General features: G+C 50.9%; 1 protein-coding gene and 1 non-coding gene across 2 annotated transcripts; both read right to left on the reverse strand.

Moving 5' to 3' along the window:
* Positions 1-18,522: 18,522 nt before the first annotated feature.
* Positions 18,523-53,629, reverse strand: CFAP45 (cilia and flagella associated protein 45). Its single transcript, XM_077841025.1, has 12 exons — positions 53,577-53,629; positions 52,975-53,100; positions 44,645-44,778; positions 40,888-41,032; positions 33,765-33,935; positions 32,305-32,483; positions 31,971-32,100; positions 31,406-31,552; positions 30,651-30,764; positions 28,931-29,124; positions 27,238-27,462; positions 18,523-18,675 (listed from the first exon to the last, which is right to left on the reverse strand). The coding sequence occupies exons 1-12, from the start codon at positions 53,577-53,579 to the stop codon at positions 18,600-18,602; spliced, it is 1,644 nt and encodes a 547-aa protein (XP_077697151.1). The 5' UTR covers positions 53,580-53,629; the 3' UTR covers positions 18,523-18,599.
* Positions 47,833-47,942, reverse strand: LOC144280048 (U6 spliceosomal RNA). The gene has a single exon (XR_013348718.1). It is a non-coding gene; the product is annotated as a U6 spliceosomal RNA (small nuclear RNA).
* Positions 53,630-65,834: the final 12,205 nt, after the last annotated feature.

The raw sequence follows: 65,834 nt of genomic DNA on the forward strand, positions 1-65,834 counted from the left end.
ACCCGGTCTTTTTTAGAGCTGGCTCCTTAAGGTGAGAGTCCACAGTCCTCTTTTTGAAAGCTTTCCTTGGTGCTTCCAAAGTCTCCCCTTTCTTAGTGGAAGGTTGCGCCAAAGTAGAGGGGGCGCTGGATCTATCCAGGGATAGATGTGGTGTGCGGGGCAATGGCCTCTCCTGATCCGGCTCAGACACTGGTCAAATGGAGCACTCCATCTTAAATGGTCTGAGCTTAATCTCCATGGTCTTCCTTGCCCTGAACTGAACGTGCGCTTCTGGGAGATGAGGGACCCCCTCCCCCCGCAAGCAACAGACACACTTAGAGTGGCCATTGCTCACCAGTATGGCCTTTTGGCAGGTGAGGCAATGTTTGAAGCTTGGAGAGCCAGGGATGCCCTGCCAGGAGAAAACAAGTCCCCAAAAGGGAAAGAGGAGAGAAAATTATCCTCTCCCTATTTCACTCTACTAACTAACCATAATAACACTCAACCTAACTAACTTCTGCACAGGCCTGACTTCCTCTGGGCCCCAGGAGTGCTCAACCCCCTGCCCTGTCTCAGGCCCCACTCTCACCCACCCTCTTCCTCCAAGCCCCCCCTGCCCCACCTCTTCCCATTCCAGCTCTGCCCCAGGCCCCACCCCAACCCCATCCATTCTCCCAAGCCCCCACCTCTGCCCCGTCTCTTCCCACCGAGTTCCACCCCCTCCCCCCCCCGAGCACGACCTGTCCTGCTCCTCCCTTCCGCCTCTCCTCCCAGTGCCTCCTGCATGCCACGGAACAGCTGATTGCGACAGGCGGGAGGCACTGGGAGAGAGGGGGAGAGGTTGATCAGTGGGGCTGCAGGCAGATGAGAGGCGCTGTGGGGGTGAGGGGAGCTGACTATTGGTGGGTGCTAAGCACCAGCTAATTTTTTTCCATGTGTGCTCTAGCCCTGGAGCACCCACGGAGTTGGCGCCTATGAACTACCTAAGTATTCTAAGAGCGGTTTAAAAGCCGAGGCACGCTCAAGGCGGACACACTAAGGCTCCATCTCAGGCCAAGACAATTGAGGGCGATTCACCCATGCACCCCTAGATAGCCTGGGTGTCCAGCACAAGGAGGATGCATGCATGTGCCAAATGGATGCTGCAAACTGAAAGTCTCTGATCAAGGGCTCGAGAGGTGCATGCACCTGAAGTGGAGCAGCCATAGGGATGCTACTCCAGGAAGAATGTAGGCTTCAGGTATTGACACCATCCCACAATTGGCCACTCCTGGGCCATTGTAAGAACAGGAATCTGATCTCCAGGTGCTGCTGGTGGCCAGGCCTACTAGTTTACATGAAGGATTCTATAAGGTCCTGTGATGTCTGCACCAGTACCAAGAACTCACAATCAGCCCCTGCCCACACCTCCACAGCTTGGGTCTATGATCTCAAAGGGCTTCATTGTAGAACAGCTATACTCCTGTGGTCACTTGCCAAGCCTGGTTGTCGTTGACCTCCCAACAAAGAAGGGGCACTTTGTCTCGTGCCATGCTGTTCCTACTGCACAGGAGATGACTTGGCTCTTCCTGCAAACAGCGGGTTGATCGAAGATTTAGTTGGGGATTGGTCCTGCTTTGAGCAGGGGGTTGGACTAGATGACCTCCTGAGGTCCCTTCCAATCCTGATATTCTATGGTTCTATTGGAGGAGGAGAACTTGGTCCACTGAATTCTTGACTTTCAGCAAGTTAGGGGAAGGCTCCAATACTTGATGGACTGGGAAGGCGACAGTACAGACGAGTGGTCTTGGGAACTGGTAGACAACATCCACGCTCTAGACCTATTGCAAAAGTTCCATTGGAAGTATCCTGAGAAATCAGGCCCCAAGGCCCCTAGAGGCACCTTCGAGGGGTGGGGAGGAATCAGGGCCGCAGCAGAGCCAGGCCACTGAGCACAGATGGCCTGTAACAAGCTACCTAACTGGCTATACTGCCTGATTGGTTGGAAGGGTCTGCAGACTGGCTCCTAAGCCCAACAGCAGCAGCAGTTCAGTGGCTGCTCAAAGCACTTGCCCACAGCTGTGATAGCTTCTGTGCCTGCTTGTTTCCCAGCCTTGTTCCAACCCTGCTTCTGCCTTGGACCCAACCCTGCCCTTATCTTGTCTCGCTCCAGGTAGCCTGGTTCTGAGCCTTGGCTCCGATTCCTGACTTCAGACTCTGGCTTTGACCCTTGGCTCTGACTCCTGGCTACTGACACCTGCTCTAACCACTGCCCTGGTCCTGGTCACTGACACTCTCCATCACTCTTGTTGGAGCAGTTCCACTTTGTGCGCAGTTCACTACTCACTGGGCCAGAGAGAGAAGGACTTTCCTTGCTAGGTCAGGGCACTCCGGGGTGTGGGAGAGCCAGGTTTAAATCCCTGCTCCAACTCAGGTAGTGCAGGGATTTGAAGCTGTATCGGCCACAACCCTGGTGAGCACTCGAACCCCCAGGCCTTTGGGTTCTCTGGAGACACACACGTGCACACCCAAGACTGAAAAATGCTGGACCTGGTCACCCCAGCTGTCTCTTGTGCGCAGGGGAGCTAGGCGGAGGAATGCCTGGCCTGAGAATCCCACTGGGTCTTAGGCACGAGCAAGGGGTCTGCACTGCTTGTTTACAGGGGGCCGCATCAGAACTTTGCCTATGCCAACCAGCAGGAACTTAGGCACGGGGGGACTTAGACACCTTCAGGGTTAGGTAGCCACTGAGTGCTGGTCTTAAGGATGTCAGAGGTGCCTAAACGTTGGACGTAGGCACTTAATGTGGCAGGTAGGTGCCTAATCCCCTTTGTGAACCTAGTCTTAGGTGCCTGTCTGCATCTTTAGGAGCCTCAGTCTCAGTGCTTAATGTGTAAGGAAAGAGGTGCCAGGGCTCAAGCAACATTTTTACTTTCATGCCTGATGTGGCAAGCCCAGAGGTGCCGGGGCTGTGAACTGCCAGGCCCAGAGGTGCCGGGGCTGTGAACTGCCAGGCCCAGAGGTGCCGGGGCTGTGAACTGCCAGGCCCAGAGGTGCCGGGGCTGTGAACTGCCAGGCCCAGAGGTGCCGGGGCTGTGAACTGCCAGGCCCAGAGGTGCCGGGGCTATGGACTGCCAAGCCCAGAGGTGCCGGGGCTGTGAACTGCCCAGCCCAGAGGTGCCGGGGCTGTGAACTGCCAGGCCCAGGGGTGCCGGGGCTGTGAACTGCCAGGCCCAGGGGTGCCGGGGCTGTGAACTGCCAGGCCCAGAGGTGCCGGGGCTGTGAACTGCCAGGCCCAGAGGTGCCGGGGCTGTGAACTGCCAGGCCCAGAGGTGCCGGGGCTGTGAACTGCCAAGCCCAGAGGTGCAGGGGCTGTGAACTGCCAGGCCCAGAGGTGCTGGGGCTGTGAACTGCCAGGCCCAGAGGTGCCGGGACTGTGAACTGTCAAGCTTAGAGGTGTCGGGGCTCAACCTTGGCAAGCCCTAGCACAAATTAAACACTGCTTAGTCCCTTTGTGAGTGACAGCTTTGTAACTGGTTTGCCCAGGTCTGACCAGCCCAGCCCAAGTGTCACTCAATCCCAAGACGGCGCCAGGAGAACTGGCCTCTGCCAGAGAGCTGGGCTGCCTAGGGAGTGGCCGTGTTACTAGCAGGGGCAAGGACAGTGGGAGGCACGAGGGGCAAAGGAAGCAGTAAAGTGAGGTTCAGTCCTATGGGCATGGGTGGAGATTGGGGGGTATGGGAGGGCCTTGCCCCCCCAAATTGAATAGGAGGCAGAGGTGACGCATGGAGGGGCGCCCAGTTTTCTCCCTTAGCTCTGGAACTTTCGGGTGGGGGGAGCAGTGATGCCGGAAGCTCTGTGCCTGCTGGTCACTTTCCCCAACTGGGCTGTGGCTATTTTCACCGAGGATAGCCAGGCGCCTAAGCTGCTTCCCAACCCAGGTGAGCTGTCAGTTGTTAGTCCCGGCTGGGGGTGTGGGGGAGAGGATGACTGGACTGCCCCTGCTGGGAGCCACTGGGGCCAGTCAGAACCACCCCCGGCTGCAGGAAGCTCTGCACCTCTCCCCAACTTCCTGTCCCCATCACTTCTCAGCTGCGGTGGGGAGGGGTCACTGTATGGGGACCCACTCCCCCCGCTCCATCTGCCCTACCTCTGTGCACCCAGACCCCTCCCCCACTGAGCCCCACCCACCTTCACCTGGACCCACCCCCTGCAGAGTCCTATTCCTTCTGCACCCAGAACCCTACAATGAGCCTCTATGCATTCAAATTCCCCCTGCATCCGGACCCCGCACTGAGCCACTTTGACGAAGTGGGGATGTTCTTAATGTTTTCTCTGAATACTGTGTGGGTGCCTCAGTTTCTCCTATGCATTTCTTAAGTATCTTAAGTATAAGGTGGTGGGATAAGGGTGTGTGATAGTTGCAGAGCTCTAGGCAGGTGTGATGCTGTCTGCACAGAGAATGGCCGACACCCTGTCTCCTAGCCTAGGCCCCTCCCCTGTTTGTTCTCCAACAACTGAAGGTTTTGGAGAACAAAGAGATCAGGTGGTGTCCTGGCCCGGGGAGAGACAAAGGCCAGAGGAGGGGCTGGAGGGGGCTTCAGTTTGGCTGGCCAGGGAAATGGAGAGAGGCCCAGAACCGGGGTCTGGGCTCCCTACCCTCCAAGATGGACCTGACTAAGGGGTCCTGTTCTCTGTACCTACAAGCTCTGTTTTAGAATGTGTTCCTGTTGTCTAATAAACCTTCTGTTTTACTGGCTGGCTGAGAGTCTCCGTGAACCTTAGGAAGTGGGGGGTGCCGGGTCCTGGCTCCTCCACACTCCGTGACAGCCACTCACACCAAGATTGCCCCACACAGAACCCTCTTACCCCGCACCTGCATTCCCCCACACTGATCCCCTCCACCCTTGGACACTGCCAGGCTGAGGCTTGGACACTGCCTGTCCCACACCTGGATTGCGGGGCAGGGCTGGGCATTCCTGTGAGACTCTGTCCCTCTCACTTGCTATCTTGGTGCACCTGGTGTGGAGGGGCTGGGGACAGACTTTAGCAATGGGTTTGTTTGATATGTGCAAAAGACATTAGCCCTCCCATTTTGGGGGAACAGAGCGTATTTCTTTCTAAAAAGGTGACATAGGAAAAGAGAAAATCGGAGCTACCAGTCTTTCTGAAAGACATATTTTGATACGTCATATGAGGATTTAATTTCAGTTTAGTATGGTTAATAAATACAAAGTGTTTATTAAAAATGCAATTAACTCTGTGGCAAGCGGTGCAGGCAGATCTGCTTCATGCAAAGGGTGAGAAACGGGGAACTTATGTGCAAGACGGAGATCTCAGTTTGGAGTGGGCTGTACAAATCTTGTTTTGTTGATGTTGCTTTCCCTTTTCTTCCCCTCCCGCATGCTTGCCTGGAGTTTGGGGAACAAACTGAAAGCTGAATTCAACTGCATCAATAGAGGTGGAACCAACAGGTGTCTTTAGCAACATCGTGGGGCTCTGTGGCCTCTTCTAACACCCCTAGAAAAAGCTAGACGTCAAAGGGCAGGTCCACACTTGAAAATTACATCAGCGCAGCTGCACTGATGTAGTTGTGCCCAGGGCTGACCTTCATGAAAATGGTGCCGTAGGCACACTTGTATTTTGGCGCTCCTGACCCCCGCAGGCACACCACCCCCCATTGTCCCTGACCCTCAGAGCTCTCCCCCATTGCCCCTGATCCCCACAGTTCCCCCCCATCACCTCCAGGCCCCACTGCCTCCCCCCAGTGCTTAATTTGTATTGGAAGAGATGCCGGGGCTGAGCCCCCCCCACAAATTCAGCACTGGCGGCTGGTGCTGGCCAGGCATCCCTCTCTGAGCGTTTGCGGGCCGGGGGAGTGTTGGGGGGGGGTGTGTATTGTATGTTGTAGGGTGACCATATGTCTCATTTTGGCCAGGACAGTGCTTTTTTGGAAAAAGTCATTTGTCCCATTTGCTCTTGACAATTTGATCAGTTGGAAAGAGCAAACAGGAGAAATGCCCTGACTGAAAGTCACTTTTGTCAAAAAAGGTGGGGTGCAGAGGAGCGTGAGTGGGGGCGAGCGGCGATGCCAGCCCTGCGCAGGGGGGAGGCAGGACTCGCGTGAGCAGCAGTGCCATTCCCAGCCTTTGGGAAATATGGTCACCATGTGTGTTGCTACTCACCCGAATCCCGCCTGCACCTGGCGCAGGGACGGAGGCTCAGGTGAGCGGCTCGGGCCAGCCACACGTGGGCGGGGGTGCTCAGATGTGTGGTCACCCTAGTGTGTTGGGAGTCTGTGTGTGTGTGTGTGTTGGGAGGAGTGTGTGTGTGAGAGAGACAGTGTGTGTATTGGGGGAGTGTGTGTGTGTGCCGAGTGTGTCAGTGCGCTGTCTGTTTAAGAAGACCACTAGGAGCCTGAACAGCAGTGCCAGCTCCCACTCCAGATATGGAGGCACCAGCACAGACAGGCTCCCCCTCACCCCCACCCCAGCTCAGCAGAGACTGGGTACACGGGTTCGGGGCAGGGGGACAGCCTGACATCAGCAAGCCTCCTCTCCAGCACACAGGAGCCACGCTCCAGGTCCTGAGCTTGGCCAGGGCGGCTCCATGGGTGGGGGCAGAGGGGGAGGCAGGAGCAGCGGTTGCTGCAGACTCAGTGGAGCACGGCAGCGGGGAGGAGGGGCACCCCCACTTCAGAGCAGTTACCTGGCTGCTCCAGCTGCCCCCCCTTCTTCCCCCCTCCCCCCGCAGCTCAGTCCGTCCACCCTCTCCAGACGCTGCCATGCCCGGCTGGCTGCCTCTAAGCCCCGCTATCGGCAGGTCAAGTGGGTGGGATTTACCAGCACTGTGCCCTCTTGGCTATCCACCCTGGGCAGGGGCCTAGCCCACCCACCCCTAGGGCCAGCCCTGGCTGCACTGCTGTAGCACGTCTGGGGAGGATGCTTTAAGCCGATGGGAGAGAGAAGCCCTCCTACCAACATAGCTCTGTCTACCCGGGGGGTTAGGTTCGCTATAACTACATCGATCAGGGGATGAATTTGGCACACCCCTCAGTAACATGTTACCACAGTGTGTGTAGTGTAGACCTCACCAGAGACTCCTATTGACTTCAATGGGAATTGGATCAAGCATCTTGAGAAATTACTCTAAAAAGCTACAGCATAGTTATAATTTTCTATTAGATGCTATAGGATGATGCAAAACACCTGTGGAAAAGTGACTCTGTGGCCTATGAAAGTTTTAATTTGAGTAAAATATTACTCTGTTTTAATTTAGAGCCATCAAATTATTTTACTTTAGCTAAAACCGAGAAAAGCTAACCGTAGGGAAAGACGATTGCTTCTACATTAAGATAAATACAGTATTTCTATATTAAGACAATCTTTATGTAACTCTCAAACCAGGAAGTTATGAGTCATAGTTACATGAAAGTGCTCGGTTCTGTTTATTCAATAATTTGTGTTTAAGCAAATGCTGATTTTTTAAGTGGTAGCTGGTAAACATGGCAAATAATTAAGTTAAAATAAAAAAAGGGTGATTAAATAATGAATGTAAACTGTATTTGTGATTTTGGGTACACTGTAATTTAACTACCACTAACAATTGTACCACGAACAATCGGTAGATCTATATGTATGATTAAAGCCCTTCCCTCCCACCCCCATGCCCCCAATAGAGAAGTCAAACTACACCTAAGCCTATGGGTGCAATTTGCTTGTTAATTACAGTCTTGTGCTTGGTGCTCAGGGCCTGACTCAGGTGGCCCCACATGTGCTGATGTTCCGAGCACACCCATGCAGCGTAGTTAGTGCCTCCATGGCCTTGGCGTCTCCTTGTTAAGGCTCAGGGCGCTTGTATTTAATGCCCACATCAGTTTATTTAAGCATTGCAGAATTCACCCGACAGCCACCAAAGCCTGGTCCTGCGGCTGAGTGCAGCCCTCCAGCCCCCCTCCCATGGCCTTCCAAGATGGCTTGCATCTCATTGTTAATGCATCTCATCTCTGCAGCCACCCTCAGCTTCAGCAGCTTCCCTCCATGATGGGCCCCACTGGAGTCCTGAGAGCCCCCTTGCCCCTCATTTTGCTTCCACCCTGTTTCTGGGCTAGGACAACAGTGCTGCCTGGGGCGGGGGGTGAGCAGGGCTGACCTAACCCTAGGCTAAGAATGCCTGTCATTTAACCCTCTGAGTGCAGTACTGGGGTTAGTGAGAGTCCGGCATTGATCAGGGGCTGTGGTGTCTGCCATGCTGTAGCTGTGTGGTTAATCACAGAACCCTCCCTGCCCTGGACTCTCAGCTCCTCTACAATAATGCCAGCCCTCCTGGTCACAAAACCCCCCTAGAAATGTGAGCAGAATGAGACCAAGCAGCAGGGACAGCCTGAGCCTGCAGAGAGCCTGAAACAAAAGAGGTGAAAACAGCCTGTTCATTGAAGTGGGGGGTTGTCTCTGAAACCTACGGATAATTTAAATGACAGTTAACTGCTTCACAGCTGAACATTTTAGCAGCAACATCCAGCTAGCGTGCTTATCCCCCAATCCTAACCTGCTCCTCTGGGGACCAACCCCACAAGGGTCCCTTCCCAACTACCAAGCCGCATCCCCAGCTTCGCCTTGCTCCTGTTTCCACGCTGCAGTTCTGAGGCTGGGATACAAAGATCCTTGGCATCTCGAAAGCTGAGCGTGTGGGGAAATAAATTGACCTCATCTGAATCGCAAGATAAACCACCCGGGCACAGCTTTTGTTTGTGTATCGATCCAGTAAAAACCTCCTGCATCTGGTGCAGAATTGCCCCCAGCAGGGGCACCGAATCCAAGGATTTGGCTCCAGCCCTGATACCCTGCAGCTGGGCATTAACTCACAGGCCCTGAATTCCAGCCCCTGCCAATCCAGGCCATGGCAGCACCATCCACCTGCCTTGTCAGCTCCCGCTGCCCGCTCAGGCACTGAGACCTAGCTCCTGCTCAGTAAAAGCATCTGCCCTGGGCACTGGGCACAGCCTGGGTCTGTGGTTTCCCAGATGGGCCCCACGCCCATTTGTGAGTGATGCGGAACCAGCCTCTTCAGTGCTGCCCGGCCTGCTCCTCCAGCCAGACTCAGCCACAGCCTGATTATTAACACTCCGCTGGGTCATCTGCTGCACCGAGCTCAGTCTTCTGATTTAACCCTTAGAGGGGTGGATCCACGCGAAGGCTCTGAGCCAGCCACACGCTCTGCAGTGTCTGTGATTTATCCAGCCCAGACTAGATCTGGTTTGAAGAGAAGTGTCAGGTGGGGAAGCCAGAATGACTGTTGGGAGGAATGCCGTGCCCAGCTTGGATGCCCTGGCAGCTCCTCTGCTCCACACCCCTCCACAAGGCTCACGCTCATGGGGCTTCACTCTCTGGGGGGCCGCTGACAAAATCTCATCACAGCGTTCTTCCTTGTTGCACCACAAGGCTGAGTGGCTTCTGGATCCTGAGCTCAGCAACAATCTGTCCTGGCCTCCTGCCCTCACCAGAACCCCCCATGGAGCCCCCCAGCAGCAGCAGACACAAAGAAATCCCCCAGGGCCTTGCAGCCGGGCCTGGGGACCCAGACCTCTATGACCCAAGGTGCTCCAGAGCCAGGCACAGCTCAGTTATTAGTTATTTGTTTGTGTTACCGTAGAGCAGTGGTCCCCAAACTTTTTATGTCATGCCTCCTGTGCCCCCCAGGAGCCGGGCGGCCAGGAGTAGGGCTGCACTTCTGGGGGCTGGGGGGTGTGCAGACAGGGGTAAGGGGGCTGAGGCTGGAGCCATAGCTGTGGGTGGGTCTGGGGCCAGGAGTAGAGCTGCGGCTGGGGGCTGGGCGGGGCAAGGCAGGGCGGGGCTGGGGCGGCGCAGAGAGCAGAGACGTGGCTGAGGGAGAGACCGGAGCAGAGCTGGGCTGGGTGGTGCTTCCTCCGCAACCCTGGCCCAAGCCTCCCTATGCCCCACAAACTTTCCTCCATGCTCCCATAGGGGCATGCCCCACAATTTGGGGACCACTGCCGTAGAGCTTATGAGGCCGAGTGCTGGACTGTGCTAGGCGCTGGTAGCGGCAGAGGACTGGGAGGCTGTGCGTCTCCTCTCCTGAGGCTCTGATGGGAACCTCAGAGCTTGCCTATGTCTTCATCTCCTGTCACCTGCAAGCACATTGATAAATAAATCTAAGCTCAGTGGCAGAGACAAGACTAGAACCCCAGAGCCTTGGGGCCCAACCCCCTCTTTGCACCACTCGGCAACATGTCCCATGTCATGGGATCTGCAGAGAGGCGCAGCGTCCTTTAGGCTGGCTGGACCCAGTAGCTCAGCGTCCCTGTAGACCCTAAATCAAGATTCAGCATCTTTGTCCCTTGGGTCCGTTCTCACCCACAGACAGCAGCAGTATTCCCCCAGCTCAGCACTGTCCTTGGGACCTTGGCTGGCAGAGCCCTCTCATTCCAGCCGGGAGCGTCCCTTCACTGAGCTGCTGGATCCCGTTCCAGGACAAAGGGAGCTGGAGTGGGTACGAAAAGCTGTTGACTCAGAGTGGGGACGCTGCAGCCAGTGCACTGGTATAATTGGCTGGGCTGGGTGCAGAGAATTGGCACCAGCGTGACAGGTGCCTGAGGAGCACCAGAGAAAGGCTCAAGAATTATAACATTCATAAACCAGTCGGAGAACACTTCAATCTCTCTAGTCACGCAATCACAGACATGAAGGTCGCTATCTTAAAACAAAGAAACTTCAAATCCAGACTCCAGCGAGAAACTGCTGAATTGGAATTCATTTGCAAATTGGATACTATTAATTTAGGCTTAAATAGAGACTGGGAGTGGCTAAGTCATTATGCAAAGTAGCCTATTTCCTCTTGTTTTTTCCTACACTCCCCCCCCCAGATGTTCTGGTTTAACTTGGTTTTAAACTTGGAGAGTGGTCAGTTTGGATGAGCTATTACCAGCAGGAGAGTGAGTCTGTGTGTGTATGGGGGTGGGTTTTTGGAGGGGGGTGAGGGAGTGAAAGAACCTGGATTTGTGCAGGAAATGGCCTAACTTTATTATCATGCACATTGTGTAAAGAGTTGTCACTTTGGATGGGCTATCACCAGCAGGAGAGTGAATTTGTGTGGGGGGGTGGAGGGTGAGAAAACCTGGATTTGTGCTGGAAATGGCCTAACCTGATGCTCACTTTAGATAAGCTATTACCAGCAGGACAGTGGGGTGGGAGGAGGTATTGTTTCATATTCTCTGCGTATATATAAAGTCTGCTGCAGTTTCCACGGTATGCATCTGATGAAGTGAGCTGTAGCTCACGAAAGCTCATGCTCAAATAAATTGGTTAGTCTCTAAGGTGCCACAAGGACTCCTTTTCTTTTTTCAGAGAAAGGCAGCAATTACTCAGAGCAACCTGCTGAGCAGCAGATTCACTGCTTTTCTCCCTTCCCCATGGGCAGGTCAGCAGGCGTGGGGGAGCAGACCCACGGCTCTCCTGGGCTGCAGGAGGATAAGACTAAGGAAGGGGTTCTCTGGGCCCCAGCAGCAGGAGAGGACTGGAGCTGTGGCAGTAGGACACAGGCTGGCTGGCCAGCAGGCCAGGCACAGAGCCTGTGGGGAGCAGAGACTGGGGGCCCTGCAGCTGAATGGATGAACAGAGGGGCCTAAAGGGGTTCTGAGTAGCATGGGCTGGCAGCTCCCCACAAGGCAGGACCTGAGAATCAGCTGTTGCACCCCTGGTGTTACAGCCTGGGAATGGGGCAGGCGCAGGGTACACTTAATGGGGCTGGGGGTGGAACTTGCAGCCTAAGTGTGGCTCACAGGGCAAACAGCCCAGGCAAGAGCTGCGAGAGAGTCCCTGTGAGGCAGCAGTGTGGGAACGGACCCCGCCCAGGGGGACCTGCAGGCCAGAAAGTAGGGGGACAAGGGGCTCCCTTGGGAGCAGGGCTGGCTATATGGATGATAAAGGGGGGGGTGCATAGGGCTGAGAACACAGTGTGTGCACTCTGGGGGCACACACGAGTGAAGCAAGAAGTGGTGTTCACCCTAGAGGCCAGTCTGAGGAATAATGGTGGACCGCCCCCCTCTCCCCCCCCCCCCCCCCCCCCCCCACACACACACACACACTTTGCGCCTGGGCTGGGCCTGCTGCCGCGAGATGGTGCTTGTTTCTGGCTGGGGTTGCCAGTGCTGGTTGGACGTATTCCTGGAGGTGTCATCACACAACATAACCTTTAATTAAAGGTTAATCTTTACTCCTGGAGATTCCAGAACGATCCTGGAGCCCGGCAGTCTATTTCCGGGTGGCGCTGTCTGCCGCCCCTAGGCTGTGGCGGATTACCACACGGGCCCATGGGACACCTGCCCAAAGGCCCCAGCCAATTGGAGGGCACCCCGCAAGAGCACCGGAACTCTGGCCCCTACCCCTGCTCCTCCTCTTCCCCCGAGGCCCCACACCCTGGCCAGGCCAGAAGCTGGAGCCTGGCTATGGGAGGGTGACCATATTTGCCTGCCCCCACATGAGGCGCTGGCCCAAGCCCCTCCCCAGCCCCCGAGTGGAGCTGGCCCAACCCCCTTGCTCCCTGTGTGGGCCTGGCCCAAGTCCCACTGCTCACCACCCCCCCCAAGCCCTGCCACTTGGCCCCCCAATCCCCTTTTTGGCAAAACTGGGCATTTATCTCATTTGCTCTTGCCAATTGATTATCAGTTGGCAAGAGGCCAAACCGGGGCCAAAATTGGACATATGTCCTAGGCCAGTAGTTCCCAAACTTTTTTGGTGCCCGCCCGCCCCCCCTCCCCGCTTACCCAGTCTGCATACCTCTGGGAGCCAGAGCCAGGAGTAGCGGCAGAGCCAGGATTGGGGGTTGGGAGCCAGGGGCCAGGAGTGGGGCTGTAGCTGTGGCTGGGGCCGTGGTCAGGAGCGGCACCGTTACTGGGGCACGCTCCCTCCCCACTCCCCATGGGGGCTGACCCAGGCCTTGCCATACCCCTCCCAAATGTTCCTCCGTGTCCCCCTAGTGGGCATACGACGCATATTGGGGACCACTGCCTTAGGCTGTGGTAAGAGCCACCCAGGGAGCCCGGGCAGCTGTGAGGAACCCCAGATCCTCCACCTGCCCTGGGTGGGGGGGCCAGGGGCCCCGAGAGCAGCCCCCAGCCCATGTCCCTACCCTCCAAGGCACACTGCCCTGGGCAGGTAGAGGGTTCTGGGCGCACCAGACAGCTCTTATCATGGCCCTGCTTCTGGCCAGGGCAGGTGCCGTGGCCTTGGGGAGAAGGGGAGAAGCAGGGAATGGGGTGGGGGGAATATTCTTTGTGCCCAGGGCCCCAATAAATCTTTATCTGCCTCTGCCCATAGGCGTGTGTTGGGGCAGAGAAGACTCCATGCACCTCAGCTACAGATAAGGAGCCTGAGGCCTGCCCGTTCTTGCAGTGCATCGCCAAGGGCTCTGCATGCTCCCCTCCCAGACACTTCCCCTGCACTGCTGCTCCCAGGCAAAGGGCAGGCCTGGCTGGAGTCCAGATTTCTTGGAGGAGTCCCTGCTGGCAGAGACATGTAGAGCATTCCCAGCTGCCCTTGCTATTCCTGCACTAAAGAAAGTTTTGGAGATTCTCTCTCCCTCCCGCACCCCCTGAATGCAATCACATATCCACATGCACACAGGTTTCTGACCTTGCATCAGTTTTAGAGGATAAATAATTAGAGGAAATGGTCACTTTTTGCTGTTATTTTTTTAACAAAGGTCATCAGAGGTTGCAAAATGAAATCAGCTTCCAAGAAACAGCATTGGTGAGGCCACACCTGGAGTATTGCGTCCAGTTTTGGGCCGCCCACTACAGAAAGGATGTGGACAAATTGGAGAGAGTCCAGGGGAGGGCAACATGAATTATGAGGGGGCTATGGCACATGACTTACGAGGAGAGGCTGAGAGAACTGGGTTTATTTAGTCTACAGAAGAGAAGAGTGAGGGGGGATTTGATAGCAGCCTTCAACTACCCGAAGGGGGGTTCCAAAGAGGATGGAGCTCGGCTGTTCTCAGAAGTGGCAGATGACAGAACAAGGAGCAATGGTCTCAAGATGCAGTGGGGGAGGTCTAGGTTGGATATTAGGAAACACTATTTCAGTAGGAGGGTGGTGAAGCACTGGAATGCGTTACCTAGGGAGGTGGTGGGATCTCCATCCTTAGAGGTTTTTAAGCTCAGGCTTGACAAAGCCCTGGCTGGGATGATTTAGTTGGGGATTGGTCCTGCTTTGAGCAGATGGTGGGACTAGATGACCTCCTGAGGTCCCTTCCAACCCTGATCTTCTGTGAAGAGTGGCCCTCTTTCAAAATGGCTCCTAGCTGCTGTTGCTTCCAGCAGTGAAAATGGTAGCAGTATCCTGTGTTGCTCGGAAGCAGATTCAGGAGCCCTGCAAAGAGCCAGCAAATGGAGGCAGTGGACATATCTGCTGAGGGCACCTGGAGCTTCGGCTCTATTGAGAACAATAAAAGATGGCAGCCCATTCTGAAATGGGGCAGCTCATGGCATTCTCTGACAGACTATAGGCCAGCCTCTGCTGAAGGAGAAACTTTCACTCTGAGTAATGTCAAAAATGGCCATTGCCTCTAAAACGTGGCTGGAAACATGGTCAGTGTGCAGGATTTCAGTGCATCCTAAGTCTCTGATGACCTCCTGAGGTCTCTTCCAACCCTGATATTCTATGATTCTGGGAAGTTGGAAGAGTTAGAGTTATTCTGTTCAGATCATCTCAGACAGAAAAGGTCTGACATAGGGTTCTCAAAATCTTAGAGGATCCCTTTTTAATTAGTTTTTATTCAAACTATTTAACAGATGTTGTGGTACATTCTCAGAAAACCCATTCCACACTCAGAGCACGTGCTGTCATGTTGAAGGCTATTCGCACTTTTCACATTAACAAAGTGGTTGAATCCCTGCTGTAAGAGCAAAACTCAGCCCAAACTGAGCTGTGGAGCCCAGAGAGGCACCTGCACGATGCGGCACTGCGCAACTTGAAGCTGGGGTTGGGTGGGGGGATACGGACCGCTGCTCATGGTCCCTATCGTAATGTGCTGCTAATGGTCTGGCTGAGATATCCCCCTCAAAGAGCTGGCATTCCTCCACCTCCCCGCCCTCCAGTTTACACCAAGCCCTGGTGTAAATATTTTCTCCAAGCTGTACTGTTTACAGAGTTCTCTACAAACTCCGCCTGGATGCAGCAATAGCCTCCTGGAGAAAAGCCAGCGACAAGCCTCGCACCACCTGCTTCCTCCCATTATCTTCGCAAACCATGGCTGTGGTACAACAGGTTAGTGCGCTGGCTCTTAGTCAGTGGGCTAAGCCTATTCAGGGAGGTAGCTGTTTCGTCTGGGTTTCTTTGGGAACGCTTTGTGCACACGTCTCTGAGCGTCTGGCTCTGACGTCTCCGACAACGTACAGGGTTGAGGGAATCTCCTACTGAGGAATTAATTCTTGCACAGTTCCTGCTGAGGAGGGTCTGCTCGTGAGAGGTCACAAGATGGTACGGGGCCTGGGACTATTCATATGTAAATGCTTCTGGAAAAGCACTTCGAGTTCCGAAGGAACAATGATACAACACCCAGCACCACAGAACCTATTCTAAAGCCACGGACTTCCCACAGCACCTCTTCTATCACACACAGTCCCTGCCCTCCTAGGCCAGACAACCTCAACTCTCTCCTCTGTGCGGGTGTCAGCTGGGCCTTATTCCCTGTCCTGTTGTAACAGATAGGTCTGCGACATTTTGGGCTCTGGGAAGAATTGCCTGGCCTGCTTCCCCCATGCAGGGGATTCACTCTCGCTCTGGGGATACGTTGCCCCTGCTAAGCTGTGCAAAGAGGATTGGATCTCCCAGCTCTGTGCCACCCCTGCAGAACCACTGGTACAGGGAGCGTTCAGGGACAGGAGACATGGCCTGCGGAGTCTTGCACCCCAGCTAACCTCTGCTGCCACAATGCTTAGAAAGCCTATTACTTAGGGCAGCCCTCAGGCTGCTCTAGCCTTTGCCAATCTGTCCCCATCTGCCTCTGCACAGGAGAGGCACACAGCCTCTCTGAGGCCCCTGTGCTGATTGAGGCCCGCAAGGCACTGTAGAGATTCACACGCTCTCAGATCTGTTGGGTCCATCACGCTGCTTTGAATTATTCAGCAGAACAAGCCCTGAGCTCCATGTCCGATGCCATACACTCAGAGAGGGAGAGGCAGCCCCACTAGCTGAGATCTCAGCCCGCCCCGTCATAAATATAAAGGGAAGGGTAAACACCTTTAAATCCCTCCTGGCCAGAGGCAAAACCCTTTCACCTGTAAAGGGTTAAGAAGCTAAGATAACCTCGCTGGCACCAATGACCAATGAGGAGCCGGGGGGGAGAAAAAAAGGGTCCTCTCTGTCCGTGTGATGCTTTTGCCGGGACCAGAGCAGGAATGCAGGTCAGAACTCCTGTAGAAAGTTAGTAAGCAATCTAGTTAGATATGCGTTAGATTCTGTTTTGTTTAAATGGCTGATAAAATAAGTTGTGCTGAATGGAATGTATATTCCTGTTTTTGTGTCTTTTTGTAACTTTGCCTAGAGAGATTCTCTATGTTTTGAATCTGATTACCCTGTAAGGTATTTACCATCCTGATTTTACAGAGGTGATTCTTTTACTTTTTCTTTAATTAAAATTCTTCTTTTAAGAATCTGATTGCTTTTTCATTGTTCTTAAGATCCAAGGGTTTGGGTCTGTGTTCACCTATGCAAATTGGTGAGGATTTTTATCAAGCCTTCCCCAGGAAAGGGGGTGTAGTGCTTGGGGGGATATTCTGTGGGGGGGAGACGTTTCCAAGTGGGCACTTCCCCTGTTCGTTGTGTAACACTTTGGTGGTGGCAGCTTTTAACCTAAGCTGGTAAGAATAAGCTTAGGGGGTTTTCATGCAGGTCCCCACATCTGTACCCTAGAGTTCAGAGTGGGGAAGGAACCTTGACAGCCCCTGACGCCATGTATAGGACCATGCAGTTCTGGGACATGGGGACAGAGCTGGACTTGCAGGAGCCAGAGGAGGGAGGTAAGCCAGTCTGTGCCTCCCTCTATCAAAGACCCTCCGGTGATTTTTCTCATCTTTCCATTCCCTGCTTGCTCTCTCTCTCCTCCTTTCCCCCTCCTCCTCCCGCCCAGAGTCTCTCTGTAACAGCAAGGGTTTATCACCTCTGGGGTTCAGGCAGATGCTGTTGTATGAGGTGGGAGGAGCAGCTGGAGAAACTTCTGTCCCAGGGATATGGGTGCCTGGAGCCTTCAGTTAGGCAAATTTTCCTGCCTCAACCCCTCTGACAGTGATTCTTCTGGAGAAAGCTCTCTGTGGGGTACGCAGCTGTGCCTGACACACTGGCTCCTGGCACTCCTGTGTAGCACAGCTGGGAGCAATCTATCCATACTCAGGGATTTTCTGCTGTTGCTGCACTTGGCGCCAGTCCATTTCCCCACGCAATGTGACTCCCTCCAATATGTCGTTCTCAGAGTATACATCAAGAATTTGCTCCAAAAAACACTGACAGCAGAACAGAACTAGACTGCAAAGGAAAATCCGGTTTCAACTTTAACTCTAGTGCTGCTCTCAGCACCAATCCCTACAGCACTACAGAGCCAATACTGCATGCAGGACGGGTGGTGGGACTGTGCGGGGACTATCAGCCATCGAAGTGGGAATCGGGAGCCAAGGGCAGGGTGTACTGGGAGAATGAACCTGTTGAGAGTTCTTGATGGTGTTCTGGCAGCTGCTATACTGTTCATCCAGCTTTAATGACAAGGGTTATTAAAGTCCAGGGAGCGCTGCTTGATGCTAGGGGACCTGGAACTGAGCTGAGAGCCATCAATTCACAGTCAAGCCAAGGAAGGGACCCACCTGCGCTGTATCTAACTCTGTCCAAAGAATTGTTTGGGGGTCCGGAGCCAATGCCGTCCGGAGGGCAGGAGCCCAGCAGGGTCCGGAGCCAATGCCATCTGGAGGGCAGGGGCCCAGCGGGGTCTGGAGCCGATGCCGTCTGGAGGGCAGGGGCCCAGCAGGGTTTCCAGGAGTGTATGGTTTCTCTTGCTTTTCTCAGACATCAGCGCACAACTCCAGCCTTTAGCATTCTATACTGATGGACATGGGGATATGGGAACAGATCAAGCCGGGATTTTTCCCTGCTGCCAGTGACTGGCTGGTCTGGCTCTGGCCACAAGCTGCAAGCTGGCTGAGCAGCCCAATGTAACTGAGCTAAGGACTGTAGCACAGTGAAGAAAATGCCCATGTACCTTGCCCACAGTAACCCAGGAAGCCTGTGGTTGGACCACCCATGTCCAGGACCTGACATAAGCCCCTCCATGGAAGCAGAGGGGAGGTACCCTCTAATGCGTCCCTCTCACCTGGGGAGCATGGGTGAGCCACTCTCCACAGCCCATAGAGCTGGGTCGAGCTGGAGAGGGGATGCTGTTCCCACCTTCCCTGGTGGGGTTGGTTTGGGGACACAGTAAAGCGAAGGACACCAACACCTCCATAAATATCTCTATTCAAAAAACATACTCTCAGAAACTAACAAAATATAAAATCTAGGCCCCTGGCGAGGCTGGGCTGCTATTCCTTTCTGTGCGGTGGAGCCAGGTTGGGCTAGGCAATGCTGCCTTGGAGACCCTCAGTGCACGGTGGCTGGCCCAACGAGGGCTCGGCGCTCCACCTGGGCACAGTACTTCTCAGGCAGGCCAGCAGCTCTAGAAACAAAGAAAACAAGGGAAGGGATGTCACTGAAAGCCCCAAGGCCCTGCTGCAGAATGCTGGGGTATGGGCCCAGCCCACAGTCGGAGCCCCCATCTCTCCCAGGTCCCACAGAGTCAGCTGGGAGGGCCACACTGGACTTGGCACTACCAGCCTCCTCACCATGATCAGTGGGGCCTCTGTCTGGTGGGGCAGGGGGCCTCTTCGCCATGGAATTTAAATCTGTCCCTCTGGCTGCTCCCCCTGGGGCCCCGCTGCCTGGTCACAATGAAGGAGTTGGCAGATGTGATTGCAGAGCCATTGGCCATTATCTTTGAAAACTCATGGCGATCGAAGGAGGTCCCGGATGACTGGAAAAAGGCTAATGTAGTGCCCATCTTTAAAAAAGGGAAGAAGGAGGATCCTGGAAACTACAGGCCAGTCAGCCTCACCTCAGTCCCTGGAAAAATCATTAAAAGAAAAGGAGGACTTGTGGCACCTTAGAGGACTTGTGCCACCTTATTTGAGCATAAGCTTTCGTGAGCTAGAGCTCACTTCATCGGATGCATAAAGTGGAAAGTACAGTGAGGAGATTTTATATATACACACAGACCATGAAAAAATATACATTGTAAGGAGAGTGATCTCTCAGGATGAGCTATTACCAGCAGGAGAGTGGGGTGGGGGGGAGAGAAAACCTTTTGAAGTGATAATCAAGGTGGGCCATTTCCAGCACATTTCCAGGAGTTAACAACAATGTCTGAGGAACAGTGGTTGGGGGGGGGAGGGGCGGGGGCGAGGGAGGAATAACAACAAGGACAAGTGCAGAGTCCTGCACTTAGGACAGAAGAATCCAACGCACCACTACAGACTAGGGACCGAATGGCTCGGCAGCAGTTCTGCAGAAAAGGATCTAGGGGTTACAGTGGACAAGACGCTGGATATGAGTCAACAGTGTGCCCCTTGTTGCCAAGAAGGCCAATGGCATTTTGGGATGTATAAGTAGGGGCATTGCCAGCAGATCGAGGGACGTGATCGTTCCCCTCTATTTGACACTGGTGAGGCCTCATCTGGAATACTGTGTCCAGTTTTGGGCCCCACACTACAAGAAGGATGTGGAAAAATTGGAAAGAGTCCAGCGGAGGGCAACAAAAATGATTAGGGGACTGGAACACATGAGTTATGAGGAGAGGCTGAGGGAACTGGGGATGTTTAGTCTACGGAAGAGAAGAATGAGGGGGGATTTGATAGCTGCTTTCAACTACCTGAAAGGGGGTTCCAAAGAATCATAGAATCATAGAATATCAGGGTTGGAAGGGACCCCTGAAGGTCATCTAGTCCAACCCCCTGCTCGAAGCAGGACCAATTCCCAGTTAAATCATCCCAGCCAGGGCTTTGTCAAGCCTGACCTTAAAAACTTCCAAGGAAGGAGATTCCACCACCTCCCTAGGCAACGCATTCCAGTGTTTCACCACCCTCTTAGTGAAAAAGTTTTTCCTAATATCCAATCTAAACCTCCCCCACTGCAACTTGAGACCATTACTCCTCGTTCTGTCATCTGCTACCATTGAGAACAGTCTAGAGCCATCCTCTTTGGAACCCCCTTTCAGGTAGTTGAAAGCAGCTATCAAATCCCCCCTCATTCTTCTCTTCTGCAGGCTAAACAATCCCAGCTCCCTCAGCCTCTCCTCATAAGTCATGTGTTCTAGACCCCTAATCATTTTTGTTGCCCTTCGCTGGACTCTCTCCAATTTATCCACATCCTTCTTGTAGTGTGGGGCCCAAAACTGGACACAGTACTCCAGATGAGGCCTCACCAATGTCGAATTGGATAGACAATAGAGGATGGCTCTAGACTGTTCTCAGTGGTAGCAGATGACAGAACAAGGAGTAATGGTCTCAAGTTGCAGTGGGGGAGATTTAGGTTGGATATTAGGAAAAACTTTTTTACTAGGAGGGTGCTGAAACACTGGAATGCGTTACCTAGGGAGGTGGTGGAATCTCCTTCCTTAGAGGTTTTTAAGGTCAGGCTTGACAAAGCCCTGGCTGGGATGATTTAATTGGAGATCGGTCCTGCTTTGAGCAGGGGGTTGGACTAGATGACCTCCTGAGGTCCCTTCCAACCCTGATATTCTATGATTCTATGATAAACAAGGGGAAATAGTTTCACTTAGTATAATGACTCAACCACTGACAGCAGGATTGTCTGGCTATGTAGACTCCCTCTTCAGGCCCTACGCTACCAGCACTCCCAGCTATCTTCGAGACACCACTGACTTCCTGAGGAAACTACAATCCATCGGTGATCTTCCTGAAAACACCATCCTGGCCACTATGGATGTAGAAGCCCTCTACACCAACATTCCACACAAAGATGGACTACAAGCCATCAGGAACAGTATCCCCGATAATGTCACGGCAAACCTGGTGGCTGAACTTTGTGACTTTGTCCTCACCCATAACTATTTCACATTTTGGGACAATGTATACCTTCAAATCAGCAGCACTGCTATGGGTACCCACATGGCCCCACAGTATGCCAACATTTTTATGGCTGACTTAGAACAACGCTTCCTCAGCTCTCGTCCCCTGATGCCCCTACTCTACTTGCGCTATATTGATGACATCTTCATCATCTGGACCCATGGAAAAGAAACCCTTGAGGAATTCCACCATGATTTCAACAATTTCCATCCCACCATCAACCTCAGCCTGGACCAGTGCACACAAGAGATCCACTTCCTGGACACTACAGTGCTAATAAGCGATGGTCACATAAACACCACCCTATACCGGAAACCTACTGACTGCTATTCCTACCTACTTGCCTCTAGCTTTCACCCAGACCACACCACACGATCCATTGTCTACAGCCAAGCTCTACGATACAACCGCATTTGCTCCAACCCCTCAGACAGAGACAAACACCTATAAGATCTCTATCAAGCATTCTTACAACTACAATACCCACCTGCTGCAGTGAAGAAACAGATTGACAGAGCCAGAAGAGTACCCAGAAGTCACCTACTACGGGAAAGGCCCAACAAAGAAAATAACATAATGCCACTAGCCGTCACCTTCAGCCCCCAACTAAAACCTCTCCAACGCATTATCAAGGATCTACAACCTATCCTGAAGGATGACCCATCACTCTCAAAGATCTTGGGAGACAGGCCAGTACTTGCCCACAGACAGCCCCACAATCTGAAGCAAATACTCACCAGCAACCACACACCACACAACAGAACCACTAACCCAGGAACCTATCCTTGCAACAAAGCCCATTGCCAACTGTGCCCACATATCTATTTAGGGGACACTATCATAGGGCCTAATCACATCAGCCACACTATCAGAGGCTCGTTCACCTGCACATCTACCAATGTGATATATGCCATCATGTGCCAGCAATACCCCTCTGCCATGTACATTGGTCAAACTGGACAGTCTCTACATAAAAGAATAAATGGACACAAATCAGATGTCAAGAATTATAACATTCATAAACCAGTCGGAGAACACTTCAATCTCTCTGGTCACTTGATTTCTGATCTCAAAGTGAGTATCCTTCAACAAAAAAACTTCGAAAACAGACTCCAACAAGAGACTGCTGAACTGGAATTAATTTACAAATTGGATACAATTAACTTAGGCTTGAATAGAGACTGGGAGTGGTTGAGTCATTATACTAAGTGAAACTATTTCCCCTTGTTTATTCCTCCCCCCTCACTGTTCCTCAGATGTTCTTGTTAACTCCTGGAAATGGCCCACCTTGATTATCACTTCAAAAGGTTTTCTCTCCCCCGACCCCACTCTCCTGCTGGTAAGAGCTCATCTTAAGTGATCACTCTCCTTACAATGTATATTTTTTCATGGTCTGTGTGTATATATAAAATCTCCTCACCATACTTTCCACTTTATGCATCCGATGAAGTGAGCTCTAGCTCACGAAAGCTTATGCTCAAATAAATTGGTTAGTCTCCAGGGTGCCACAAGTACTCCTTTTCTTTTTGGGAATACAGACTAACACGGCTGCTACTCTGAAACCTGGAAAAATCATGGAACAGGTCCTCAAGTAATCAATTCTGAAGCACTTAGAGGAGAGGAAAGTGATCAGGAACAGTCAGCATGGATTCACCAAGGGCAAGTCATGCCTGACTAATCTAATTGCCTTCTATGACGAGATAACTGGCTCTGTGGATGAGGGGAAAGCAGTGGACGTGTTGTTCCTTGACTTTAGCAAAGCTTTTGACACGGTCTCCCACAGTATTCTTGCCAGCAAGTTAAAGAAGTATGGGCTGGATGAATGGACTATAAGGTGGGTAGAAAGTTGGCTAGATTGTCGGGCTCAATGGGTAGTGATCAATGGCTCCATGTCTAGTTGGCAGCTGGTGTCAAGTGGAGTGCCCCAAGGGTCAGTCCTTGGGCCGGTTTTATTCAATATCTTCATTAATGATCTGAAGGATGGTGTGGATTGCACCCTCAGCAAGTTTGCAGATGACACTAAACTGGGAGGGCAGGTAGATACGCTGGAGGGTAGGGATAGGTTACAGAGGGCCCTAGACAAATTAGAGGATTGGGCCAAAAGAAATCTGATGAGGTTCAACAAGGACAAGTGCAGAGTCCTGCACTTAGGATGGAAGAATCCCATGCACCTCTACAGACTAGGGACCGAATGGCTAGGCAGCAGTTCTGCAGAAAAGGACCTAGGGGGGTTACAGTGGACGAGAAGCTGGATATGAGTCGACAGTGTGCCCTTGTTGCCAAGAAGGCCAATGGCATTTTGAGATGTATAAGTAGAGGCATTGCCAGCAGATCGAGGGACGTGATCATTCCCCTCTATTCGACATTGGTGAGGCCTCATCTGGAGTACTGTGTCCAGTTTTGGGCCCCACACTACAAGAAGGATGTGGAAAAATTGGAAAACATCCAGCGGAGGGCAACAAAAATGATTAGGGGACTGGAACACATGACTTATGAGGAGAGGCTGAGGGAACTGGGATCGTTTAGTCTGCAGAAGAGAAGAATGAGGGGGGATTTGATAGCTGCTTTCAACTACCTGAAAGGGGGTTCCAAAGAAGATGGCTCTAGACTGTTCTCAGTTGTAGCAGATGACAGAACAAGGAGTAATGGTCTCAAGTTGCAGTGGTCTTCAAGTTCAGGTTGAATATTAGGAAAACCTTTTTCACTAGGACGGTGGTGAAACACTGGAATGTGTTACCTAGGGAGGTGGTGGAATCTCCTTCCTTAGAAGTTTTTAAGGTCAGGCTTGACAAAGCCCTGGCTGGGATGATTTAGTTGGGGATTGGTCCTGCTTTGAGCAGGGGGTTGGACTAGATGACCTCCTGAGGTCCCTTCCAACCCTGATATTCCAGGATTCTAAGATGGGGATCCTGCTAACCAACTTCCTCTTCTGGCCTGCCCAGCTCTGCCCAGCAGCTGTTCCTCCCCATCTCCCTGTCGACTCCATCATCTCCACAGCCCCAATCTACCCTGCTGGGCCCAGAACCAGGGAGTGGATATGGGGAGAGAAAGCAGGGATGGGGTTGTGACCCTATGTACCCCTGTATTCACACCCTACGCCAGGGGCAGGCAAACTTTTTGGCCTGAGGGCCACATCGGCTTTCCAAAATTGTATGGAGGGCCGGTTAGGGGAGTCTGTGTCTCCCCAAACAGCCAGGTGTGGCCCGGTCCCCGCCTCCTATCCAACCCCCCCGCTTCTCGCCTCCTGACGGCTCCCCCAGGACTCCTGCCCCATCTAACCCCCCTGTTCCCTGTCCCCTGATGGCCCCCCTGGGACTCCTGCCCCATCCACCACACCCTGCTCCCTGTCCCCTGACCACCCTCAGATCCCCCACCCCTGCCACCCCATCCGATCCCCACCTCATTCCTGACTCTCCCCCCCCCCCCGGGACCCCTGCCCCATCCAACCCCCCCTTCCCTGCCCTCTGACCCCCCCGACCCCTATCCACCCACCTGCCCCCTCACAGCGCTGCCTGGCGCACCGGTGGCTGGCAGCGCTACAGCTGTGACGCCCAGGGCATTGGGTCAGGCTGCAGCTCTGCAACTGCACTGCTCAGCCACCCAGAGCGTGGCATGGTGCGCTGAGGCTGGCAGGGCGGGGGCTAGCCTCCCAGGCCAGGAGCTCAGGGGCTAAGCTGGAGGGTCCTGTGGGCCGGATATGGCCCGCGGGCCGTAGTTTGCCCACCTCTGCCCTACGCCCACAGCACGGATCAAACTATCCTTGTGGGGTATCATCTGAAAACTACTAATACACAGGTCAATACTATCATTGTAGAATAGATGTGACAAAGCTGCATGAAGAGTTATGAACATCCCTTGGGACTATGTTTTAAAGTCTGTATTTGAACAAAGTAGAAACAGGTCTGCCCAGGGCTTGCATACCAATGAAGCAGGTGACTGGTGACAATGGAATTGTAAACAGAACCATTCAAAAATAACGAGGAGTCCTTGTGGCACCTTAGAGACTAACAAGTTTATTTGGGCATAAGCTTTCGTGGGCTAGAACCCACTTCATCAGATGTATGGAGTGGAAAATACAGGAGCAGGTATACATACATGAAAAGATGGGAGTTGCCCTACCAAGTGTGAGGTCAGTCTAACGAGATGTGCCACTCTCATTACCACTATAAAAGTTATTTTTCCTCCCTTGGTATCCTACTGTTAATTGGGGTTCTAGCCCACGAAAGATTATGCCCAAATAAATTTGTTAGTCTCTAAGGTGCCACAAGGACTCCTTGTTGTTTTTGCTGATACAGACTAACACGGCTACCACTCTGAAACCTAGAACCATTAAATCTCACCTGGTGGTTGGGGAGTCAGCATGTCTAGACCATAAACGACTGTGTATTCACTTGTCTAACCAGCCTCATCACCAGGCAGAGACAATGAAGCTACATTTACTTGAAAGGTAACAAAGCCATTCAGTGAACAAGGGGAAGAGGCGAAGACTAAACTATCAACGGCTGATGGAGACACCACCCCCAGGAAGCCTTCATCCTTGTTGAAGCAGGATCAATGCACTTTAAGAGAGAAGCTTTTCAAAGGTTTACTGGACCATAAAGAGAGGGACAGTGAACCACTGAGTTATTATCCTTCACCATGGAGACAAGGGAACCAGTGCCCTGTATTTCTGTGATGGTCCTGACTGAAGGACAGTCAGCCATGCTGGACCATGAGTAACTGGTCAGTGACACCATCTTAAGCAAAACACAGTGCCTTGCTAGATAAAGTTTCAGTCTTTTAAATGCGGGTTTTCACTTTGATTTCTTGAAACCATCTCCCCCTTTATATATTTTACTTGGCATCACTTAACCTGTGCCCTGTTGCTAATAAACTGGTTTTATTTTAATCTAAACCAACCCAGTGCTGTGTCTGAATTGAAGGAATTGTTAACTCCAATTAATAGGGCAAGCTGCTGGGTACTGTCTCTTTAAAGGAATAAACGACCCTGATTTCTCTGAGTGATCCAGGACAGGGCTGGATGCTTCAAGGCAGATGGTTTTGGGGAAATTCAGGACTGGAAGGGTGTTGGGGTCTGTAGCGGGGCAGTTACCCCGCTCCTGAGAGAAAAGGCTAGGCTGATTGGGGAAGCAGCCACAGCTGAGGCCACGCCCCAATCAGGCCACAGCTGGCCCTGTTATAAGGGCTCAGGGAGGAGCTGGGTCAGTCTCTCTCTAGCTATGGCAAGAGAAGGACCTAGCTGTCAGGGAGAAAAGGGTACCTGGAGCGGAGCGGAGCGGAGCGGGGGGAAAGCTCCAGCCTGGCAACTCCCCAGGCTGAGGTCTTGGTAAAGGCCTATGCAGGGGCTGGGAGGTGCAGACCAGAGACAGGCAGAGGCAGCTGGTCCAATCTCCTTGCCAATGATGAGTGGCCATGACAGACTGCAGTTAGCCCCAGTAAGCGGGGGCTAAATGATGACTGGCAGTAGTCACTGAGGCAAGGTGAGTGAGAGGGTTGGGGCTTCCACTGGGAGGGGAGACCCAGAGTGTGGGGGTACTGCAGGGGCAGAACCCCAGGGCAAAGGGCACCGGGATCTGGAGGGAAACAGGGGCCAGCGGCAGGCAAGACACTGGCCAGTAGGAGGCGCTCTGTATGCTAAAGAGCTAATTCCCAAGACAACCAGCAGGAGGTGCTGTACCAGTGAGTTGGTGGTTTGCTACAGGGTCGTCCTCCCAGGTGTAACCAAAGTTGGTGGACGGCAGGGTGGGACTGTTATGTTGTGACAGGCTGCTGAAGTCAGAAGTGCTGACCCAGGGCTGCACAGCACACAGACGCTCAAGATATCGCATGCCTGTCTGCTGGCTGTTGGTATCTGAGCTGTGAACTATAGCAACAGAACATTTACAGCACTCAGGGTTACAGGGCACAACCCCTTACTGGTCTGGATTACACCCCAAAATGTAACGGGGTATCCTGCTGGACTGTGCTGCATGAGCAGTGACCCTCTAAGCCCTTCCCATGGCCTTTCCCAGCACTTGGAATGGGCTGATATCATGCCCAGCCCAGGAGCCCAGACTCCCAAGGCACAGGCCTCCTGCTTGGCCCTGCAACCTCACCTGAGCTCCTCTATCTTCTTCTTCTTGATCTCGCTGATACGCTCACTGCGCCGGCGTGCCTCTTCCTTCAGCCGCTTGCCCTCCTCGAAGGTAGCAATTCTTTCCTGCACCTGCTTCTGCTGATGCTCACGCACTTGGCGTCGCACCTGGTCGGCGTGCGTCACCTGCAGGGCTGCGCGTCGCTCCTGCTCCTTCCGTTCCTTCTCAATCTGATCCCGCTGGGCTCTGCAGGGAGACATTGGGCTGCATGACCCTTGTGCTTGAACTGCCGCCTGCCCCAGCAGCAGCGCTAGAAAGGCAAATAACCCTCTGTCCAAGGCTCTGGCCCATGCTGCAGCCATAGGTTCCTCCCGATGCATTCCGGTTTCACTTCCCCACTCTCATGCTACACACCCTCCCATGCAGACAAGGATTTCCTTGTTCCTGCTGCTGACTGCCCAGGCTGTGTCCTCCCCACCATGGCTTCATGGGGGAAGCTGGGCTCCCCAGGCAGATCTGTAATGGGCAGGCTCCCCGTGCAGTCCAAGGCAGATTGCAGTCTGAGCAGGCAGCTCAGGCCCAGTGTTTTGGCTGATGGCTGCTCAGCCTGGGAGCTGGGTGGGCACAGAGAGCAGCGTGAGCCTGACATACAGAGGGAGATTTTCTACAGAACCCTGCTTCCCACTACGCTGCTCAAAGCTGGAGGGGCAGAAATGACACAGTGCATGCTGGGTAGAATTTTCTGATCATGTGATCAAAGATCCACAAAACCATTGTCCATATAAAGAAAATTAATGGTGTGAAAAGCCTCTGAAGGAAACCCTGGTGCTGAGGGGGCAGGAGATCAGCCCCCAGTCCCTTCAGCACTGGACAGGGCAGAGGGAAGGTGCCCAACCAGGGGTGCTTCGCGTCGCTCCTGCTCCTTCCGTTCCTTCTCAATCTGATCCCGCTGGGCTCTGCAGGGAGACATTGGGCTGCATGACCCTTGTGCTTGAACTGCCGCCTGCCCCAGCAGCAGCGCTAGAAAGGCAAATAACCCTCTGTCCAAGGCTCTGGCCCATGCTGCAGCCATAGGTTCCTCCCGATGCATTCCGGTTTCACTTCCCCACTCTCATGCTACACACCCTCCCATGCAGACAAGGATTTCCTTGTTCCTGCTGCTGACTGCCCAGGCTGTGTCCTCCCCACCATGGCTTCATGGGGGAAGCTGGGCTCCCCAGGCAGATCTGTAATGGGCAGGCTCCCCGTGCAGTCCAAGGCAGATTGCAGTCTGAGCAGGCAGCTCAGGCCCAGTGTTTTGGCTGATGGCTGCTCAGCCTGGGAGCTGGGTGGGCACAGAGAGCAGCGTGAGCCTGACATACAGAGGGAGATTTTCTACAGAACCCTGCTTCCCACTACGCTGCTCAAAGCTGGAGGGGCAGAAATGACACAGTGCATGCTGGGTAGAATTTTCTGATCATGTGATCAAAGATCCACAAAACCATTGTCCATATAAAGAAAATTAATGGTGTGAAAAGCCTCTGAAGGAAACCCTGGTGCTGAGGGGGCAGGAGATCAGCCCCCAGTCCCTTCAGCACTGGACAGGGCAGAGGGAAGGTGCCCAACCAGGGGTGCTTCGCAACATCACTGGGAACTTGGTCCCTGAACTACCTGGCTCTCCGGGGCTGGGCCTCAGTTACTACATCAGTGACCCCACCAGCGCCACCTGTGCTACCTGAGGATCCTCTCGAACTCCTTGCGGTCCCGTTGCACCTGCACAGCCAGGCTGTGCTCCTTGTAGGCTATCTGCTCCAGCCGGCTCCTCTTCAGCATGGCCTCAGTCTCTGCCTTCCTCTGCGCAGCTTCCTTCTCCTTCTGGCGCAACTCTCGCTCGGTGGCCTCTTGGTTCCGCTTGGCCCGCAGCGCATCCTGCCAGGAAGGGAGAGCACTGACTCCCACTGTGAGCAGAGCAGGGACCCTAGCCCCACACACCTGATGCGGGGCCCAGGACAGACAGCCCCTGTTGCTGCTCAGGACCTTGGGCTCCCTTTGTCTGGGTTACAGAGGAAACAGCTGGATTCTGTCCTGCCTCTTGCCCCACAGCACAGCATCCAGCTATGTGTATGCTCCTACTAGTGATGCAGGATGGACCCAGCCAGAGTGGCTGAGCATGGGCAGAGCCAGTGGTGCTGGACGTTACAGAAACCTTATTAGACTTGGGATCTGAGCTGAACGGAGAGAAGAAAGATACAGAACAATGTGCTGGTGCCATCTATGAGTTATGCTGGCACCCAGCTCACAGCCTCATGGTCCTTCAGAGCCAGTGATCATCTATAGCAGGGGTAGTCAATACGCGGACTGTGGGCCAAATCTGGACTGCCAGATGCTTTTGAACAGACCCTGAAATTTTTTTTCTGACTTATTATCGTTGTTGTTGTGTGTGGTTTTTTTAAATTTTCTCTGGAGTGTGGATCTGGACTGTACCTTGACAAAAAATAGACTATCCCTGATCTATAGGACGCTGCAGGCACCTCCTGAGCAAGGCAGGCTGCTGGGAGCGCATAACACAGGTTCTAGTGGGTCCACTGAGGGGCTGGTAGGATCTCCAGAGCTGTGGGCTGGGGCCACCTGAGAAACCTGCCTCCTACCCCATTATGGCAGCAAGGCCTGGCTGTGCTCCTGAGGTTGCCTCTCCAGGACAAAGAGCAGAGCTTTCTCAGCTAGGTTACAGACCTGTGGACACAGGTTTCTCATGTCTCCCTTGCTTTGCTGTGAGACCCCCACGAGGTATGTGAGGCAGCAGCATCATTCCTGGTCCCTTGCCAAGGTGAGGGATGGGGTGAGACCTCCTCCCAGGGCAGGGGAAGGGAAGGCTGCTCTACACCACAGTGCCTCAACAGGGCAACACAACTGGTTTAACAAGGTCCATTTCTCAGTGCGTTTCACTGAAATATTCCCCCTCCTCGCAGCAGCATGGGCTGAGTGATGGGCTCCTGGCAGGACAGCCAGCAGAGAAGAGAAGCTCCAGCTTCTCCATCTTATCTCTGTCCCAGCTGCCCTTGCTAGCCCCTTGCCAGCTCCAGCAAGGGGGACAGACATTCTGTGTGAAGGGAAGCTGCTAATTCCTTGGGGCTGGGGAACATGCTGCTCAATGCAAGTCTGTTAAGAGAATGCAGCATCTCCCCTGGCCCCTTGCTTGGCCCCTCCGCCCACTGGCTCTGGAGCGTGCAGACGTAATGCACTCTGACCAGGTGTCCTGGCCAGGGGGTGCCGCCCACCCATGCCCCCTTCACCACTAGGGCTCTAGGGACTGGCCTGGCAAGAGGAACCATTCCCCTGCTGCTCCCATTGGGTTTCTTGAGGTTTTGACGTGGCTGGGATGGGATGGAAGCAGGGGAGAGAGAGGTAGGGAGGGAGATGGACTGGCATGGGGGCAGGCTTTGCGAGCATGTTACCTGCTCTGCTTGGTAATCCTGGGCCTTTTCCTGCATCGCCCTTAGACGTGCCGTCTCCATCTCCTTCTCCCGACGGATCTTCTCCTGTTCAGCCTCGAACTCTGCTTCCCGTGCCTGGGCCAGGCAAACAGCGCCGGGTCAATGAACTGCACCCGGGCTGTTAACAGTAACCCTTCCCCGTCGCCAACCCGTGCGAGTGCACAGCATAATACACACCCAGCGTCTCTGTCTTTCGCTCACACACACATCTCTGAACCCCTGTATAACACTGGCCAGAGAACTTCCCCCAAATAATTCCTAACACAGATATTTAGCTACACATCCAGACTCGTCAGTGATGGAGAATCCACCACGACCCTTAGTAAATTGTTCCCCTTCTTGTCTGGACTCCTTACAGGGGCCAGCATCTAGCTCTCCAGACATGCTCCCTCTGTTCTCAGCTGAACAATGCTCACGAGCAGAAAACGTGGTACATACAGATGTGTGTCTCTGCCTGTGGGATATGGACATCCATCAGCACAGACGGATCTCGCTGACAGATTCACAGATGTTCATGCCAGAAGGAACCATTATGATGATCTAGTCTCAAGTCCTGCATAGCACAGGCCAGAGAACCTCAACCCTCACCCAGTAATTTTTGCACCAGGCCCAGAACTCCTGGCTAAACTAGAGCAGAACCTTCATGGTGACATGCAGCTCAATTTACTGGGCAGGAATGCCACCTGGTCTCTTGTCCCCCTGCCCACAGAACATACTATTTTCTGCTTCTGGTACTCCAGCACCCGCTGGTCAGCCATCCTCTCCTGGGCCAGCTGCTCCTCCTTACGCTGCTGGTTTTCATCATTGATACGTTTAATCTCAGCCTGAATTTTCATCTTCTGATCATGTCTGTGCTCCATGTCCTGAGAAAGGTACAAGACAAGGTGGCCATGAGAGAGGGACCCCAGGAAGATGGCCCCAGCCCCGGCCCATTCTTGCTTTGGCATTTGCCTGGAGCCTTCCTGGTACCATGCACCAGGAGGGACAGAGGGGCCAGCTACTGGGCTGGGGTTGAAGAGCCCACTTTCCAATTGCTCACTTTCCAAGTGGGCTCCTTGTCTGCTTCCCATAGTCCTCAACCGTGAGGAGATTAACTAGCTCTGGGCTGCCCCTTCCCCTGGCCCCAGGGGATACTAGAGAGCCGGAGTCTGAGTCTCCTCTCACATGCGCTGGGTTGGCAGCAGAGCTCCTCCTCATTTACACTGCTGGGAGCGAGAGAAGAGTGGTTGGACGGGCTCAGAATCAATCTCTGACACCTCACCTTACATATATCTCTCTTACCCTCAGGTCTTCCATCTGCATTTGCTCCAGATAATCCAGCATCTCCTGGGCCTCCTGATCCCGCTGCTCCGCCTTCATAGCCCTCTCCTCTTGGTTTTTCTCTATCTGCTTGATGATATGTTGCCTCCCTCTGAGAACAGGACACAACAATGTCTCTGGCAGGGAGACATGAGTGGCCCATCATATTGTCCCTGGCACAAATGCCTGCAAAACCTGCCTTGAGGGCTGCTATGCTGGGTGCCTGTCACCTTGCACTGGAAGTGGGAAGTGCTGGGAGAAGGGCTGCACTATGACTAGCTCTGCCCAGTGCTGGGGGAGGGGCATTCCTGCTCACCTGATCTGCTCCTCCTTCCTCTTCTGCTCCAGCTCCTCCTGCATCTTGGTGGCTTTCTGCCTCTCCACCTCCATCATCTGGTCCAGGCGCTTCTCCTCCCCCTCCAGCTCCTTCTCAATCAGCTGTTTCTCCAGCATCTGTGCATCGCGGATCGCCTGGCACTTTGCGTTCAGGATCATCTGTGGGGACATAGGGGTGACAGTGGACGAGAAGCTGGATATGAGTCAGCAGTGTGCCCTTCTTACCAAGAAGGGCAATGGCATTTTGGGATGTATAAGTAGGGGCATAGCGAGCAGATAGAGGGACGTGATCATTCCCCTCTATTCGACATTGGTGAGGCCTCATCTGGAGTACTGTGTCGAGTTTTGGGCCCCACACTACAAGAAGGATGTGGAGAAATTGGAGAGAATCCAGCGAAGGGCAACAAAAATGATTAGGGGTCTGGAACACATGACTTATGAGGAGAGGCTGAGGGAACTGGGATTGTTTAGTCTGCAGAAGAGAAGAATGAGGGGAGATTTGATAGCTGCTTTCAACTACCTGAGAGGTGGTTCCAGAGAGGATGGTTCTAGACTATTCTCAGTGGTAGAAGAGGACAGGACAAGGAGTAATGGTCTCAAGTTGCAGTGGGGGAGGTTTAGGTTGGATATTAGGAAAAACTTTTTCACTAGGAGGGTGGTGAAACACTGGAATGCGTTACCTAGGGAGGTGGTAGAATCTCCTTCCTTAGAAGTTTTTAAGGTCAGGCTTGACAAAGCCCTGGCTGGGATGATTTAATTGGGGATCAGTCCTGCTTTGAGCAGGGGGTTGGACTAGATGACCTCCTGAGGTCCCTTCCAACCCTGATATTCTATGACAAAGAACCACACTGGCTCAACCTTGCACACGGGGGAGGAGAAGGGAGAGACAGTTCAAGGAGAAAGAAACAGACCATGATCTAGGGGTTAGAGCAAAGAATTAGCTCTATTCCCAGCTATACCACTGACTCACCGTGTGCCCTCGGGCACGTCACTTAACCTTTCTGCACCCAGGTTTCCTCACATCTGAGTACAGCAAGGACTGCATGGCACAGGAGGCTGGTAATGACCCAAAGAGCTTCCCCCCACAGGTAACCAGTTCATATCCAGCCCAGGTCAGTAGTGACCATAAGTCCTTGCTATCAGATGGCTGTCCAGTGGTACCATGTGGAATGAGTCTTGGTCCCACTCCTCGTAGACAAGTCATGATCTGCACCATCACAGCAGACACCTTCACTGACAGCTATCGCACAGGGGCCAAGAAGACTCAGCTTCCCTCTCCCTTTACAGGGTCCCTCCAGGGCAAGGCTGAGCTTGCCCTGCTTTGGATAAACCTGGCTCTGAGTGCCATGGGTCAGTGGGTACAGCACTGACCTGCTTCACAGAAGGGCCTAGTTATTGGGGAGAGGGGCAGACTGCAGAACAGAGAGCCCGGGACCCCACCTCGCTGAGCTCCTTGACCTCGTCCTCCTGCTCCATGCGCATCCTGTTGGCCCGCTGCAGCAGGTACTGGGCTCGCTCCTTGGCCTCCTCCTCCAGGTCACTCAGCTTCTCCTTTTTCTTCTGCACTATCCCCTTCAGCTTCATGACGTTCTTGCGCTCATTCACCCCAGCCTGGAGGGGAAAGGCAGGCTGCTGACAGAGGGATCCCCACACCACATTCCTGGCGCTGAAGAGACTGGCTGACCCTCGCTCCAGAGTGCTGTCACAAGCCAGATTCGTCTGGGCCAGCACCACCATGACACCATATCTGGGTGGGGTTGACCTGAACTGTGGGGAGTGCTGGGCCTGCCTGGGGGGTGCTTCAGGGAGGCAGCAGTGCTGAGGAAGACGCTCGAATCCTATCGTCTCCGAGACAGGAGAGCTGCCCGGAACCATGGGCTCTGTGATATACCCCCTCATCCTGTGTTCATGAGCCAGCGGCTTTGTACAGAAGGCTCCTTCCTACATGGGATCCCTGAGTTTGGTAGCAACCACCCAAGCCCATTAAATGAGCCACTCTCTCCACTGCCAGAACTTCCTGAGATTGTAGCACTGCTGTCTCCCCACCCCACAGGGGGTGAGGATTCTCACTGGGATATGAACTGTGGGGACTGGCTGATCCCTACACCCCTCCATCAGAGCCTGGGCTTGCTCTCTTGGGTCCCAGTGTAGGGTACAAGTTCCATGTCTCTGCTGCTAGGAGCATTTGGGTGGAGAGCTCTTTCCAGATCTCTGCCAATTGCTAGGAGCCACCACAGGTCACTCTGGAGCACAATGACCCTTCTTCCCTGACAGGGAAGCAGTTTGGGGTTAGCAGCATAAACAGTTCGCTGGCCCATAGACATGAGCTTGTCCAGGGGCTTCCTCTGTAAAGCCCTACATGGTTTGGGGCCTGGCTGGTCACAAACCCCACCCCCTCCTTGCAGTCTGCACCCCACTGTGACACTCTGTACCTCGGGGGAAGACCCTACACCCCCACGTTCATCTTTCTAAAATGATGGTGTGGTATCCAATGCAAACTTTGTCATGTTAGGTGTCTTCAGAAGGCTCATAATGCACCGAGCATAGTTGTTATAGTAAGGTGTCAAGGTTCCTTCCCCACTCTGAACTCTAGGGTACAGATGTGGGGACCTGCATGAAAGACCCCCTAAGCTTATTCTTACCAGCTTAGGTTAAAAACTTCCACAAGGTACAAACTTTGCCTTGTCCTTGAACCTTATGCTGCCACCACCAAGCGTGTTAAACAAAGAACAGGGAAAGAGCACACTTGGAGACATCTTCCCCCCAAGCCCTACACCCCCTTTCCTGGGGAAGGCTTGATAAAAATCCTCACCAATTTGCATAGGTGAACACAGACCCAAACCCTTGGATCTTAAGAACAATGAAAAAGCAATCAGGATCTTAAAAGAAGAATTTTAATTAAAGAAAAAATAAAAGAATCACCTCTGTAAAATCAGGATGGTAACTACCTTACAGGGTAATCAGATTCAAAACACAGAGAATCCTTCTAGGCAAAACCTTAAGTGACAAAAACACACAAAAACAGGAATATACATTCCATTCAGCACAGCTTATTTACCAGCCATTTAAACAAAAGGAAACCTAATGCATTTCTAGCTAGATTACTTATAAACAAGTTCTAATGCACCATTCCTGTTCTGTTCACGGCAAAAGCATCACACAGACAGACAGACCCTTTGTTCCCCCCCTCCAGCTTTGAAAGTATCTGTCTCCTCATTGGTCATTTTGGTCAGCTGCCAGCGAGGTTATCTTAGCTTCTTAACCCTTTACAGGTGAAAGGGTTTTGCCTCTGACCAGGAGGGATTTTATAGTTCTGTATACAGAACGGTGGTGACCCTTCCCTTTATATTTATTACATAAGATTACAGGGGGGATATTTTGGGGGAAGATGTCTCCAAGTGGGCTCTTTCCCTGTTCTTTGTTTAACATGCTTGGTGGTGCCAGCATAGGGTTCAAGGACAAGGCAAAGTTTGTACCCTGTGGAAGTTTTTAACCTAAGCTGGTAAGAAAAAGCTTAGGGGGTCTTTCATACAGGTCCCCACATCTGTACCCTAGAGTTCAGAGTGGGGAAGGAACCTTGACAGTTAAAATTTCATGTATATAGTTATGAGGCTGAAAATGAACCCTCATGGCTAAAAGCAAGCCCATGCAAAAACTCTCCAAGAACAGAGAGGCAGTTCATGCCTCGTCAGGGCATGCATGGGACAAACCCAGCCCAGCCTCACAGGAACAAAGGGCACTGGCCTACGCATCAACAAAAGAATCTGATATACCCTTGAGGGAGTCACCCCCTTCCTTTGGGCATTTTTGGGACTACAATGAGGTAATGCTCACCTGACTCTGAAGGGGGGAGGGAGGAAGCCAAGAGGGAAGAAAGGACATGATAAAAGGGAGAGACGTTTTCCATGCTCATTCTCTCTCTTCCACCTACATCTGCAGACACCACCACCACCAACTGAAGCGCTGATCAAAGGGGCAAGCCTGACTGAAAAGTAACCAGCCAGCCTGTGGTGAGAAGCATCAAAGTTTTTAAGGACATTGAAAGTGTTCAGATCAGCTTAGAATGCGTTTTGCTTTTATTTCATTTGACCAAATCTGACTTGTTATGCTTTAGAAAAGAAAAGGAGGCAGCCAGGGAGGAAGCTGCACACAGAAGGGCCATGCAAGACAGAGAGAGAGAGAGCAAGAAGAAAGGAGAGAGAGCGAGAGTGAAAACATCAACTGGACCTGCTAGAGAAGCAGAACCGGAACCTGCTGACCTCAATGACTCCCATCACTCCAAAAATTCACAAATGGGAACACTTCTGTCCTGCATACAGTGAGGACAATGATATTGCTGAATATCTGACTACCTTCGAAAGGCTGTGTGTAATACATGAAATCCTTGATAAGAGTTCCTACCCTGATTACAAAATTAACTGGTAAAGCTGAAAATGTATTCAATGGAACGCCTATTGACGATGCTTTAGACTATTGTAAATTTAAAGATACTGTTTTGCGAAGTTTTCAGATTACCCCTGGAACATAGAGTTAAATTTAGGAATCTTAAAAGGGATATTGGTATGAGTAATGGGGAATATGTAAGCAAAATGGAAGATTTGTTGAGAAAATGGGTGAGGGGTACGGAGGTGGCAAGTTTTGAGGGAATGTTGGATCTTGCTGCTCAAGAGCATTTCCTAAGCATATGTGAGGCTGACGTGAAGCAGTGTCTATGGGACAAAGATGTCAAGTCTGTGGATGAGAGAGCTTTTTTTGCTGATGCCTTTGAGCAGACTCAGAAGTCTATTGAGGGCACGCCCCAGAAAGAGGGGTTTAAAACTGGTGGGAAGGGAGGATCCCATTTTGCCCCTGGGAAGAGAGAAGGGGGCTGGGAGACTAAACAGTCTCTTACCCAAAAACATTCCTCTACTGACAGGTTTCAGAGTAGCAGCCATGTTAGTCTCTATCTGCAAAAAGAAAAGGAGTACTTGTGGCACCTTAGAGACTAAAAAATTTATTTGAGCATACGCTTTCGTGAGCTACAGCTCACTTCATCGGATGCATGCAGTGGTAACTCTCATCCCAAATCTCCTGTAAAAGCAGAAGAGCCCAGAAGGTGCAATCAGTGTAATTACACTGATCACCTAAGCAATAGATGCCCGGTGCTAGGAGGAAGCAGGCAAACAATAGCTCATGTTAGTTCTGCTGTCCTCAACACAGAAACCCCCCAAGCAATGGAAACCTATTATACTTGTTCTGTGAGGTTAGTCTCTGCAGAACCAGATATGGAGCATGTTAAGGCTGTCTGTCCAAACTGATGGCAGGGAATACTTGGAGCAGAGGGATACAGGGGCCCAGATCTCTCTGTTTAAGTGGAGTGTGGTCCTAAAGGCCACTATGTTGCCTGGCCAAATGGGAGAGATTGTGGGGGTGGGTGAAAGCAGATTCCTCATACCACTATCTAAAATCCATTGGTTTGGAAAGTGTTTTGACTGTGGGGGTAATGGAACACCTCCTATTTGACCTGCTCCTTGGTAATGATTTTTTTCTGTGTAGCTCAGGTTAAAGTATTTGCCTGTAGCAGGAGGGAGTGTTATGCTGGGACCCGTGAGGGGAAGGGGGAAGGTCTCAGGAACTGCTGAGAGAATGGGAAAGAGTCTCCTTGATACTTCTGCAGCTGGGGGAAGCAGTGTGCTTCCTGGTGAGAGGGTGGTTGAGACCAACTCCTGCACTGCAGCTGGAGGCAACACCACATCAGGAAGGGATGGGAGTGTAATACCTGCCAGAGAGAGAATTGTTCAGGTTGTTAGTTGCTAGCAGGTCGCAGCTGAACCAGAGGCAAAACCAGCTCAAGGGAGCAGAGAGCAATGTGTCCAGAGGAGAGCCCAGAGAAGGGGCAGGAGATCTCAGAAACCACTGAGGTGGGTGAGGATTCCTGTGACTCTGTAACACAGGGAAGCAGGGTGCTTCCAAGTATGGGAGGGGCTGAGACTAGCTCCTTTCCAGCAGAAGGCAACATGTCCTCAGGCACAGGGGCAGGAGAAGTGCTGTCAGTGATTAAGGAAACTGTCCCAGTTGTTAGCTGACAGAGTTCTGCAGCTGAAGGAAGGGGCCCAGAGGAGGAAACTGAGGAAGGAATAGTGGGGGTAAAGGAATGTCTCCTCACTAGACACTTGGGGCAGGATGCCCAAGACACTAGGAGGATGGCTGGGTCAGCATCTGTGCACCCAGGCACTCAGCCTGTGACCCAGGTTTTGAGAAGGAACTGTGTCACTGACCTCCTGGAGGAGAGCAGTCACACAGCTGACTTCTCAGGGACAGAGACAGGGGTGATGGAGGGTACCCCAATCCAAGTCCCAGTTTTTCAGGATGCTATTCCTGATAAGAAAAGGAGTACTTGTGGCACCTTAGAGACTAACAAGTTTATTTGAGCATAAGCTTTCGTGACCTACAGCTCACTTCATCGGATGCATCTTGTATTCCTGATAAGTTTTTGGAAAGTAACTGTGTCTCTTTACATCAAGATGCAGCTCCAACGCCTGTAACAACAGAGGAGTTGAGACCAGGAAATTGCGAGGTGGTCGTCTGCCAGAATACAGACGACCCAACTCACCGAAGTGGGGGTGCTTTCCCCCAGGCTGGTGAGACACAGAGAGCAGTTAAGGGAAAGCTGCTGGGAAAGGTTGAATCTGATCAAAGGGTAAATACACCTAGCCCAGAGAGCACAGATCACAGCCCTCCAGGGGGCAGGGAAGGACTCAGTGCTGGGAGGGGGAAACACAGGGTAACCCCAAAAGGGGAGCTACATATGTACAGTCCTGGGGTTGGGAGACAGCTCCCCAAAGGGCCTTCGAGGACCTAGACCCTTATCTTGCCAGACCTTGAGATACCAAAATGCCAGAAACATGATTAAATTAAGAGCCCACACAAAGGGAAACACTGGAGGGAAAAAAGCCAGTGACTAATTATATGGGAGAGAGTCAAAGGACACCATGAGTAATGAACAAACTAACCTCAAACTACACTAACTGAACAGAGGGCATGGTATCATAAAGATACTTGTAAACACCCATCTGTGATAAATATTTGGGTATTAATGTTAAGTTTTGGGGATAAGAATTTCAACACAGATGTTAAACCTTATGATAACGCTACTTTTCAATTAATACCTGTAAACAGGTTTAAAGCTTATCACAGCAGAGAAACCATTAAAAAAAAAACCTCCTGGTTTGCTGTGTGTGACTGGGAAAACTGAGGCATGCTGCCTCATGGCCTTAATGGCAGGACGCCAAGAGAACTATAACAAACTGCCTTTGAGAAAGTTTACTGCAAGAGGGTTAGTCACTGAATAACAGGGGAGGTGTGATGCTCTGTAACCTGGGGGAACACCCTACACCCCCATGTTCATCTTTATAAAATGATTGTTTGGTATCCAATGCAAAGTTTGTCATGTTGGGTGTCTTCGGAAAGCTCCTAATACACTGAGCATGGTTGTTATAGTAATTGTTGCAGTAATGTTATAGTAAGGTTATAGGTTATAATTTCATACATAGGTATGAGGGACATAGTACATAGTTATGAGGCTGAAAATGTATCCTCATGGCTTAAAGCAAGCCCATGCAAAAAGTCTCCAAAAACAGAGGCAGTTCACGCCTTGTCAGGGCATAAATGGGACAACCCCAGCCCAGCCTCACAGGAACAATGGACACTGGCTTAGGCAGCAATGATAGAATCTGTTAGACCCTTGAGGCAATCACCCCCTTCCTTTGGGTAGTTTGGGACTGCAATGAGGTAATGCTCACCTGACTCTGAAGGGGGTGGGGGGAGCAAAGCCCAGATGAAATGCTGATCAAAGGGGCGAACCTGACTGAAAAGTAACCAGCCAGCCTGTGGTGAGAAGCATCAAAGTTTTTAAGGACATTGAAAGTGTTCAGATCAGCTTAGAATGAGTTTTGCTTTTATTTCATTTGACCAAATCTGACTTGTTATGCTTTGACTTATAATCACTTAAAATCAATCTTTATAGTTAATAAATCTGTTTATCCTACCTGAAGCAGTGTGTTTGGTTTGCAGTGTCAGAGGCTCCACTGGGATAAGAAGCCTGGTACATATTAATTTCTTTGTTAAATTGATGAACTTATATAAGTTTGCAACATCCAGTGGGCATAACTGGACACTGCAAGACTGAGGTTCCCAGGGTTGTGTCTAGATATGGGCTAGTATCATTCGCTTGCAAGTAGCTGGGAGCAGCTGATATGCCAGAGGCTGTGCATGAACGGCCCAGGAGTGGGGTTCTCACCGCAGAGCAGGGTAAGGCTGGCTCCCAGAGTCAAGGATGGGAGTGGCCTTTACTGGCCTAGCAGATCAATGGTCCAGACAACACCAGAGGGGAATGTCACACCCCCCTCCCCCTCTGTCTAGCCCAATGTCTAGCTCTGGCAGGCAACAGCTGGACCCAGCACACCACGAATGCCTGGGGTGGCTGCCTTTCCCCAGCAAGTCAACCCTACGTGGCCATTTCAAACAGCATCCTGGAATCTGCCTACAAACCAGCTGACAAAAGGAAGCAACAGGAGACACATACTATAACAGCTTCCTTCTCTGCCTTGAGGGCTGCTATGCTGGCCTCACGCTCCTCCTTGGTCAGTACTCGGGATGCGGTCTTAATGCGGTGGAAATCCTCTGGGCTCATAATGAGGGATTCTCCTGATGGGTCCTCTGCAGGAACACTGGCAGAACAAGTGAGCAGGGCACAGAGAGCAGAGTCACTGACATAGATTCTCCCTACCCCACACCTCGCACACACTTCCCCATAACCACATCAGCCTGGGCAATGTCTGGTGGTTTCCTGTGTGGAGAACAGACCCTGTGGTGCTGCCTGCAATAAGGGTTACCGGATCCATGGAAGGACCATGAGGGATTTGGGTGTAAAGTCACTGGCACTGCCTTTGGCCCAATGCCTATTTCATTATTTATACGAAGTGGAACACCTTCACCAGGAGATATGGAGAGTCTGGCTCCAGAACACCCCATAGCCCTGTGATTAGGGCACTCACCTGAGAGGTGAGAAACCCTTGTTCAAATCTGTTCTCCTCATCAGGCAAAGGGGGAAATTGAATCAGGGTCTCCCACACCCAGGTGGGTTCATAATCGCTGCACTGAAGGGTATGGGGGAGTTCCTCCTTGTCCCCTCTCCCTGGCCAGTTTGTGTAGTTAGGCATTCTTAGAGCACACAGATCAGAGCAGGCCCTGCAGGCAGGATAGGTTTGAGGATCACATTAGGAAATAGGCAGACACCCAAACCCCCATGGGAGTAGTGTCCATGCCTCGAGGCAAAAACTTAAGTGCCTTGGGGACTTTTACAATGAACATGTAGGTGTCTACAGGGTTAGGGAGCAGCTGAGCAGGGATTTGGTGAACTGCCGTGGTACCCAAATCTGGACCTTTGTGTATATGGGCCAAAGTGCCTGGGCATAGTCTAGTGTGGGGAGTAGGCAATGGTGCTTCAGGAGAAGCACTGTCAGATTAGTGGGGAAGGAAGATCCCCAAACCCCAGTGAGAGCAGCATGCTATCACATGCTGGGCAAACTGACCTCACTCCAAGAGTGACGGTGTTTAGACATGTTCAGTGATACTGTGTAAGTGCAGAAAATCAAAGACTCCCCTTCATGCGACTCCAGTGCAAACATTGAAACCATCAAACACATCATAATGCAGAACTCCAAATACGGATTCAAAGGTGAACTGGGTGATATCCACAATGTCACAGAGCAGGCCTTGAAATGGCTTATCGACCTGCAAGTGCATCTACAGAATGTTGCTCTGCAGATCCCATACATGCACATGAGAGAGAGGGGCAGCACAAAGACAATCATGACTAAGCCCAAGCCCAAAGCCTATAGGCCAGCTTTCCTCCAGGGACTGGATTTGATCCATATGGAGTTTGGATAGAAGCACATGGTACCGAACAGCACAAGGTGCATCTGTGACAGCATGATGCCAACAGGTCATTTCCTGTGGACTCCCCATAAGTTTGACTGGAATCACAAAAACACTACGTGTGGAGCTATTTAGCCCCTGATAAAAGAAGTTCAAAACATTTCAGAGTCGGACTTGAATTTCCCAACTTTTTGTGAAAGCAGCTCAACTGTCATCCTGGTGCTTTCACCAGTTTCAGTGGGACATGATCATCTTCACTGCCTGTCCTCAACAGCAGGTCAGCACTGCTGTGCACTGTCAAACAGCTGTTGTCCTCCACTGTAGTAGTAGGATTTTGTGTTTGTATTTTGTATAATTTTAAATAAAAAATAATAATGTAGTATGCATTAAATGTATTGATGTATGATTCAATCATATTCTGCCAGCCACTCTTTCTGAAAGCAGAAAGGAATGGCCTAGTGTGCCATTGGTAAAGATGCATTAGCCAAAATCTTGTGTCCGAAGCTAATTTCAAGGCAGTGACAGACTTTTAGGATCACCACTTTGTTGTAGGTTTAGCATTTTAAAATAAGTAAAAAAATGCAATGATCAACCTAGCTGTCCACTAGATTGATCTGGACTCTGGACTGGTAACTATAACATTGACTGGCAGGACAGTGTGTGTGTGTGTATTTGAATGCATATGCTAATTGTTGTATACCCAATAAACATGGCGTATTGCCTTTTCCCCTGAAAAAGATTCTGTGTACTTCTTATAAGCATAACACCACCCCAGTGATGTTTGCATTTCAGAAATGGATGATGTAATAATCCCTGTGCCTAGTTTGTACAGCAATTTGTTGAGATTGCAAAGTGTATTGAGTCTCTAGGGAAAGAAGATACCAGGAAAATATAAGGACACTCTCCTAACCAGGAAACAGAAAACACCTGTATGCTGCACACATTGCTGACAAATGACCCTTAAAGGGTTAATATCTTTATAGAAGGCAGTGTAGTTTCCTGTAATGAGAACAGAATGAGGAAGCAGAAGCAACTGAATTCTAGTCCAGGTTCTGCAGCTGACTCACTGCGTGACCTAGGGGAAGCTGACTGTGCCTCCATTTTCCCAGTTGTAAAATGTGGATAATATGGGTCTAGTTCCTGGGGGAGTTCTAAGAAATAAATGACTCTGTGTATTATTCAGATACCATGGTGATGGGCGCGGTATAAGAACTCGAATAGAAGAGAATGTGTAAGGCACTTTGAAGATGTTCCGTGCTAAGTATTTAATAATTATTAGTAGTATTATTATATGTTGCCTTTCATCCACCCACATAAATAGTGATACCTGCTGAACGATTTCTTCAAAGAGGGCAGCAGCAGACAGGATTCTAGAAACACTTCAAAGAATGGTTAATAGTAATAATAATAATATCATTGCTGTACTCAGAACCTTTCATCCCACAGGATCCAAAACAGCCACCTTGTCAAATGAGACATTAACCTAAGTGCCTCGGTGTTTGGTTGCCCAGTCTGAGACATCTTGGGCCTGATTTTCAGGCACTCCCATTGACTTCTGTTGGCGCTCTGGCTGCTCAGCATCTCTAGAAGTCAGCTCTCCGGGGTCTCAAACTGGGTGCCCAAAAAATTGGAGTGCTCAGCATCAGTAGCCACCTTGAAAACGTTAACCAGAGTGCCTTGGATCATTTCACCTACCACAAAAATGAACCCACCTCTGGAGTGAGATGCAATGGCTGTTTAACAATGCACAGTAACACTACACAATAGTTCAAGCCAGGAGGTGAAGAAGCCTGCATGAAGTTAAAACTGCAGGGAAAATTTAGGGAGGCAGAAAGTAATTGTCCTGGCCAAATACCAGTTCAGACAATAGCCCTATTCTTGCAAAGTGCTGCAGGTTCTTTAATGAGTAATCATGGCCCTTCTTTTACATTTCAGTCCTGCTTAGAAAACATTCCTGGAGCAATCCACAGCCCTGTCTGCTGGGTGTTGACAATGCACTATTTTCTGTACTTAGGCTGCCTTTCACACATAGGGGAACATATGGGACAGTGTTTGACCAATCACTGCTTATGTCTTGAAGGTGCTCTGTGCTGCTCCTGCCCTGCATATACTATTGACTGAACAAGAGGGGCCTGTAATGTGGCCACTGAGGGAGGGAACTTTATAGAGCAGGGTGCTAACAGTGCTCTCTGACCGGCTCTCAGGAGGAGTCATTCCCCTCCACGGTGCGTAACTCACTTCACACCTCAGACCAGACATTCCAGGGGATTGCCACTTGCTTCATCTACAGGAGACTACACAGTAAGGGCTAGCCTAGCACTGTAGCACTTTCATGGGACAGGCATGCAGCCCCATGGGGTCCCTAACACAACCTCAAAGCAGAGGCTCAGGTGCTGGCTTACACGAGATCACGGATGAGGTCCCTGGTGATGAGGCGGATGGTCTCAGGTTTGTGGCCCCAGCCACAGGCAGAGGGTGATTTCTGGACATCCCGTAGGATCACTAGGGGGCTGCCAGAGCATGATCGCTGCAGGTTCTGAAAGAAAGAAAGAAAGAAGTGGGGTCTTCTCAGGGTTGCTCATTGCTCCCCGCACAAAACACACCTTTGGAATCCTGATGTGTCTCTCCCCTGGCTCCTGTGCATGGCTGTACCATTGTGTGAGCACTAACCCCCAAGCACTAACTTACCACAGAACATTTATGACCCTTTCTGGCAAACATCCTGACAGACTACTGGGTCAGGGAACTGGAGCTGAAGCTTTTCACCTGGTTCTAATCCAGGCCAAACACCCAGCCCCTTTCTAGCCCCAGTCACCAGAACCTGAAGGATATTCTCTCCTAACAGCTGTTTAGGTGCCAGCATCAGCCCTAGTCCATGAACATTTGGCTGAACTGAGCTGACATTGTTCACAATCCACCTGCCTAATGCCCCAGAAATAGCCGTACTTACTCTGATTGGGGCCTGGCAGAAGCAAAAAGCTAAAAGCAGAAAGGAGTGACGACGAGGTTTGGATTCTGTAGGAGCCAAGCATCCAGCCCCTGTCATAGACACTGGATCCTGCAGAACAGATTAATTCAGCCCTAGAAATGAACCTTCCAAAGAATAATTTTCCCTAAAGCTGGTCCTGCCCCCATTCATTTGAGCTGACATTGCCACCTAGTGAACAATCCAGCACACTCCAGGGGTGATTCAGCTAGACCAGCCTGAAGGCACTTGTGCTGTCTTCTAATACAAAAACATGTATCAGTACAAGCGGTTTGCTAATGCACCATGGAGGTAAAAAGTTCAAATGCACAAACCCAAGAAACTGAAAGGTGATGGTCTCCAGAACAATGCTAACGGAGCCATGCAGCACTCCTGGAGATCAGAGATGGACTGTGGTGCTGGGACAGACCCAGTGCAGAATGGTCCCAGGGTGGCGAATGCAGCGTACTGAATAGTGATGCGTCTGTAGTACCTCAAAGCTCTTTGCACACCTGGACTAATTAATCCCATGAGACAAAGCAAACCTTATTACACCCATTTTACAGATGGGGGAAACAGACCCAGAGTGGTCAGACTGGGTCCTGTGACACATGCCTAGAAACAGATGTGCAATGTGGCTAAGATAAATGCTGCTCTGGGGATTGTAACTTTGGATCATCCTGATTTGTCTGTGTCAGAATTCTCAAGATTAATATAATCTACCTGTCAATATAGCATCTAAGTGGCAAATGATGAAATAACAGTGTTAGCACTGAATTACCTACCCTTTAACACAAAGAAAACAGTGTCATTTATTCCAGTCTGTGACTGAGTCAGCCAGTCCCACAGTTCCTCTTGATCCCACAGAACTCATCAGAGTGGCTGTGTTTACTCTGTGCTGTCACACATATCAAGGAACTCAATTAATGCTACAGTGATTACTACACTAATCTCCCTGCTGAAAAACAATATCTGCCTGGAGGCTTGTGTGATATCGGATCATAAACCTGTCTAGAGCTCTTCTGGCACTAGTCTGGCCTTTAATACAGCAAGTCCCAGACTTCAGGCCAATGCTCATTCCCCAGCTAAAGCTGGACTCCTCCTCCTTGTGGACCAGGGTGCCTCTTGAGAAGCCTGAAGTGTGAAAGGGCTGTTACTGTTCATTTAACCACATTTTCTACTTCTGCTTTCCTAACTCAGAAATGGCCAAAAGGGTTTTACTCGATCTTCTCTGAAAGAATCATCTTGGGAGTGAGGCAGAAATAGGAAGTTTTAGCCCAAAACAGCCATTTTGGATAAAAGAATGGAACACGTCCTTCACAAGTTGCTAGAGTGCAGCAATCAGCACTTACGAGACTGGGAGCCAGCAGCCGCTCCTGGCTTATACAGCTCTTCCCCTTGTGACTGAATAAAGATGTTCTCAATCTGTGTTGACTAAGTAGCTACTAAAGCCTTGCCTTCTCTGCTAGAAAGGCGTATATAGCACAAGAGCTATCCCACGGGGAAAACCCAGTGAAGACAAGGCACTAGTTTCACTGGGAGGTAAGCCCCAGGAGTGGGTATACTGCTGACCTCACGTAGTTTACTTCATGGTAAAACTAAAGGCGCAGATCCACAGAGGGACTTAGGCATGGCAACACCAAGCTTTGCAACACCTAACTTTTAGACTTCTAGAAAATCACTGGAATAAACAATGTGATCCACAAAGTCTGAGTTAGGCACCTAGGCGCCACTACAATGAATTGGTGCCTTACACTGTGACTCACAAAAACCAGCATGTTAGGCGGGGTACCACCTAAGCTTGCCGACAAGATGGGCATGTCCTAGCCCCCTGCCCCTCAGAGTTCAGCCCCTAAATCTGGGCTGCAAGGGAAGTGCCTCTCTCTGCTTGGGATCCAGAGCCGGGAACTCCTCTCGTGGAGTCAGATAGCTTAGGTGCCTCAGCTGTTTCTTATGAGAACGAGTAAGGGTCTCCCTAACTATGCACACAATGGCTAGGGTTGAGGGAGAAAGGCAACCACTCTTATAATCTTTAGCCCAGTGGTCAGGGTACTCACCCAGTATATGGGAGACCCTTGGTCAATTCCCCCTCTGCCTGATGAGACAAAGCGATTTGAACAAGGATTCCCCACCTCTCAGGTGAATGTCCTAACCACCGGACTGTGGAATGACTGTTGCTCTGTGTCTGCCCCAATTAATAACAAGATAAAATTCAATAACGATAAGTGCAAAGTACTTCACTTGGGAAAGAAAAATAAATGCAGAACTACAAAATGGGGAATAACTGGCTAGGAGATGGTGCCACTGCTGAAAAGGATCTGTGGTTATTGTGGATCACAAATTGAATACGAGTCAGCAATGGGATGCAGTAGTGAAAAAGGCTAATGTCATCTATGGTGTATTGACAGCAGGGTCATATGTAAGACATGAGAGGTGACTGCCCACTCTGCTCCGCACTGGTGAGGCCTCAGCTGGAGTAGTGTGTGCAGTCCTGGGTGCCACACACTAGGAAAAATGTGGACAAATTGGAGAGTCCGAGGAGAGCAACAAAAATGATAAAAAGATTTAGAAAATCTGACCTATGAGTAAGGTTAAAAAAACTGGGCATGTTTAGACTTGAGAAAAGACCACTGAGAACGCTTCACGACTGTGCACGTCATCATTGTATAGGGGCCATGCTAATCTTCTCTGTAGTTTTCCTATTTTCGTATATGTGCTGCCGAAGCGAGAGGAACCTGATAACATACTTGAAGACTGTTAAGGGCTGTTATAAAGAGACTGGTAATCGATTGTTCTCCATGTCAACTGAAGATAAGGCAAGAACTAATGGGTTAATCTGTGGCAAGGGAAATTTAGGTTAGATATTGGGAAAAACATTCTAACTATAAGGAGAGTTATGATGGGAAAAGGCTTCCAAGGGAGGCTGCAGAATCCTCGACATTGGAGGTTTTTAAGAACAGATTGGAGAAATACCTGTCAGGGATGGTCTAGGCTTACTTGGTCCTGCCTCAGCAATGGGGACTGGACCTGATGACTTCTCAAGGCCCCTTCCAGCCCTGTGCTCCTATGAGTCTATGAATATTTAATTATTGAGAATATTCAATTATTTCATTATAGTAGAACTATTTCAACAGGAGAGATGGCGGAACCCACATCAGAATATCCCATAGTTCAATGGCTAAGACACTTGAGAGGGGACATCCCTCCTCCTCCTATCTCCCCCCTCATATCTCCCACCAGGCTATAAAGCCATTCCCTCTCTCTGCCCCAATGACTATTTAATCCAAAATGGAATGGCTTTAACAGGAGAGATTGAGGAGTACCCACATCAGACTATTACATAGCCCAGTGGTTAAGACACTCTCCTGAGAGACCTGAGACTGGCCCCTCTCCAGCCCCGTTTCAAATCCTTTCTCCACATCAGACAAAGTGGGGAATTGAACTTGGGTCTCCTACATCCTAGATGAGTGCTCCAATTAGTGGGCTAAAAGTTACAAGGGAGGAGGCAGCAGCAGCACCACCACCTTTTAGAAACCTAAACCACCTGACTCCAGGAGACAGATCCCCATCTGTGCATTGCTAAACAGACTTAGGTACTTCCTTGCTGTCTGGACTTCCATGAGAGGGGTGGGGCTTAGGACACACCCTTCTTGTCGGCATATCCCACTGGCTAGCTTAGGTGGCTCCTCGCCTAGCATGTTGGGAGCCTGTGGGACTAATTCAGGCTTTGTGGATACCATTGTTCTTCCAGTGTTTCTAGGCACCTAACAATTAGGTATTGCAACACCTAAGTACCTTTGGGAATCTGGGTCTAGATGCCAAAGTCTGGGGTTGTGGATCAGGGCCAAGGTGCCTTGTCTTCATGGTGTTTTTACTTTGGGATAACTCACATGAATTAGTTAGCCTGAGCTTTAAAAAAAACAAAAACAAAAAACACCCCACACTTTTTTTTAATCAGTGAAAACAAGCAAGAAAGCCCAGAGCCATAACGAGACTTACGTGTTGCAATGCCTACATTTTAGGCATCCAGGAAATCACTGGAACAACCCATGGGACCTACAAAGTCCGAGTAAGGTGCTGGGATTCCCTATACAGTAACTCCTCACTTAAAGTCGTCCCGGTTAACTTGTTTCATTGTTACTTGCTGATCAATTAGGGAACATGCTCATTTAAAGTTGTGCAATGCTACTTTATAATGTCTTTGGCAGCCGCCTGCTTTGTCCACTGCTTGCAGGAAGAGCAGCCCATTGCAGCTAGCTGGTGGGGGCTTGGAACCAGGGTGGACTGGCAGCCCCCCCATCAGATCTCCGCTCCCCTAAGTTCCCTGTGCAGCAGCCGCCCAGCAGGCTATCAATCGCAGCAGTTCAGCTGTCCCTCCCCCCACTGTCATGTGCTTCTCCTGCCCTCTGCCTTGGAGCTGCTCTCCAGAGCCTCCTGCTTTCGGGGGGAGAGGGGGGCTAATGTGAGGGTGTCCACCTGCACCCCGCTTACCCCATCTCCATAGAGTGGGGGGGACACACGACAGGGCTCAGGACGGAGGGATCTTCCTGGCAGCAGCTGCTGCGGTCTCAGCTTGCTGATTAACTTAACAAGGTAATGTACTTAAGAGTGGTGTTAGGTACTTAAAGGGGAAATGCACATCTCTCTCTTTCACACAAAGGGTGTGTGTCTCTGTCTGCCATGCTGTCTCCCCTCTCTCCATTTGTGCTGCTTTGCAGAGCGTGAGGCTACATTAACAACTAGTTAACCCTTGAGGGCTCAGCCAATTGCTAGTTCATCATTTAGCAGTAAGGCATTCCCTGGGAAATATCCCACCCTCTGACTCCACCGACTCAACCAAGCTTCACAATCATCATCACTGTGTACAGTATTAAATGGTTTGTTTAAAACAGAGAGAGAGAGAGAGAGAGAGTGTGTGTATGTGTGTTCATTCTTTTGTCTGGCAAAAAAAAATTTCCCTGGAACCTAACCCCCGCTATTTACATTAATTCTTATGGGGAAATTGGATTCGCTTAACATCGTTTCACTTAAAGTTGCATTTTTCAGGAACATAACTACAACATTAAGTGAGGAGTTACTGTACCACAAATGGGCAGACACAGAGGCCTGAGAATGCGAGTCACAAAAGCAAACATGTTAGGCAGGGAATCTCCTAAACTAACAAATGGCTGTGTCATAAATATATAGGGAAGGGTAAACCCCTTTGAAATCCCTCCTGGCCAGGGGAAAGCTCCTCTCACCTGTAAAGGGTTAAGAAGCTAAAGGTAACCTCGCTGGCACCTGACCAAAATGACCAATGAGGAGACAAGATACTTTCAAAAGCTGGGAGGAGGGAGAGAAACAAAGGGTCTGTCTGTCTATATGCTGGTTTTCTGCCAGGGATAGACCAGGAATGGAGTCTTAGAACTTTTAGTAAGTAATCTAGCTACGTATGTGTTAGATTATGATTTCTTTAAATGGCTGAGAAAAGAATTGTGCTGAATAGAATAACTATTTCTGTCTGTGTATCTTTTTTGTAACTTAAGGTTTTGCCTAGAGGGGTTCTCTATGTTTTTGAATCTAATTACCCTGTAAGATATCTACCATCCTGATTTTACAGGGGGGATTTCTTTATTTCTATTTACTTCTATTTTTATTAAAAGTCTTCTTGTAAGAAAACTGAATGCTTTTTCATTGTTCTCAGATCCAAGGGTTTGGGTCTGTGGTCACCTAGGCAAATTGGTGAGGCTTTTTATCCAACATTTCCCAGGAAAGGGGGGGTGCAAGTGTTGGGAGGATTGTTCATTGTTCTTAAGATCCAAGGGTCTGGGTCTGTAGTCACCTAGGCAAATTGGTGAGGCTTTTTACCAAACCTTGTCCAGGAAGTGGGGTGCAAGGTTTTGGGAAGTATTTTGGGGGGAAAGACGCGTCCAAACAGCTCTTCCCCAGTAACCAGTATTAGTTTGGTGGTGGTAGCGGCCAATCCAAGGACGACGGGTGGAATATTTTGTATCTGGGGGAAGTTTTGACCTAAGCTGGTAAAGATAAGCTTAGGAGGTTTTTCATGCAGGTCCCCACATCTGTACCCTAGAGTTCAGAGTGGGGGAGGAACCTTGACAGGCTGATATCAATGAGAGGGGTGTGTCCTAAGCTCCGCCTCTTTCAGGGTTAGGTGTCTAAAAGCCTTGGCTGCAGGGAAGCATGTGACCCAGAGTTGTACACCCCTCTCCTGGAGCCAAGTGGCTTAGGCACCTGAACTATTTCCTGTGAATTAGGCACCCACCTAACTCCATATAAAATAAAGCATGGTAGTGTTATAACACTTATCACAGTGGTTAGCACACTCACCCAAGCAGTCAGAGATTCAGGTTCAGTTCCTCCCTCTGTCTGATGGGGGACAGGGAACGGAAAAGTATTGGAACAGGGGTCTTCTACCTCTCAGGAAAGTGCCCAACCACGGGGCTATGTGATAGTCTGATTTGGAGATTTCTCAGTCTCACTTGTTGAAGCCATTCCACTTTGGATTAACTAATTAAATAATCATTAGGACAGAGAGAAACTGAATGAGAATGACCCTATAACCTAGTGGCTAGGACACCCACCAGGAAGGTGGGAAATCCAGGATCCCGACCCCCTACTCCAGTGACTCTTCAATCATTGTTGTGGATACAGACTAACACGGCTACCCCAGTCATACTTCCATCATTTATCGTAAGTGGAACAGCTTCAACAAGAGAGACTGAGGGTGCCTCCCATCAGACAGAGAGGGGAATTAAACGTCTATCTCCCATATCCCAGATGAGCATTCTAACCACTGTGCTAAAACTTGTAAGATCATCACTACTACCTCCCCCGCCTCCTGGATTTTGAATGGCGCCTGATGTGGTGGGCATGCTCTAAGCACATTTACTGGATCAGGCAAGGTAGGTGGAGGAGCAACTATCTGCTCCTGGTTTTTGGTTTGCAATGGGTATCAGGCATCGAGACGCCTAGAATGAGGCAGCAGCGTGTGTGCCCAGAGGCAGACTCATAAGCATCTAGGAAATCTTTACAGCGAAAACAGGTGTCAAGGGAGTTTAGATGTCTACAGGGCTAGACACCAGCTGAGCAGGTTTTTTGTAGATCATGGTGGTACCCAAAACTGGGGCACAAGCCCCTAAATCCCTTTGTGACTCTGGGCCTAAGAGATTAGAATACAGTTGGATTTAATTAGGAACAACTGATTCTTTCAAAGCCTGATTGCAGTGGGGCCATGAGCGTAAGCTATGGGCCACCTGTGGGCTGACTACCCCTGCCTATAGTTTCTGGGTAACAGCCGTGTTAGTCTGTATTCGCAAAAAGAAAAGGAGTACTTGTGGCACCTTAGAGACTAACCAATTTATCTGAGCATGAGCTTTCGTGAGCTACCGTGAGCATCCGATGAAGTGAGCTGTAGCTCACGAAAGCTCATGCTCAAATAAATTGGTTAGTCTCTAAGGTGCCACAAGTACTCCTTTTCTTCCTGCCTATAGTGACAGCACAGGCTATAAAAGCCTCTTTCTAAGAGCCCTCAAACAGTCCCTTTCCTGAGTCTCATCTATAAAGGAGCTGGAAAGGTGCTTTAGTGGAGCTCCTTTATATCCAAGGAAAGAAGGGAGTAAACGGGTATATTCGTTTTCGCTTCTTTCTAGGGTGTTTATACTTGATGATTGTGCTTTGGAAATATTGTTTGCATTGTTCAGCTGGTGTCTCAACACCAGCACAGGCCGAAAGGGTGGGACAGTTGCCCATGCAAGCCCCTTTCCTTACCTTGGCAATTCCAAACAGGCTCTCGTCCACCTCTGAGCTCATGGCCTTGGTTCTGTAGCGAGTGCGGGTCCTGGACCTGTTGGATGCACTGGATGAAGCGCTCATTGAGCCAGACACGCTGGCCGGCTGGGGAGCAGGGAGAGAACCCAAGCCCTTGTTAGTCACAGCCGCTCCCAGCACGGGGCCAACACAAGCCTAGAAGCCAGAGGGTTCAACCTGGGATGCGGACGTGCCCTTGCCCTCGGGGCGGGCCTGGAACAAGGGGGTCGCCCAACATCCACGCACCGCCCAGGCCGGGCACTTCCGAGGGAGCGGCGGGGCTGGGGGCCTGGCCCGCGGGCAGGGGAGGGGAACACCCCCAGCGGGCGCAGGGAGCGGAGCGGAGCCTGCTGGCGGGGGCCTGGGGTGAAGGCTCCGCCTGGGAGAGCCCCGGGAGTCGGCTGGGCTGGGGCTGCGGGGAAGCCCGCCGCCGGGAAAGAGGCAGGACGAGGCCCGGGGCGCGGCCCGTCGTTAGGGGTCAGTGGAAAGGTCCCAGCGTGCTGCGGGAGCAGCCGGCCAGGATGGCGGGACCCGCGGGGCAGGGCGGGGGGCCGGGCTCTCACCATCTTCGCTGGGGCCGCCGCGGCCGCCCCTCTCCCGGCTCGGCGCCGGCCCCCGCCCCCGCCCCCGCCCCTGCCCCTGGTGTTGACTGGTCGCCTTGGCAACCGCGGAGCCCGCGGCCTCTCCTAGGCAACCGGAGCCACGGCGTGGAACGTTGCGGGTCAGCCGGAGGTGATCCACCCAGCCCCGCCCCCTTCCCCTCCCTCTGTCCTGGCTGAAGGGAGGCCGCTTCCGCCTCAGTCAACGGGGGAGGGGGTGGGGTTGTACTTCAGAAAGAGCGGTACCATGGAGGTGTTGGAGGAGCTGACGCTAGAACGGCCTGCTTGGGGGCGCGCTGGGCAGCGGGAGCGCCCGCGGGGGGGGGTGAGTGGAGCCCAGCCTGGGCGGGGCACGCGGGGCAGGGCCTCGCGCCGCCCTGAGCCCCAGGTTGGCAGGGGGCTGAGAGCCATTGAACCAAACTGTAAACCCTGAATATGATGGAAACCGCTTCAAGCTGGGGCACGGCAGCATCACCAGCACCCCTAGTTCTAGCACCTCTGGCCCAGGGCCTGCCTGAGCCCTGCCTAGCGGGGCCCTGCCTCGGTGCTCGCTGCAGCCTTCTGTCCCAGTGCTGTGGGCACTGGGCGTGTCCGTTGGCTGGGCTCCTTGCCTCAGGGCAGAGCAGACGGTGGCTGCCCTGGCTGTGGCCCTACACTGTTTGCGGTGCTCCGGCTGGCCCATGGGTGCTGGGCCAGTCCCTCTTTGTGCCTCGCTGCTTCCCCAGGCGCTTCACAGCAGGGTGACCTCCCTCCTGTTGCCTTGAGACCTTTGAATTACTCCCGCAGCTTTTCCCTGGCTCTGTCCAAGCACTTACGCATCCTCCTGGGGTGATCGCTTGTTTCTCCCGCCCAGAGAGGGCGCATCAGCCTTCCTTGGGTCTAGTTATTCCAAAGATCTTTGCTTAAACCACCCTGACCAGTTAGTAACCTCAACCAAAGCATCTGGCTATTCCTAACCAAGACTTGAACTATTTTGTTATCCTTAACTCTAGGGCACAATTCAGAAAAGCTGCTTCCTCTTTTTTCCTTAATCCGAATCCGATTTTTTTCCATTCCTCTTTTCCATTTTTCTGTAGGAGACTTTTGAATTCCTGTTCGTTCCTGGATATTTCTACATCAGTCTTTCCATTTTTAAAGCGTTTTAGCAGCTTTGTCCACCATTTTGTTCTCTGTTATCCCAGTATGCGCTGGGATCCAAGCTAATGCTATATGTATCCGTCTCTGTACTAATGCTGTTATTAGGAATATAATTTCTTTGATTAATCACTTCTACATACTGAGACACCTTTTTTATCACCCTAAAGCCTGAGATTGAGTCCAAAAAAATGACTACCACTACTGGATGTACAGTCCAATTTCAGTTTAGTGCTAGGATTTATTGCTAGTAGTTTGGCTCTCAAGACAGCTATATAATCAAATATTCTTTTAGATGTACTAATTCCAAATTTTTGCATAAAATATGCCATTCCGACTCCTCTTGTTTTCTTTTTAGGATCTATCTGTATATTTTTGGTAAAACCCACACCAATTTTCACATATATATACACATACACATGGTTCACTTCATTTTTAATACCCACTGTCTCTTTTTTACTCTTAAGTTTATAAAAATAAATCTAAATCCATATTTGGACATGCGACTTTCCATCCATTTAGTTTTTCCCTGTGTTTCTGCATCCACACTTTTAACTTGTGGAGTTCTAACACTAACATAGAATCATAGAAGATTAGGGTTGGACGAGACCTCAGGAGGTCAAAAAATAAGGTTGGCTGTACTGGGTCAGACCAGTTGTCCATCTAACCCTGTATCCTGTCTACTGGCAGTGGCTGATGCTAGATGCTTCGGAGGGAGTGAACAGATCAGGGCAATTATCAAGTGAACCCATCCCTTGTTGTCCTGTCCCAACTTCTGGCAGTCAGAGGTTTAGGACACCAGAGCAGAGGGTTGCATCCCTGACCATCTTGGCTAATAGCCATTGGTGGGTCTATCCTCCGTGAACTTCTCTAACATTTTTTTTAAACCCAGTTATACTTTTGGCCTTCACAACATCCCCTAGCTGGCAATGAGTTCCACAGGTTGACTGCGTTTTGTGAAGAAGTACTTCCTTATGCTTGTTTTAAACCATTTCATTTGGTGATGCCTGGTTCTTGTGTTATGTGAAGGGGTAGTTCCTTATTCACTTTCTTCACACCATTCAAGTCATCTCTTTTCTAAACTGAACACTCTGTCTTTTTAAACTCCTCCTGTGGAAGCTGTTCCATACCCCTAATCATTTTTGTTGCCCTTCTCTGTATTTTTCCAGTTCTAATATATTTTTTTGGAAACGGGGCAACCAGAACTGCATGCAGTACTCAAGGTGTGAGAGTACCAAGGATTTATATAGTGGCATTATTATATTTACTGTCTTATTATTTATCCCTTTCCTAATGGTTGCTGACATTGTTAGCTTTTTTGACTTCCACTGCACACTGAGCAGGTGTTTTCAGAGAACTGTCCACAATGACTCCAAGATCTCTTTCTTGAGTGGTAACAACTAATTTAAACCCCATTATTTTGTATGTATAGTTTGGATTATGTTTTCCAATGTGCATTGCTTTGCACTTGTCAACACTGAATGTCATCTGCATGTTGTTGCCCAGTGACCCCGTTTTGTGAGATCCCATTGTAACTGTTTGCAATCAGTTTTGGACTTAACTAATAATTGAATAACTTGAATAATTTTGTATCATCTGCAAATTTTGCCACCTCACTGTTTACCCCTCTTCTGAATCATTTATGAATATGTTGAACACCACTGGCCCCAGTACAGATCCTTGTGGGGGCCCCACTATTTAATTTTCTCCACTGTGAAAACCACCATTTATTCCTACCCTTTGTTTCCTATCTTTTAAGCAGTCACTGATCAATGAGAGGATCTTCCCTCTTATCCCATGACTGCTTACTTTGTTTAAGAGCCTTTAGGGAGGGATCTTGTCAAGGGCTTTATGAAAGTCCAAGTACACTATATCCACTGGGTCACCCTTGTTTGCATGCTTTCTGACACTCTCAAAGAATTCTGATAGATTGGTGAGGTGTGATTTCCTGTTACAAAAGCCATATTGGCTCTTCCTCAACATACTGTGGTGATCTGTGCATCTGATAATTTTGTACTTTACTATAGTTTCAGCCAATCTGCCTGGTACTGAAGTTAGGCTTACAGGCTTTTAATTGCCTGGATCTCCTCTGGAACCTTTTCTAATACTTGGCGTTGCATTAGTTATCCTCCAATCATCTGGTACAGAGGCTGATTTAAGTGATAGGTTACATGGTAGTTCTGCAATTTCATATTTGAGTTCCTTCAGAACTCTTGGGTGAATATCATCTTGTTCTGGTGACTTATTAACTTGTAGCTTCTCTGCAACACCTTGTCTTCCTTTGAGTGCTCCTTTAGCACCTCCTACATCCTGTGGCACCACTGATTGTTTGGCAGGCTTCCTGCTTCTGATGTACTTTTTTATTTATTTATTTATTTTTGCTGTCAGTCTTTGTTTTTTGCTAGTGTGCTATAGTTTGCCTGTCAAATTCCCCACAATCCTGATATATTTGTTTGATACTATCATTGCAATTCCCGTTAACTCTGGCCCCAAAAGTTAGGTCTGGTAGTTTCATTCCTAGTGTAACTAGCATTTCACTAGAAGCTATCCATAGTTCGCTTATAGGTGCTATAATAGATGTGCTACATGCAATTAGCTTGAATTAAAGCTAATTTTTTAAGTTCTGATTTTGTTGCTGACCCAAAACCTTGGCAGCCATAGTCAGTAACGGCTCAGATTAAGGCTCTATATACCCTCAGCAGTGTTTACTTATCTGCCCTTTGGTTAGTCCCAGGAAGATTCTTATATAGGTTAATCTTTCCTGTATATTTATCTTTAACATCAGCTATATGATCATTCCAAAGTAATTTAGTATCAAATATTACCCCCATATGAATTTAAACCTTTTAACAATATTTGTTCTCCATACAGGTGCAGTTCACATTCCTTTATAACTTTCCTTTCTTGTAAAGATCAGTCCTTTGCTTTTAGCAATGGAGAACTTAAAACCCCAGGCATTTCCCCACTCAGAGGTCTGTTGTAACACCTTCTCTTTTCTGCCATGCCAACAGTCCTGTTTCTAACCCACAGAGCACAATCATCTGTAAACAGAATGACACCTCCCCCAGTACTTATTCATTTTGGGAGATCATTTATTATAATAAATATCGGGTGGATAATACTTCCCTGTGGTGTACCATTTTTCAATGTTGTGTACATTAGATATAACTTTCCCAACTCTGACCTGCATGGTCCTTTTACTCAAAAAGTGTCTAATCCACCCAGACCTGAAGAAGAGCTCTGTGTAGCTCTTTCACGAACAGAAGTTGGTCCAATAAATGATATTACCTCACCCACCTTGTCTCTCTAATCTACCCATACATTCTTCCCTGTATCTCTAGGCCACCTATTTTGTACAACAGCATGTCACACGCCTTTTCAATATCTAGAAAGACCACTCTCGTAAAACCTTTCTCCCTCATACTTAATTAAACACTGGGATCTATGGTACATCTTCCTCTCCTGCAACCACTCTGCACCTTGTCTATTATGCCATTGTTTTCCAAATAGGCAACTGATCTTTCATTCACCATTCTTTCTCTGTAATTTTACCCAGACAGGATGGTTATACCCAGACAGGATGAATGTGGTAATTTGTGCTAGGTTATCCAGGCTATTAGCATTGGAATTAGCTGGTCTGCGTGTTTATCCACCCTACCGGTATCGCTCCTTTTTTCCATATGGCGTTATAGAATTCCAAGACAACTCTCAAACTGCTTTTAGGGAGAGATATAAACATTGTTGCATATATTATCTTTAACTGGGGATGTAGTCTTGTGACTATCAGTAGCTTTCTCAAGTTCCTGCATACAAAACCATTGATTCAGTATAATACTTTGTGTTTACTACCCAAAGGGTTTCTTCTCCAGCCCTGGCAGGAACTGGCCTCTGAGCAGCTTTGGTTACCAAGATGCCTGGCTGCTCCCTGAGAGCTCCGTAGGCTGCATGGAACGCTGCCTCCTGCAGGACAGATTTGAAAAAGTGTGTACATTTTGAGAAGAGAGGCTAGAATGGGTGGCTCCTACAGGAGATTCCCCTTCACCTCAGTGGTTGAGAAGAGGGTTGTGGCTTCTCTCCCACACCAACCATTCCCTGTATAGAGAGCTACAGCAAGCATTGAAGGGTGGCAAACGCAGGTTAATGGGAGAGCAGCAATACTAGGTTAACAAGGGTGCCGTGGTGTTGGGCCCGCCCTCAGGAAGGGGCCTGTAATCCCTCCCCTGACTACTGGCAGCTCTCCCTGGGGCTGGGAGGTAAGAGGGGAAGGTTGGGTCACATATGTGGTGAGGGCAGCAGGGAAGAGGCTGCAGGGGGGGGAGCCAGGGGATGTTTGTCTGTCACTCAGCTGAAGATGGAGCACGTCAGTGCCTCACACCGACTGAAGGGCTCAGGGGAGCACAGCAGCTCTGCCACACCTGGCCTGGGGAGGCAGCAAGCGGTAAGTGGTGTGGTTTGTCTGGCCCTCTCTCCTCCTGGTGGCTCAGCAGGCCCAAGTCAGGGTTTTCTGGCTGCCGTGCAGACGGCTGGGCTCCCCTGTGTCGCCTGTGTGCCGATCGCATGGCCCTCGCCCAGCCTGGGGCAGCGCTGGCAGGAGGGTGCTGAGCACTTGGGAGTGCATCCACCCTCAGTGCATCCACCCTGGCCCTGCCATTATATGAATGCAGAGGCCAAACCAGGTGGTGCGGGAGCACAGGAGTCCCAGACCATGCTGGTCAGGGGGTGGTGCCTGACGCATAGAAACATAGTGCGTGCTCAGCATCCACCAGCTACCTGCCAATCAGCTGTTTGACGGACCCCACCCTCCTGCCATGGAGCATCCCTGGGAAAAGCTGAAAGTCTCCACCTGTGGCCTGGTGGATGCACACTCCAACTTGTGAGTGTTCGTTGCATGAGGTAACCCCGTGGGGAGGGATGTGGATCAGGTCTGGTCTGATCTGGAGGGTTGGCACGGTCTTGGGGGCATAGTTGGTCCTGATCCTAGTCTCTCTGCCTGACTAGCAAGACCAGTATGAATAATGATGCTGTAAATAAAATGTGTTAAAGTTTTTCATACATTTTATTTTTAAAATGTTTTAAAGAGTTGTAAATCTGCCCCAATTTCATACAAAAATGTGATTCAAGCCCTGGTGGTTCAGATGAGAAACGTGAAGGTTCCCGTTTAGTGAGATCAGCACATAGCTGGTGTTTTCGCTGCTTTGGCTTTTGTTACCCACTGTCTTTTATTTTGTATTTTTTTCTTTTATAATGGATTTGATGTACACTTGTGTGTGTGCCTTTTGCTCTAGGAGTGGGGTTCTCAAACTTCATTGCACTGCGACCCCCTTCTGACAACAAAAATTACTGCAGGACCCTGGGAAGGGGGAGTGAAGCCTGAGCACCATCACCCTGGATAGCAGGGCTGAAGCCCGAGCCCCACCGCCCTGTGGGGTAGGGGCAAAGCTTGAGGGTGTCAGCCCTGGGCAGGGGGCTCTAACCTGAGCCCCAGCGCCCAGGGCTGAATCCTTCTGGTTTCAGCTTCCACCCTGGGCGCTGAGGCTTCGACTCTGGCTTCAGCCGTGGGCCCCAGCAAGTCTAACGCCGGCCATGGCAACCCCATTAAAACGGGGTTACGACCCACAGTTTGAGAACCGCTGCTCTAGGGCTACCGTGGCTGGAGCCCTAGTGGCAGCCACCTCCATCTGTAACTTAAACTCGTAAATAAAGCCTGTGTCGCTGTGTGAAGACAACGCCTACATCGCTCTGCTGTCTCACACAATCGTTCCCCGGGGGGCCCACAAAGAGTTGATCTGGCCCCTGGAGAGCAGGCACTCCAAGCATGCTTAATCCCCAAATCCTTGCACCTACACCTGGGGGCTTTTAGCCCAAGTGCCTCAGCTGATCTTACCCATGCAGGTGGTATCACAGTTGGGTCTCGCTGGCATATTGGGGGAGTGGGAGATGGGTATGAGGGAGCCAGCACCTGGACCCTAAAGAGCTTCAGGAATCCAAACAAATATCTAGAAAGGAGGGGGTGGCAGAGTAGGCTTTGGGTCCTGGAGGGTTGATGTGCCTAAGGAGAGAAGATGGGCTTGTGATTAAGTTCCTTGTCTAGGTTCAAATCACACACACCCCACACCTCCCCTTCAAGGAGAAGAATATGGGGCACTAAAACTGCACGCTCTCTGTCCTGCCAGGCCTGCAGAGATGTCAGCACTACCTGTGCTAGGTTACAGAGAGCTTAGCAGCACCCCCACTCAGACCCACCTTGTGGAGAGCTCCCCACAATTTCCATACTTATGGCATACATCAGCAGCAGGAAGCCTGCCTTTTCTTTCAGGGGCAGGGAAGTGGAAGGTTGGACATATGACCAGGGAAGAGTATAAAAATATTGCTCGGGCATGTAGGAATGATATCAGGAGGGCTAAATCGCACCTGGAGCTGCAGCTAGCAAGAGATGTCAAGAGTAACAAGAAGGGTTTCTTCAGGTATGTTGGCAACAAGAAGAAAGCCAAGGAAAGTGTGGGCCCCTTACTGAATGAGGGAGGCAACCTAGTGACAGAGGATGTGGAAAAAGCTAATGTACTCAATGCTTTTTTTGCCTCTGTCTTCACGAACAAGGTCAGCTCCCAGACTGCTGCGCTGGGCATCACAAAATGGGGAAGAGATGGCCAGCCCTCTGTGGAGATAGAGGTGGTTAGGGACTATTTAGAAAAGCTGGACGTGCACAAGTCCATGGGGCCGGATGAGTTGCATCCGAGAGTGCTGAAGGAATTGGCGGCTGTGATTGCAGAGCCATTGGCCATTATCTTTGAAAACTCGTGGTGAACGGGGAAGTCCCGGATGACTGGAAAAAGGCTAATGTAGTGCCAATCTTTAAAAAAGGGAAGAAGGAGGATCCTGGGAACTACAGGCCAGTCAGCCTCACCTCAGTCCCTGGAAAAATCATGGAGCAAGTCCTCAAAGAATCAATCCTGAAGCACTTGCATGAGAGGAAAGTGATCAGGAACAACCAGCATGGATTCACCAAGGGAAGGTCATGCCTGACTAATCTAATCGCCTTTTATGATGAGATTACTGGTTCTGTGGATGAAGGGAAAGCAGTGGATGTATTGTTTCTTGACTTTAGCAAAGCTTTTGACACGGTCTCCCACAGTATTCTTGTCAGCAAGTTAAGGAAGTATGGGCGGATGAATGCACTATAAGGTGGGTAGAAAGCTGGCTAGATTGTCAGGCTCAACGGGTAGTGATCAATGGCTCCATGTCTAGTTGGCAGCCGGTGTCAAGTGGAGTGCCCCAGGGGTCCGTCCTGGGGCCGGTTTTGTTCAATATCTTCATAAATGATCTGGAGGATGGTGTAGATTGCACTCTCAGCAAATTTCCGGATGATACTAAACTGGGAGGAGTGGTAGATACGCTGGAGGGGAGGGATAGGATACAGAAGGACCTAGACAAATTGGAGGATTGGGCCAAAAGAAATCTGATGAGGTTCAATAAGGATAAGTGCAGGGTCCTGCACTTAGGACGGAAGAATCCAATGCACCGCTACAGACTAGGGGCTGAATGGCTAGGCAGCAGTTCTGCGGAAAAGGACCTAGGGGTGACAGTGGATGAGAAGCTGGATATGAGTCAGCAGTGTGCCCTTGTTGCCAAGAAGGCCAATGGCATTTTGGGATGTATAAGTAGGGGTATAGCGAGCAGATCGAGGGACGTGATCGTTCCCCTCTATTCGACATTGGTGAGGCCTCATCTGGAGTACTGTGTCCAGTTTTGGGCCCCACACTACAAGAAGGATGTGGATAAATTGGAGAGAGTCCAGCGAAGGGCAACAAAAATGATTAGGGGTCTAGAACACATGACTTATGAGGAGAGGCTGAGGGAGCTGGGATTGTTTAGTCTGCAGAAGAGAAGAATGAGGGGGGATTTGATAGCTGCTTTCAACTACCTGAAAGGGGGTTCCAAAGAGGATGGCTCTAGACTGTTCTCAGTGGTAGCAGATGACAGAACGAGGAGTAATGGTCTCAAGTTGCAGGGGGGGAGGTTTAGATTGGATATTAGGAAAAACTTTTTCACTATGAGGGTGGTGAAACACTGGAATGCGTTACCTAGGGAGGTGGTAGAATCTCCTTCCTTAGAGGTTTTTAAGGTCAGGCTTGATAAAGACCTGGCTGGGATGATTTAACTGGGAATTGGTCCTGCTTCGAGCAGGGGGTTGGACTAGATGACCTTCTGGGGTCCCTTCCAACCCTGATATTCTATGATTCTAAGTGGCCAGAGGTAAGAGAGGAAGGAACCTAGATCATGTGTTCCCAGTGTGAACAGGGCCTGACTGGAACAGACTTCACTCTCCTTGCATGAAACAGCTGTGCTGGGGCCTTGCTGCTGCTAACTTCTGTTCTGACTGCAACATCCCAGCCCCCTAACTGAGCTGTTCTGGTCTGTGACAGGGTCTGGCTGATAGAGCAGGGCTGCCGCTATCATGAAGGGGTATCCAGCTGCTGGGCTGGAAATCCACATTCTCCAGCATGCAGCCCAAGCTCCACTCCTAGCTCAGCTGCTTAATTAACAAAAAGAAGGTTCTGGGGTGACTTGGTTACAATCTGTAAGAACCTACATGGGGACAAATATTTGACACTGGGCTTCAGTCTAGCCAAGAAAGGTCTAACACAACCCAATGACTGGAAATTGAAGCTAGACAAATTCAGACTGGAACTAAGATGTACATTTTTAACTGAGACTAATTAACCATTGGAACAACTTACCAAGGGTCATGGTGGATTCTCCATCACTGACAAACTTTTCAATCACGATTGGATGTTCTTCTAAAAGCTCTGCTCTGGGAATTATTCTGGGGAACTTCTATGGCCTGTGGTATCCAGGAGGCCACAATGGTCCCTTCTGGCCTTAGGATCTATGAAAAGTGCAGAGGCTAGGGCAGGGGTGGGCAAACTACAGCCCCCCAGCCTTTTTAATTCGGCCCTTAAGCTCCCGCTGGGGAGCAGGGTTTGGGGCTTGCCCCGCTCTAGCTGGGGAGCAGGGTCAAGGGCTGCTCCACACTGCTCTGAGAAGCAGCAGCATGGCCCCGCTCCGGCTCATGTGCGTAGGGGCAGCCAGGGGCCTCCGCTCTGCACGCTGACCCCACCCCAAGTGCCGCCCTTGCAGCTCCCATTGTCCAGGAACCGCGGCCAATGGGAGCTCCAGGTACGATGCCTCTGGACGGGGTAGCGCGTAGAGCTGCCTGGCTGCGCCTCCACATAGGAGCCGGAGAAGGGATATGCCGCTGCTTCCGGGAGCCGCTTGAGGTAAGCACCGCCCAGAGCCTGCACCCTGAGCCTCCCTCCATGCCTCAACCTCCTGCCCTCCAACCCCCTCGCTCCCAGCCCGGAGCACCCTCCTGCACCCCAAACTCTTCATCCCCAGAGCCCGCACCCTCAGCTGGAGCCCTTACCGCCCCCCACATCCTATCCCCCAGCCTGGAGCCCCCTCCTGCACCCTGAACTCCTCATTTCTGGCCCCACCCCGGAGACCGCACCCCCAGCCAGAGCCCTCATCTCCTCCCACACTCCAACCCCAATTTTGTGAGCGTTCATGGCCCGCCATACAATTTATATTCCCAGGTGTGGCTTTCAGGCCAAAAAATTTGCCCACCTGTGGGCTAGGGAATTCAGTTCCTGGGTGATGCCTCATAAATGCCCATAGTAGAGATTACCTGGCTCCTGGGGGAATGGGGTGCAAAGCTCTGGGTTTGGGCAGGGCCATGGCATTTGGTTCTGGAGAGTCTTATGAAGTTCACACCCTAGAAGCAGGTTGAAAACAACATGGAGTTTTTGTTCGAAGGGGAAGTGGAGGATCTTCCCAAACAGTTGGATCATATGGTCCTGACTGACCCAGACAGACAGCTGCCTGGTCTCTCTTTAACTCTTTGGGTCTTGCATGGCGTTAGCTGATGTCTGCCTCCTTGAATGTATCACAGGCATGAGGGGTAGGTACATAGCAATGGGTGACTTGGGGCCTATGCCAAAGACCCTGGCTTCTGTGCTCTGGCTCCTGCAGCTCTGGCTCTGGGCTCCAGAGCCCCTGTGCTGATGGCCAGCTCTCAGGAGGGAACAGGTGCACTGTTAATCCTTCAAATGCTGGGAATAAACAGGCTGAGCTCTCCCCAAAAGAGGCTGACTCTATCCCATCCCATCTCCTTCACCTTCTTGCAAAGTGCCCCAACATGAGACTCCCCTCCCCGTCAGCAAGTTTGTCCAGCAGCAGGGCAGTCAGGCATGTTCACCCCAGAGTAAGGGGGTATTTCTTGTGTCCTCTGGTCTGTAAGACCATGGAGGGGCACCCTGACCCCATCAAGCTGCCATTCCATAGCATCTCAGCCACTTTTCCGCTGAGCTGGCTTCCTCCTGTGAACGTGCCAAAGAGACGGGTGGCCTAATGAGGCCAGTCAGGTCAGTGACTGGGGCCAGCACAAGATGCTGCTAAAGAAGCCAAAGAAATGTCAGCCCAAGCCAGGAAAATTCCCTGCCATTCCTTGTCCTGGTTCAGCAGGGTTTGTGACTTCCCCCACCCCCATTGTAGCTAAATGCCCGAATGTCTAAAACCAGCAAGAGCAGCACCCCTCAAATGGCACCTCAGCAGCAGCCCCCCCGAACCACCGGCTGTGCAGACCTAGCCAGTGCAGTGGTGCTGTGCTGAAGGGGAATGGTTACACTGCAATAAAACAATCTGCAGCACCAAGTCTCTCAGCCCTGGGCTACAGGGCTAAAAATAGCAGTGTAGCTATTGGGTGGACTCCTGCGCTCTGAGACCCTCCCCCACTGTGAGTCCCAGAGCCCCCAGGCCAAACATCTTCACTGCAATTTTATAGCCCTGCAGGCCTGAGTCAGCTGACCTGGGCCAGCTGAAGCCTATTGCAATGTGGAGGGAGCCAGGAGGACTGCAAGGTAATGCCAGACCCAGCACAGCTGAGAACAGGGGCTCATCACACTGCCCCTTGCCAAGAGGCAGAGCTGGTTCTTGACTACTCAGGGGATGAGGAAACCTGACAGCCCTATGGAGGTGGGAATATCAGCCCCTCTTCCCTCCTGGGGCCGGAGGCACAGCCCCTTCCCAGGT

The sequence above is a fragment of the Eretmochelys imbricata genome, chromosome 24, assembly GCF_965152235.1.
Source record: "Eretmochelys imbricata isolate rEreImb1 chromosome 24, rEreImb1.hap1, whole genome shotgun sequence".
NCBI lineage: Eukaryota > Metazoa > Chordata > Testudines > Cheloniidae > Eretmochelys > Eretmochelys imbricata.

Bases quoted from the DNA above. Each gene is read 5' to 3' on its own strand.
- CFAP45 (XM_077841025.1), bottom strand. The intron at 31,553-31,970 runs GTAAGAGAGATA...TACCTTTCTCAG, and splicing joins TGCAGATGGAAGACCTGAGG to GACATGGAGCACAGACATGA. The intron at 29,125-30,650 runs GTAACATGCTCG...CCTTCCTGGCAG, and splicing joins AGGATTACCAAGCAGAGCAG to GATGCGCTGCGGGCCAAGCG.